The sequence below is a fragment of the Barbus barbus genome (assembly GCF_936440315.1).
Source record: "Barbus barbus genome assembly, chromosome: 32".
Taxonomy (NCBI): domain Eukaryota; kingdom Metazoa; phylum Chordata; class Actinopteri; order Cypriniformes; family Cyprinidae; genus Barbus; species Barbus barbus.
In genome coordinates, this window is record NC_136760.1 from 3,239,982 (window position 1) to 3,293,396 (window position 53,415).

The window sequence follows — 53,415 nt, forward strand, 5'->3', positions numbered from 1 at the left end:
AAATGACATGTAAACAAACAAAATATTGCATTTTTCAGTAAGTGTTGTTAATTTGTTTTTAACTTAATAATTTTATGATTTAATTAATTAGCTTTTCGTTAACCCCCCAGCAGTTCCCAGTTTGGGATAGCTTGACGTAATATAATGCACTTTTTGGAATTTTTTTTCCTTCTCTTTGTATTTTTACATCAATGTGATACAAGATTATCCTATTTTAAATCAATGTGGAAAAATGAGTTAGTAATCTAAAAGTAGTCTGATTGCATAAAGGATTATGCTACCAACTATAATTTTTGTCATGTTATATGGAATCAGTAACAGATTACAATTTGTAAGTAATCTACCCAGCTCTGGTTGTCAACTGTATATATATTTTAATTATGACTGAATAAACATAACTGCATCTGATTAAGTCCATACATTTACATTTTAGCAGACGCTTTTATCCAAAGCGATTTACAATATGGAAGCAATCAAAATCAACAAAAGAGCAATGATATGCAATAAAAGTATTGATATAGCACTTTTTCTATAACTGTATTACTACAATGCCATTCATTCAGAGTGAGGCAGCAGGCTGTGACCCTGGAGCAAGTATATTTGTAGCAATAGCCAACAATACATGGTAAGGGTCAAAAATGGCAAAACTCATTAGGATATTAAATAAAGATCATGTTCCATGAAGCTATTTTGTAAATTTCCCACGTCGAAACATAATTTTTGATTAGTAATAATATGCATTGCTAAAACTTAATTTGGACAACTTTAAATGTGATTTTCTCAATATTTTGCACACTCAGATTCCAGATTTTCAAATAGTTGTATTTCAGGCAAATGTGGTCCCTTCCTAACAAACCAAACATATGGGGCGCTTATTTATTCAGCTTTCAGATGATGCATAAATCTCAATAAAAAAAAAAAAAAATACCCTTATGACTGGTTTTGTGGTCCAGGGTCGCATATGTAAATACTAAAGGATTTGTCACCGTTCATGGTCATTGTCAAAGGTGTGTGGGGGGGGCTTTACCACAGCAACAACACGAAGCCCACAATGACGCTCTTTTTTCACTTGAAGGCCAGACATCGTGCATCCTCTGGTCTCTGACCATTTGGGTTAAATAAGAGGGAGCGATGTATTCCGGGAATAGCTTCTGTTCGAGGAGGTGAGGTGGACCAGACGACAGAGGGGAGGGAGAAAGGAGAGAAACAGCCGCCTTCAAAAATGGCGTCTTCGAGGGAAAATGACTAATATTATGAAAAAGGGAGGCCTCGAGCTCGACGTTCAAGCGAACCGTGCGGCATCTGCGCGCAGCGTCGGTTTTACAAATCGTTGAGTCGAACACAAGTGAGCGGGATTTACCGAAAACACATCAGCAGCAGCATCTTATTTTGATGCGTCGACACAGAGCTAGCGCGCGCTGCTAGCTCACAACAACCCTGCGCGTGGCATTTAAATGTCGCCTTTCTTCAGATTCGCTCGCAATATCGTTGCATGCGTAATATAGCAGTCGTTTAACAGCCCCTTGCTCGCTCGATCCATATTTCATACAAGTAAAGTAAGTGGAGAAAGGGGTGGAGAAACAAGGGAAAGGACGTATACGGTCATATGCGTCCATCGGTAATTTCTCGGTAACCAGGTCAAACCCAATTCTTCGCCGCCCGCCAGGAGCATGGCATTACTTGATCTGGTTTTAAATGAGAAAAGGCTGAACAGGAGGTGAGTTATTTCTTTGGAGGTGGTCGGTGAACACCCCCTCTATCACGCACTCATCTCATCTCCTCCCCTCCATTTCCCTCTCCCTTATGCTATCTTTCACTCTTATGGACTTAGTCGTCTCTCACCAGGAAGAATGATTAAAAACTGACAACTGGGCCGCGATCTTGCTGCAGAAGAGAGTTTTGCACCGAAACCGTTCTCTCGCATCCAGCCGCGCGTGATTGCGAAGCGATGGACAGAAACTACCCTGGAGCTGGCTTCGGTGATTTGGGCGCAGGAGCCGGATGGAGCTACGAGAGATCAGCCAAAGCAAGGTAAGCATGCAGCCATGCTGAAAACACAGAATGGTGTCCGCTGTTTGGGGCAATACACACCGTGCATTTGCATCTGACGATGGATTTGCGTAGGATGTCAGAAGGTATTAGTGTAGCTATTGTTATGCAAATAAGCGAGGGATTGCAGCTTTGGACATTTCAAGTGTGATTGATGGACTAATGTGCGGTTTGGGGAGGAGAGGGAAGAAAAAAGGTGGGGGGCGGGGTGAAGTCTGCACGATTTTAGTACAGATCCCCTCGTAGATTCATTTAGCATCCGCTCGGGTCAAGCCTACCGAGAAAAGGTCGCTAAAACAACGCGAACCGCTTTATCTATTTGCAACCGTTTAAAAGAACACACCATGCCAGAATTAAACGCGTTGGAAATGCACGTTTATAGCATTTTGTTGAAACACATTCCTCGTTAATCGTGGAAACAATGCTAAGCGGCCTCTGGTGCTGAGCGGCTACAGTTAAAACGTTAGCTAACCTCATCATGCTAATGTCGCATGTGGGCCTAGTATTGATTTAAACTAAAAAAAAATGCAATACAACCTATGTCAGTTTTTACTTCAGGCAAGTGAAAATAATAAAAAACGCCCATCGTTTCCGTTAAGACATCTGTGAAGCTTGTTCTTCTGAAGATGGGAGCGACCTGCGCTGCTTTGCTAACAAGTTAGCCTCCAATGCTATGCTCACCGTCACCCATTAAAACAATGAAAACGCGAATTCTAGTCAACAAATCATTGCATTAAAAAAAAAAAAACATTGTTTATTAAATAGGCATAATTGATTTTTGGCAAAGGTGTATTTTGATATGATCAATTTCAAAGTACTTTACTGACATGATTGTTTTACATACGGTACACATATATAACAGTGGCAAGATAATAATAAAAAGCAATTATTATGTAGTCTTCCCATCTTAATATCCGAGGAGATTGAATGAGATCTTAATTAAAAATCTCCATGATAAGAATAAATTATGTTTCTGCTGTACAGCCCACTGAATCTAAAAAATAATAATAATAATAATAATAATGTTAATTAATCATTTGCAATATAGAAAATATTTACAACAGAACATTGTTTCACAATATTATTGTGTAGTTTTTGATGAAGTAGTTCAAATTAGGATTTATGGCATTATTTTTATAATTCAATTTCTCAAAAATGCTGTTTATTGTAGTGTATTATACTTTATTGTTTAATTAAATAAATAGTATCTTAATATCTGGGAAGTGTTCTGAATGAGATCCTGAGTAAAATCGTCATGGTTGATAGATAAGATAAGGATAAGTTAGGATGTCTTCGCTGCAATACAGCTCTAGATATGTAAATCACAAATATAGAATATGTAAAAAATAAATTGTCAGATATTACAAATCTATGTATTAAAAAAACATAATAGCACATTGTAAAAGCTGGATGACTGTTCGTTTTGAGTTTTAAAGTCAATGAGCAACAACAAATAAATATTAATAAAGGCCCTTAAAATGCACTTAACACATTTTATAGTGTGATTTATTATATAATTTGTATTTGACAGATCATAAGGTCTTTCAAAGGTAACTTGTGATTTTTATGATACATAAATCCACATTTATTTATTACAGATTATGAATTTGACACGATTATTCATTCAAAATTATAAACTTTGTACTAATTAGAAATTACGAAACCTAATAGAATTGAATTACAGGTTAATTATACCAGTATAATACCATTGCTATTTAAATATTGCTCATCAGCAAACTTGGTTATGCATTAATTACAGAAATGATCATAGGAAAACTGCAAACTGTTTAAACTTGCTTCAAGCATCATTGATAATTAATGCTCAGTCACTGTTGATCTCTGGTTTTGTCAGCTTGGTGTACGGCAGCACTAGATCATCACATCCAGAGTCTGAACTTCTTCATCGCCAAGCCTACGCCACTCCCCATCCCTTGCAGGGGTATGCTACCAATCACCATCCTGGTGGATCCGGCCAGGGTGGGGCTTGGGGTGCAGCTGGAAGGAGCCTGGGTGAGTGATATTACTTTGACTTTACGTTCAAACATCTGGTTTGGTTTCTTCGTATCATGCTGACGTGTATAGAACCACAGCACTTGTGGAATATCTCATTTTTATTCATGATGTATGCTGATCATTTATTGATATAGCGATTGATTTATGATCAGATAAAGTGATCACGGAATATTGTTGATCACAGCAAGCCCAGAAAATGTTTACGTGTACTGACTTGGTAGTTAATTTTTGATGGTTGTGATGTGGACACACTTGCATGAGAAGATTTGAAGCACAATGTGCCCAATTGTAGCTTTTATTATAGAGCTTATGTCTTTTGCACATTAAAAAATAAATACGACCCCACGTTGTGTCAGTCACGTTTACACACTGCCTTTGAAACTTTCGTCTGTCATAAAAAAATTCGGAACAGGTTCGATTTTCTGCATTTTCACATCCGTAGCAAGCATTTTGATAGGAAAGGATGACAAACGCATACGAAAATTCCGGACTCTGTGTGCAAGGACCTTTACTTTCCAACTACCGTGACAGCAAAGGATTTATAAGTCAGGACTAGGCTTGTCACACATACCAAAATTTCAGTGGTCCATACCAGTGTCATCCAAAAATTCCAGCAAAATAATTTTAAAAGTTAAATATTAATGTAAGCAATTAGTTATAACAGTAATGGGATAGTGAAACAAAAATAAGAAAAATTACAAGCTATTGAACAAAGATAAAAATGAAGTAAACAGTGCTTGCAGTAGGGCTGGGCGATATGGCTAAATAAATTATCACAATTAATTTTTTTTCATATTAGTCCATATCGATAATTATCACGATGAATGTTAAATCTTTATTTAGTTTAAAGTTTAAAGCCAGATTTTTGCTCCAAAGTGGAACTTGTTGAAACCAGACTGTTAATTTTCCTTAACAAAATAAATATCTTAACAGAAGAATTCATTTATAAGTTTTAGTGCATGTTCTAATGAGTGATATTGTTTCAAATCAAGAAACAGGTTTGTTTTGCCTTATGATATTAATAATAGTATTACTTTTTGTCTCTTAGAAATGCACATTTGATAGCTTGGGTTAGTATGCAGATGCAAATTTTTGTTCATTATCAAAATCAGTAACATTTGTAAAAATTATAGCAACATCATATTTATATGGTGAAATTTAATCAATGAAAATCATTTCATCATTGATTTAATCAATGAAATAATCATTGGTATTCCATAGCAGCATACGTTTAAATCATGATAATCACAGTTAAAACCACACATTATCCCCTGGTTTCATAGACAAGGCTTAAGCCTAGTCCCAAACTAAAGTGTAAGTCTTAGCTGTTTCAACTGAAATAAACTTGCACTGACTGATCTTAAAATATATCAGTGCCTTTGTTTTGTCTCAACATGCACCCCAGTAATGTTTATTTTCTAAGCATGTTAATAAAAATTACTTAAATGTCCTATTTGAACTATGGCCTAATCCTGGCTTAGTCTAAACCCTATCTGTGAAACCAGGCCTAAAGCACCTCAATACCATGGTAAAAATATAAATGTATGGTTTTTAGGTATTTGTATGAAAAACAGTAGTCTAAAAACATTTAGTATAAATGTACACATGCTATAGCTTAAAAACAAAAAAATACTTTTTATCGTTTTAAAATTATATTGCGATAATTATCTAATTATCGTTAACGATTTATTGCCCTAGCTTGCAGTTTTCAAGTATCCAAGAGGTATCAAGTATTCAATTAAATGTTCAGAAATCAAAAAGTTATCACATGCAACAAAATCTAAGTAGTCTGAACTGACTAGAACATATAATATAGGTTTATTAGTATGTATGAATAACTGCTGTAAGAGTTTTGACTGAGAAGCAGGTCTGTTTACATTCACTTAAGACCAAATCGATTGTGTTTTACATCAATATTCTGCCAAGACAAGTATTTTGACCAAGAAGTGCATGTGAATTAGAGCATGCACACAAGACGTGAGCATTGAAAAGTGTAATATTTTGTATTACAGAGTTAATAGAGACTGGTATTGTTACATTTATATTTTTGTTGTAGTATTGACTTTTTACGGATGCACCAATACTTTTGATGTCCCTTATTAAGAGGATATGTCTTTTGTATAGAATTAATGCTGTTTACCAGATGTGCTCATTACATGCTTTTTTTTTTCATATGTGTGGTTTCTTAGGCCTGTCTGGACTTTTTGATGCGGGGCTGCACCATGCAAGTCCGTCAGGCCCAGATCCTTCGGTTATGAACCTTATATCTGCACTAGAGTCCCGGGGTCCACAGCCACCTCCCTCTGCCTCATCCCTCCTATCTCAGTTTCGCACTCCATCATGGCAGACCGGTAATCTTAGTTTACAGAGTGATATGAAGTTTGCACAAAATGAAATAACATATTTGATAAGGATCAGATAAAGAATGCACTGTCACTGTTTGCATCAGATATGTTGAATGTATGGAGGAAATGCTGGTGAACTGTAAGTGCATTCAGCCAGCACTGGCAACACTGTTGCCATAGCAACAACTTGTAAGCCACATATTAAAAAATATTAATTGGCTCTTGTAATAACTCCGTGTGCACAGATGTCGAAAAAACATTATTGTCTTTGTACTTAAGTTTTTTTTTAATTATTATTTTAGTATGTGTTTTCTTAGCCTTAGCTTTTGTCTTTTCTTTGTGTTTTTTCTCCAAACTTTAGCCATGCACACTCCTGCCCCTGCAGAGCTGTTCATCTCTGGTGCCCTTCCTGGATCTGGATCCTTCCCATCCTCTTCTGCTTTGTCTGCCTACCAGCACCCAGCGCCATTTTCAGGGCGGTCCTTTCCTGGTGTTACCCCCTCATTGTCCCTACAGGACACGCCCACTTTCAGTCCCACCTCCAATGGCCTCCTGTCACCCCATGATCCTTTACTCCACATCAAGACGCCTTCTCAGTCAAGTCTGGGCTTTGACCGCCTGTTGTCATCACAGGGTGCAGCTGCGGCTTACCGTGGAAGTCATGATCCAACTGGGGGTGGGGTGACATCTGCTCAAGCCTCTTCTGCAGCCTCAGTTTCTGCCCGCCATTTACCATCTCATCAATTCAACTTGTTGTCCTCGCAGCTTCAAGACCAGTCCTCCCAGCTGTACAGTGCCTCTGTGTTTTCCTCTACCCCTGCTCCACCTCAGCCAACATCCCAAGAGCGGACAGTACCGAGACAAGACAGTGTAATTAAACACTACCAACGTCCCTCTCCAGCGCAAGCCCCCTCGTCCACCCCTCACCCGCTTCAGCACTACCTTAGCTGTGGAGTGTCAGGATATCAGCAGGCCACTCATACTCGCCATGCTGGCCTCTCTTGCAGTCCCCTAGGTGAACACAGTCCATCCTCAGACCATAAACCCTCACCCAGGACTGAACAGTACAGACCAATAATCCAACCTTCTTATGGGTCCTCATCATCTTCAACCTCTGGTGGGGCTGGAAAGGGGACTAAGAGCAGCTCAAGTAGTGGTTACTCCTCTTCTGGATCTGCATCCTCTTCCAGAACCCCCCACACACCACCCTCTGCCTCTTCTGCTTCATCCTCATCTTCATCCTCTTCCTCCTCTGCATCTGCTAGTGCTCGTCAGTCTAATTCCATTCCAGCCTCCACTTCTGCCTCCGCATCCTCTCGACAACAGCCGCCAACCCAGACTGTACCCCCTCCACCCCAGTCACATTCCCAGCCCCCTCAGAGCTCCTCTAACTCCACCCAGCAGACCCTTCCTAAGTCGTGCCTCTCGGGTTATGGATCCCCAGTGGCTCCGGTCAAGTCATCGAGTGGTCTAACGGGCCAGACCCCTCCTCAGTCGCAACCCCAGTCTTTCTCTCCAAGTCAACCTCCCCCATCACACCTTTCCCAGTCATATGGGGGATTCAGTTCTCCACAGACTCATGATCTTCCTTCAGCTAGGACCTCTGGAGTGACTAAAGGGTATGGGAATTTGGGAAATCAGTCGTTTTCAGCAGAATCAGTATATGGGACTGATTCAGGCTATGGGTCTCTGCCACCATCCTTAGGTGGTGCTGGAAGTCCCTCAATGGGTTATGGTGCATCAGGACACTCACCTGCCCTTCTTAGGTCAGGAGCAAGTGGTGGAACAACTGGTGGTAGTAGTAGTGGAGGCAGTACAGGAACTGGAGGCAGCGGTAGCGTGGGAGGTGGAGGAGGTGGTGGATCTTACCACATCCCTGATTCAAGCCCATCTCCTTCTAGCAATTCTGGAATCATTCGCCCTGGTCTGCATTCTCCTGCACCTTCACGACCTTCTCAGTCGCCTGTTGGGACAGGATCCAACAAATATCTCTCTTCTGTTCTCTCGCCTTCATTTCTGCCTTCTCCACAAGGGTACCCTGACACAAGAGGACCTCGATCACAACCCTACCACCCATCTGCTCCTCCCAAAACAAAGTCTGATAACAGCATTCTTGGTGTAACAGAGTCTAGGTCACAACAGGATGATGATGTAGATGATGATTTCCTCATCCAACACCTTCTTCAAGCCCAGAGTCCTGCTCCTCAAGCATCCCATCACCATGCTCCTCAAAGCCATCATTCCTCGCAGCCCACCCAGCAGCCTCCAGTCCTTCCAGCTCAGGATGGAAATAAGGGGCTTGCTTATGAGATGAGCAAAAGCTCGGAAGAGAGGTACCACCTTCAGAGTGTAATTCGAACACATAGTGCCACCTCTAATGCTGCCGCCTCTGGCACAGGGAGTGGAGCTGGACTGGACAGTCAGTTGGAGATGTCCCTAAAGAAACAGCAACAGCATCAACAACAACAGCATCAACAGCAACAACATCAACAGCAGCATAAACAACCACATCAACAACAACCACAGCAGAAGAGCAACAGAACTGTAAGTGATGGAGGACGAGGGAGTTCGGATCAAACGCATTCCCATCCTCACCATCATCATGATTCTCTGGGATCAGTGGTGCATTATGGGCGAGGTGACCCGTATTCCCAACACTCCATTCCTCAACACTCAACCTCCCACCATCAACACACTCCACATACACCCACCCACCCACACCTGCACTCTCACCCGCACATGGATCTTCAGAAAAAGCCTCAAGATTCAGGAGATATGACTTACATACGTAAGACACCTGATGTGCAGCAGCATCACCATCAGCATCAACAGGCACATCAACAACAAACTCAACATCATCAGTCACATCCACAACAACATCAACAACCACAGCAGCAACAACGTCACTCCCAGTCACAGTCGCTTATGGACTCTCCAACTGACCAGTCTCACCAACCCCCTCATTTGTTGCAGTCTGTGCTGTCCCACACTCGCAGCAAGATAGACCCTCAGCAACAGCAGCATTCTGTAAGCCAGCAGGCCCTTATGGAAGCCACTGGGGGAGTTGTGTCAGCAGAGACCCATTCCCAGCCCCAGACATCCCAGCTCCAACTCCAGCTTCAGTCCCAGGCTATGGAAGCAGCTGGTCACTATGGTCATAGTACCCAGCAGCAAGACCAGAGCCGCCCTAAGTCTAACACGGTGTCTTCACTAGACATGCTGGAGCATTCCCTCTCTCGGACATCTAGCCAAGAGGGAGCAATGGTGGATGAGAGGACAGGAGGTGAAGGAAGCAGGGGAAATTCTGGAACAGGAACAACAGGAAGTGTAGAAAGGCGTCAATCACAGGAGCAACAAAGACTTTCATCTCACCACCCAACGCAGCACCATGCCTCTGAGTTACACTCATATCTTCCTGAGCCAGACATGAGTTTATCGACAACTTCCCATGGACACCACCTATCCCACCATCACCATCAACAGCAACAATCATCACAAGGTCCTCAACATCCTAACTCCCACCATCAACACCCTCACCCCTCCCATCCTAATCAGCAGAGCCATCATCACCTTCCTCCACAGTCCTCCTCAGCAGCTTCGCAGCAACAGGAGCAGTCTCATCCCTCTCATACCTCCCAGATTCCGCAACCTCAACTTGAGCAGCATCAAGGGGAGACCCAATTTGACACCAGGAATTCAGCAGTGAAATCAAATCAAAACCAAAATCAAAGCCAACATAGCCAGAGGTTTGTTCCTTTAACATCCATCTGCTTTCCTGATGCTCTTCTCCCAGATGAGGACCGCTCATTCTTTCCTGGAATGGAGGATATGTTCTGTCCTGAGGAGTACAAATCCACTTGCTCAGGAGGAACTGGGCAGGGTCAAGATGGGGTTGCACCTGGCCAAGCAGTGCAGGAAGGAATGGAAGGGATTAAAACAACGCCTGGAGGAGGAGACAATACAGGTCCAAATTATGATATGCTTGGCCATCACAGTGACCAGGGGTATGGGCAATATTGCCATGATCTTTCAGAACCTGACAATGGAACCATGCATTTGGATCTTGACTCTTTGAAGACTCATGAGCTCCCATCTACAGTAAACACAGAGCAGCTTGGACTGATCCAATCTCAACCAGCCAGCCTTGGAATTGGGACAACTGGAACAGTGGGGGAGGCATCTGGTGCCAAAATGGGAGGTACTGGGGGATCTGGGTCTGGATCTGGGGGTCTTACCTCTCCTATCTTCTGTTCCTCTCGCCCAAAGAAGCTCCTGAAGTCGAGTTCCTTCCATCTGCTGAAGGAAAGACCTGATCCAAACTCCTTGCCCAAGAAGAGCTATGCACAGGAGTATGAATTTGAAGATGATGAGGATAAGGCAGACGTCCCAGCTGACATTCGCCTCAACAGCCGAAGCCGACTTCCTGATCTGATACCAGACCTTGTGTCCAGTTGTCGCAAATCAAGTGGTGTGGGAGGGGGAACTTTAAGCCCTTTAATGGGTGATCTAGATTTTGGATACCCATCTCTTGGTCCCCCTCCGCAGTTGATGCCACAAGATGGACCGAAGAAAAGGGGCAGGAAGCCCTCAAAGCCTAAACGAGAAGGACCTCCAAGGCCACGTGGACGACCACGTATACGCCCATTGCCAGAACCTCACCACCCTAGGGGTATGATGGGAGAGTATGGAACAGGATATGTTCCTGAAAGAGGCAGAGGCAGAGGAAGAGGAAGAGGCAGAGGTAGACGGGATGAATCTATGATGGACATGGAGATGGCCAATAAAGACCAAAATCAGATGTATCAGCAACACATGCAGCAGCAAATGCATCACCAATCACAGCAACAGCCACAGCATCAAGAGCCAATCAAACCCATCAAGGTAAGCTGTTCAAATTTAAAATTATAATCACTTAAAAATATACTTTGAGAGAGGCTGATGTGAATTCAAACATTCATAGTTGAAGGCGGACAATATATTGGGACCATATCAGTTATTGAGCGATTAGTTTTTTTTTTATTTTTTTTTTTATAAGTATTGATCAGTGTTGGATATTTAATATTACATGATCATTTCCCTCTATGAGCCATAACATTAAAATAATTACCTGCTTATCAGTGCTCATGTTTTTTTTTCAGCCTTTGCCATCTCAATATATGAGCACATAAACATAATTTCTAAAACTGCTATGAGAGTCACTTCATGAGCATTTGACCGTTTCATTTGAGAAAATCTACCATCATATCATATACAACAGAAACTTAAAAGGAACACTCCACCTTTTTTGAAAATAGGCTAATTTTACAACTCCCCTAGAGCTAAACAGTTGAGTTTTACTGTTTTTGAATCCATTCAGCCGACCTCCGGGTCTGGCGAAAAGTTATGGAATTCAAGTCGATTCGTCAAAGTGTTCTCGAATACCACACTAACGAATTTGCTGAAATGCACGCAAAAATGGATCTGAGGCTATATCTCCGCCATGGTTTGACGTATTGAGACTAAACTTGGTGTGTGTAATAACAAGTATGACCTGAAGCTACCTGCAGTGTTTCGGCGCTATGCCACCTAGTGGTCAGGAAATACGAAAAATGCATATTTTTGCTTATAACTTGTGAACGGTTTGGCCAAAAATCACAAAACTGGTCTCTTTACATTTGGTGCATCATGCCGATTCCAAAAAATATCCAGTTTTCCCATGTCAGGCATTTTGGGCGTCGGCCATATTGAATTTTGTAGTAAAATGCTACATTTTACGAACGCATCAACGTATCGTTACAAAACTTGGTATGGGTCACTAGCACGAGGCCCGGATGGAGCCTGAGAAGTTTCAAAACAGCAAAACAAATATTCACATGCTTTGGGTGGGGTTGACTTATTTTCACGGGAGTTACCTTTTTAGACTCCTGAATCCTTGCTGAGTCCAACGATACCAAACTTGGCAGATTTTGGCTTATGGTTTGTGCTATGTTGCATTTTAGAGCTTAAAAAACATTTGCTAATATTTTAGAAACCGTTACTCCGATCGACACGAAACCACCATAGGAAATTCGGAAACGTAGCGTGCCGGCCATTTATTAATGCCCAATTGCCAACATTTTGATAGTAAGTGGCACAAAAATGCAAACAAACTCAGCGGTCAGTCATTTTTCATCTACTTACACACACATATGTCTATAACTCCAAAACAAAATGAGATATTTTCACCAAATTTGACACACATATATATACCAGACGCGAATGAAGCATTAAGCGTGAGTAATTTACATGTTATGTCAATGCAAAGACGCGAATAGACATCCTGCGGCGCGATTTGCGCGAATGCCGCGGCGCGAATTGAGCGTTTCGGGCGTTTGACGAGCGTAACGCGTGATTCACACGAATCGTACAAGTTGAAAAATCTGAACTTTGGCGGATATTCACGCCGCGTTAACCAATCAGGAGCTTGCTCTAGTAGTGACGTGATTACGAGCTGAGGCAGAAATCCGAAACAACAATAGAGGACAAAATCATCGTCGCTGTATGTGGATACCCGGAGCTGTACGATAGACCAAAGATTACCTGTTAGATTTACCCAAAACAAATTATATCTTATGTTTATCCACTACAGAGACATCAGAGCCAGCGGCAAATGTCAGAAGGACTAGCCGAGGTTATGCTCCTCTCTTCGGGATAAATGAGCACGAGCGCCCGGTGATCGCCTGGAGCTCACGGCTCCGAAATCGGCAAAGCACATTTTCAAATTGGCGCTGTTTTTATAAATAAACCGCAGATTTGAGTTTTAAACAACTACATTCTCGGCTGAAATACACGCGTCCAGTGTTTCCATAGCACATAAAGTGCAACTACCCTCTCAACAAAATCCATGTCAGCCATTTCGCAACGAGACTGGAGCCGCCTGGCAGAAGCCCCTCCCATGACGCAAATTCGCGTCTGTTGTGAAGGGAATTTCACGCGCGAATGAAGCGAGTAAACTCAAAATGTTCAAGTGTCCAACTACGTGCGAATAGTGTGATTTATTCACGCAAGTCGTGTGTGGTGTGAACGCACTGTAAGGACACATAATAAAATTCCCTATAATTGAACAAAACATGAAATTGCCATTGACTATATAGAGTATTATGATATAAAATGCTATATTTTACGAATGCATTGCTGTACCATTACGAAACGTATTAAATGTACCATGGAGACCATGACCTGAAAGTACAGTTTGAGACAGTGCCACCTTGTGGTCAAAAGTTATAATGAAATTTAAAATAAATGCTAATAGCTTTCTGTGAATTTTGCCTTTTGTAATGACACTGGCTTTAATAGATTCCTTGGGTCATGCTGAGAACAGTGATACCAATGTAGCTGTAGTCAGCCATACTTCCTGTTCCCCATTTTGATTTTCTTAAAAAAACTTTTTTGAACTCCTCCTAGACTGTTGGTCCGATTTTCACAAAAATCGAGTCATATCATCTTCAGACCATGCTGACAAAAAGTTATGGATTTTGTGTTGATAGACAAAACAGTTTTCCCATACCACAACAACGAATTTGAGCCATGATGGCAAAATGACACTTGAGGCTGTTACTCTGCAGTGCTTTGGCATATTGACACCAAACTTTGTGTGTGCCATTGTCCCCTCACACAAAACACACCACATCGATTTGATAACAGTGCCACCTGTTGGTCAAAAGTGAAAAGTCCTTTTTTTAAAGAGGTTTATTTATGATTTTTCAGCCGTTTTGACTAAAACAATCCTAAATGGCTTCAGTTACTCATTTCTGCAGTTGGTCTGATGCTCCATGCTATGCTTAGCTCCTCATTTTGCCGCTGGAGTGCTTGGCCCCATCATTGCTGCTTGAAGCTATATTTTTTTATAATGTCTTGTTTCCCTTTATTAGATTAAACTTCCTGTTGGAACCATGTCATCTTCTGATGCCTTGTTGCGGACAGACTCCTTGTCAGGCACTGATCCGGCTCTCTCAGATGGATCCCTTGGTTCAGCACCTTCTTTGGGATTGAGCCCTGGGACTCCTGGAGTGCCTGAAATGAACAGACCTCAAGACAAGAAGTCCAAATCCCAAGAGGTATGAGAATGCAGTGTAGAGTTGTGTTTGTGAGCATATTTTTACGTTTTTTTATCTAACAATAAATTCCGTCCTTTATTTTTAGTTGGAAGAGAAAGACTCGGAGAAGACTGGCTTTGTTGCCTCATTTCTAGATTTTCTGAAGTCTGGAAAAAGGCCATCAGGAATGTCAACGGGCTCAGCTGACAGCGCTGGAAATGAAGATGCATCTCCTGGGAAAAGTGGAGGCATTCGCCCATTATCCCCTCAACCGCCACCTCCCCCAGCTGCTGCAGCCGTATCTGGATATGGAGATGGTGAAAGTGATGGAGGACTGTCTTTGGGTGGCTGTCCTAGTCCATGCAAGCGCTTGGATGAAGAGCTGAAAAGGAACCTTGAGACATTGCCCTCCTTCTCGTCCGATGAGGAGGACTCCGTCGGAAAGAACCAGGACCTGCAAAAGAGCATATCCTCTGCAATCTCTGCTCTGTATGACACTCCTCAGCTCAGCTCCTCAATGCAGCCTCCTTCACTTCCGCCACCTCCTCCGGAACCACTGACACCAACACAGCAGCCACCAGCCCTCAGCCCTCAATCACCACTGCATACACACCCGCCCTCGCATGACCCTACCCACTCTGTTGAGCCTGCAAGATTGCAAAGAGAAGAGCAGGAAGAAGAAATGGAAGATAAAGTGAAGGATGTAGATGAGGTTGTGGAGCAAGACAAGGAAGAAAAGGAGAAAGTCCCAGATATGGAGCTGCTGAGTGTCCCCAAAGTTGGAGGTGAGGGTCATTTTTGGAAAGTAGGATGAATTAAGCAGCTTTTGCAAACACCTGTGCTTTGTTAAAGGGATAGTTCACCCAAAAATGAAAATTACTCACCCTCATGTTGTGCGAACCCGTAAGACCTTCGTTCATCTTCGGAACACAAATTAAGATGTTTTTGATGGAATCCGAGAGCTTTCTCTAATCCAGCATAGACAGCATGGTAACTACCACGTTCAAGGTCCAGAAACATAGTAAAAACATCGTTAAAATAACTGTAATTTTATCAAGCTACGAGATTACTTTTTGTGTGCAAAGAAAACAAAAATAACTTTATTCAACAATTTTTTTCTCTTCCAGTTAGATACTCGCGTATACATTGTGGTACTCTCGTGAATGGCGGCGGGGAAAACAAAGTATTCTCATAGCTTCATAAAATTAAGGTTACTGATATCACATGGACTTTTTTTAATTATGTTAAAATTATATTTCTGAGCCTTGTGGTAGTTCTCTTGCTGTCTATGGAGGGTAAGAAAGCACCTGGATTTCATCCAAAAAATCTTAATATGTTTTTTGAAGACGAATGAGGGTTTTACGGGTTTGGAACAACATGAGAGTGAGTAATTAATGACAGAATGCTCATTTTTGGGTGAACTATCCCTTTAAAATAGGGCATTATTAAGACACAATAGAATACTTGTTTGCTGTTCTTTTGTTAATACTGTGGGAAGCTGAAAATTTAAGAGTACTCTTCTCTCTTGCAGACTCACCCAAAGAAGCTATCGAAGCCCACGCACCCCCATCTCTCCCACCAGTTTCCCCATCATCCCCTGCTCCCTCCTCCACCTCCTCGCCATCACCGCTTCCACCCCTCCCCCTTCCCTCTCCTCTCCCTCAACAGGAGGACAATCCTTCCCCCTCTCAGAAATCACCACCACAGCAGTCCTCGCCTCCACCCAGTCCTGAGGCTTCTTCTGGGCCTGTCCTCTCTCCTCTACCACCTCCTCCTGCAGAGCCTCCTCTCTCCTCTAGCCCACCTTCGCCCAGTCCACCTCCGGTACAGGAATCCATTGCAGAGCCCGCCTCTCCTGAAGAGCCCCCTGCGCCTCAGATTTTACCGTTGCACTTGGCACAGAAACAGAGCGGTGCTGCCATTGTTTGGGAGACTGATGAGGATGAGAGTGAGAGTGGAGGCGAGGGCATTTTCAGAGAGAGGGATGAGTTTGTGGTGCGGATTGAGGATATCAGGAGTCTGAAGGTACATCAATGCATTCTATTTCTTTTTTTAGATCTTTGCCAGCATGTGTATTATACATATGTGTATTGTTTGTGATGTGGTGTGTGTCTCTCCCTAGTTGGCCCTGCAGACAGGACGAGAGCCCCCTCCCATTTGGCGTGTACAGAAAGCTCTGCTGCAGAAGTTTTCCCCCGAGATTAAGGATGGACAGAGACAGTTTTGTGCCACTAGTAATGTGAGTCATGACCGATCACATCATTTGTAAAAATCTGCACACAATGTTCCAGCTATTTGTTCTTTTTATTTATTTCTACTTATTTATTAGTTCTGGCAAACATCACTGTTATTATTATCATTTTATGAAATTTCTACTTGTTACTATTAATTTACAGATTGAGCCAACTTTCTATTTTTGTCTGATGGAAAATAATACAGGCTGATCCCATTCACCTACGCAGCACTACCATTTATAACGCCTTTGTAACTGCAAAGCAGCACAATGGCAACCACAAAAAGCATCGTGACTAGCATTGTGGCATTGAGTACAATTTTTTTTCAGAAACAGCATTCTTAAACAGTAGAGCATGGTGCTAATATCCCCAAGTTCATGGATTCGCTTCCCATGGAATGGATGAACTGATAAAATGCATGCCTTCAGTGCAGAGTCGCTTTGGATAGAAGGATATGCATAAATGCAATTTGTAATTCTAGTAATTTGAACTGCACATATTGGATAGTACATTATTCATCAGCACACCATCAAAGGGATAGTTCACCCAAAAATGAAAATTCTGTCATTAATTACACACCCTCATGTTGTTCCATACCTGTAAGACTTTCATTCATCTTCGGAACACAAATGAAGAAATTTTTGATGAAATCCGAGAGTTTTCTGACCCCTGCATAGAGAGCAACAGAGCTACCATGTTCAAGGCCCAGAAAGGTAGTAAGGACATAGTTAAAATGGTCCATGTGACATTAGTGGTTCCACCGTAATTTTATGAAGCTTCTAGAATACTTTTTGTGCGCAAGGAAAACAAAAATAACGACTTTATCCAGCTATTTCTTCTCTTTCGGGTTCTTGTAGCTTCGTAAAATTACGGTTGAATCACTGATGTCACATGGGCTAATTTAACAATGTCCTTGCTACGTTTCTATGCCTTGACCGTAGTAGTTCCCTTGCTGTCTGTGGGAGGGTCAGAAATCTCTTGGATATCTTCAAAAATATTTGTGGAGTAATTAATGACCGAATTTTCATCTTTGGGTGAACTGTCTTTTTAAGTGATGGGTGATTCTGTGCTTAGTTTTGATTTTGGCATTTGTATGAGGTGAATTTTGCGTCACTGTTTCTAATGTAATGTCCTCTTTTGTCCCATTCTCCTCAATTTCTCTGCTTCCTCTCAGTATCTGGGTTTCTTCGGGGATGCTAAAAAGCGCTACCAGCGGCTGTATGTGAAGTTTCTGGAAAACATAAACAAAAAAGACTACGTGAGGGTCTGTTCCCGTAAGCCCTGGCACAGACCTACTATCAACCTGAGGTATTACGACCCCTTTATCTTGCTGTCAAGTCAATGAGACAATGACTTCGCAGACATCATTTGAGTGCGAAGGCATCTCCTGAAAAATGACCAACGCACCAATGAATTATGTCTTGATCTAAAACAGATTTGAATGAGCTCTATTGATACTGTTACTTAATTCCTTTCAGCTTCCAAATTTGCTTGCTTTCCAGCAGTATTTTAATTGTTTCCACCAGCCATTGAATCGCATAGGCAGGATTGTGAGAAATCATGGGCAAATGCATCTCTTTAAAAGCCAGCAGATGCAGGCATATTTGTCGACAGGATATTGTGCAAATGCTAGATTGGCTTAGATGTTGTTCCCTCATCGTACTACATGCAAGGGCAGAATTTTTCAGATTTCTGACACATCCTATTTGTCAGTGTAAAAGTTACAATGTAAAGAGCTGTTCACACCAAGAACCATAACAATAAAGTTCTATTTATCTTACTAATTTATGAGAACAGGGAAATCCACACCACTGCTATAAAAACAAGGAAACAGAGGAACAATATCACTGGAATCACTTTTAGAACACTTTTTTCAGCTGATGAATGATAAAAACATTGACAGCCAATCAGAATCCACCCAAACTTAAAGAGTTTGAGCACGCTCTCATATGTTGGTATATGGTTACTGTAATGTCCCTTAATGGTTACTTTTGATGGCCCTTAATGTTTATTGATCTAGGGTAGGGAAGTTTGCATGTTTTGTACTGTTGGCATGCTTGATAAAGGTGTTGTTTATTTTACTTTTTAGGAGACAGTCTCAACCACTCCCGAAGTTAGCGCGACCCCCCAACAACCAGACTCCCTTAGAGAGGACTGAGAAGATTAAGGAGCCGCGGGAAAGCCGAGAGAAGAACAACATTCGGCCAAAGGAACAGCGGGACAAAGAAAAAGTGCTTAAAACCAAGGAGAAGGAAGAAAAGAAAGAGAAAGAAAAAGAGAAGAAAGCTTCACCTCCTCCTCCGCCACCTCAGAAGCCTGAGAAACGGGCAGCGGTGACAGAACGAGGGAAGGTGAAGGAGGAGAAGAGGGGCGGTGGACAGGAGAAGAAGACTGAGCGTTCTGTCAAACCTCAGCCGCCAAAAGTGAAGGCTGAACCTCCGCCCAAGAAACGCAGGATGTGGCTGAAGGAGGTACCCTCGTCCTCAGACTCGGACTCCTCAGCAAGTGAAGATGAAAGTGAGTATACTTTGAACGTCTATGGCATATATTTGTGACAAATCGACAGAAATCATCTTAAATCTGTATTTGTATTTATCATTAAGACATTTGTAACAAAAAGTAAAGAAAAAAAGGAAGATGAATCTCTTGAAACTATATTCATTATTTTACTCAGGAAAAAAAAAAGAAATTGTTTTGCAAAGAAAAGAAAAGCTCAGTTCAACTTTATTGACTCATAGTGCATTTACATTATAACACCATACAAAATTATAACAGACTAATTACCATACATAACATTAAAAGCCCCTAACAAAAAATGTAATATTCTAATAATAATTTGTACCACATTTTTTGCATTGGCATTATTTGCACAACTTTCTTATTACAGTACTGCAAACAAAGTTATTATTTTCATAATCTGAAAATGTAATTATTAGAAATATTTTCACCTAGATTTTATTTTTTGCTCTTAATGTATGCCGATATTAATAAAACATTTAAAAATTCCATAACCGACATTTGTTTTCTAAAAAACATCCCGAATAATGGAAAGAATATTTAATATTTAATAATGGGGAAAAAAAAGTTTTATGTGCATTACTGTAATCAAAACTGCTTTTTGTAAAATCTTTGGATTTTCAGGTGAAGTGTGACTTGTTTTTGTGCAATTCAAATGCAAAATGATTTTTCTCACAGAAAAAAAAAAAAAATCCAGCCATGTGACAAAATAGTAGGCATTGTACAGTTAAGCTGGTTTGTTGATGTGAATATAACTTGATGTGTGTCTGTCCGGCAGTCTCAGTGAAAGCGGGCCTGAACACACGAGCGATGCGTGAGATGTACCGGAGCTACGTGGAGATGCTGGTCAGTACGGCACTCGACCCGGACATGATTCAGGCTCTAGAGGACACAGAAGGTAAGTGAATGTGATTACCTCCCAAAATGAACGTAGCGCTCCGTCATCATCAGAACATGAGATGAAATTCACCCATCTTCTTGCATTACTGGCTATTTCAGACGAGCTCTATCTTCCTCCAATGCGCAAGATCGACAGCCTTCTGAGTGAGCAGAAGAGGAAGCTTTTGAAAAGAGTCAATATGAACTCTCAGCACCAGGTACGTTATTATTTGTGCTTGCTTGTTTTTTTTTTATTTTTCATTTTTATTCAATTGCTCAGTTTCTCTTTCATGTCCCTTAGCAAAAGGGACTGCGTTTTGACAATCAAGAACTTTCAAGCACTTTTTCTCTTTTCCAGCATCTTTTTTTTTTTTTTTTTTTTCAAAGGACTTCATATAATCTGTTTTTCCTAGTTGATTTGTTTCTCACATTTTCTTCATCCTTCACAGATTATAAACATAATAGAATATATGAAAAGGATTCAGACTACTCTACTGCATATGTCTACTTGCATATTCATTACTGTTCTACAAATTAAATAAATAAATACAGCCTTGAGTAATGCCATTAAATTAAACACTACACTTAAAAACCTCTTTTCCTGAAATAATAGCCAGTATGCTGATTTACCTAAATTTCAGAAATGACTGGTGATTTCTTCTTCCATGTTGTTTTAGACACCAGTTGCATTATGTATAGTGTTTTGCTACTCTATATTCACAATGAAACTTCACAAGGCATTCTTGGCTGCTGGATAATTAAAAACACTGCAGATATTCATTAATGCATTTGATCTAATTTCAGAAACAGACTGATTTTGAATGTGGCTTCCGAACTGCACAGTAAATTATTAAACTCACATGCCTCACATTCAGGGCATGAGCCCTAAAGCATCTACAGAATAAAATACTAATTATGCGAGAGAATCTGTGACATACTATTATTAGATTTAAATCGCTCATGTTGTGTTCCTGTAATTCTGAATTTCACCAATATGAGACTTTTTATACTTTCACAGCATGTACATTTTCTCGTGTGTGCAAACTGAATTCACAAATTCCTTTTAAATTTAAATGACTTTAGTATTCTAAAAGCTCAATTTAAAGAGCTTGTTTGAACCATTTCCTCCACAGGAAGCTCTTCACACTTTCCCTCAGATAACGGCGGAGCCCCTGGACTCGGGGGCGGTGAGGGTCAGACTGGGTGGTGAATGCTACAACCGCAAAACGCTGAACCGCATGAAGAAGAGTGTTCCCAAACCACAGGTCAACAAAACCCTCATTTTTGGCTGCAGACCTCTGAATCGGATTTGATTATGGCAGCTTAACATAGCCCCACCCCTTCATTTTTAAATATAATGAATAGGGCTGTCAATTTATTATTTAATTTATTATTACTTAAGAAAAAGAATGCTTTTATTCATCTAGGCTGCATTTAAAAGTGACATGTCACTGTTTCCACAAAAATGTGAAGAAGCATAGCTGTTTTCAATATTAATATTAATCAGGAAATCAGCATATTAGAATGATTTCTGAAGGATCATGAGTAACGATGCTGAAAATTCAGCTTTTTATCATAGGTATAAATAGCATTTTAAAATGTTGAAATATAGAACAGTTATTTTACATTGTAATAATAGTTCACATTATTATTGTTGATGTTTACTATTTGTACTGTATTTTTTTTTTTGTGAGCAAAAGAGACATTTGTGACCCTGGATCACAAAACGGGTCAATTTTTCAAAATTGAGATGTATACATCATCTGAAAGCTGAATAAATAAGTTTTCCATTGATGTATGGTTTGTTAGGATAGGACAATATTTGGCTGAGATACAACTATTTGAAAATCTGGAATCTGAGGGTGCACAAAAATCTAAATATTGAGAAAATCGCCTTTAAAGTTGTTCAAATGAAGTTTTGATATTTACAGTAGGAAATTTACAAAATATCTTCATTGAACATGAACATACTTAATGCATAAAAGAAAACTTGGCTATTGCTATAAATATACCCCAGCGACTTAAGTCACATTTTTCAAAAATGTCATAGCAACCTTTTCAATCGTGGTGTATTTTATTAGTCAATAAATGGGGGTGCAATATTAAATTATTCAATAATTGAAATTATTTTATTAGTTTAATTAATAATATATACATGCAATAGTATCGTACTTGTTTATTTCGCTTACTTTTAGAGAAAGAACACGAGCATATTTATTGAATTAACTAAATATTTTGAATCCATTGACCGCCCTAATAATTAACAGTGACAATGTAGAAAGGATAAAACAATTACTAACGTGTCCCCCTTCCTGTCTCCTCCAGGACCTCAAGTTGTCAACAGAAACATGTCGATTCTACAGTCTCTACCATTCGCTGCATCATTATAAATATCATACCTTCTTACACTGTAAGAAAGAGGTAAGCGTTGAACTGCATGTCCCAGAAGCAGCTGCAGCAAACAAACGCCGTGCAAATCTTGAACTAAATTCTCCGTCTTTTCTTTCAGACGAACACTATAGAGCAGGCTTCAGAAGATCCAGGACAAGAGGAAGTTGTTCAGCAGTGCATGGCCAATCAGAGCTGGCTGGAGACGCTCTTCAGCTCCTTCTTAGAGCTGATGACCCTCAGCACAAAAGCTTAAGACAGGAGAAACGTTGAGGAATCAAGGAGGCCTCGATCTACAAAGAAGCTGGATTTATTGTTGCCAAGCTCCTCCTCCTCGGTTTTACAGAAATCCTTCTTTTAAACGGCGACAGGAGAGGACAGTTACTTTATTAACTCTTTACAAACGCCTGCCAAAATGCAGGATCCCTCCTGAACGTTCAGGCAAATGGATGTGACCAAACTGAGATCCGATTTTACCGAATTTTCACCGAATCCGAAGGAGATGGTACACAGAGCTACGGTTGAAGAATATACTGTGTGGAGTCTTTATACTTTGGAATCGCGGGAATTACTGACAGGAGGAGTTCGCATCGCGTCGACACTAGGAGGAAGTCTTACTGAATTTTACAGAAATAATTTTTTAAGACGATAGTTTTATTCAAGCTTTTTTTTTCTGAAACGAGCGAGAGAGAGAGAGAGAGAGAGAAAGAGCAGCGGTTCTGTTTTATAAACGAGCGCAGATGGGAAGCAGTCACGGGAAGATGTGCGTGCAACGACGTGATGACATTCAACGCTTTAGTCTACACGCGTGAAACAAGTGAGCTAAAGTAATACATTTTTATTATTTATAAAGACATTTTTAACAGGAGTTCGCACATACAATACAAACCAGTGATGCTTCATATAAAACGGTTCAAATAATGTTCCTTCAGATGTTATCAATGGATCTTATTGCCACATTCTGAGCTGTCTTCCTTTTTGCTCATAGATACCATGGAAAATGTTTTTATCTGTTACAGAAGAAAAGAGAAAGACAAGAGTAGAACAAATTATTCAAGCTACGCAGACGGTATTATTGCAGTGCATCTACAGAGAAAATAAATGGAATTGAACGCGAGAGCGAAGCATCTGGTTCCCATTAGGGAGGGATTACGTATTAGTACTATTTAAAATGGAAATTGGTTTTTATTTGTTTGTCTTTTATCTGTATTCCGAGTATTATTTTGGAACAATCTAATACTGTGCTTCTTTCGAAAGTAAAGCCTTTGTGTAAATATTGTACAGCTCTTGACAAAAATCTCCCGGTTCTTCTGTACATGGACTATCCCTGTATTTGACAAACAAATAAAACCATCAACAACTACATTGTGTCGAATGAGATGCTGCTTTTCTCCTCAGGGTCACGTGAGAAGTCTGCGTTCACTGATTATAACACCTGTCACAACAGTTATTTTCCAGTGAAGTCAGATCTTTTGTAACCGTTTATGGCTTCCACGGAACGTTCTTCCCTTGATGACTAAATGCAAAGCTTTGTTCTTTTTCATGAACTTTGGCCATGACTTCATTACAGTTCCTTTTATTGTTTAATATTTCAGTTGTTCTACACCATATGCTCTCTATACCTTTGCAGCAGGGTATTTCCAGCCAGGAACTTTTTTTTAAAAAAAACAAGTAAAAAATGTCTAGCTTTTTCTGATAATAGATCGAAATGGTTTGGAATGTTTTCCAAAAGTTTAACCAGAAAGTACAACTCTGACCTACAATTAACATAAATTAGCAAATATGCAAAGTCAAAAAGTACATTGCCACTGAATTATATTACGTTATATTTTTCATCACCCTAATGACCTTTACATTCTTAGTTTCGTAGACAATTATCAATTAGAACTAATGTTTTTTAATATATAGAGATGGACAGCAGTTTTGATTATTATTCTATAATGTGGAAACTATTCATAATAGGAAATGCGAATAGGCGTTTCCAGGTTTTGTGCGTTATTAAGCACATCTATCTATCTATATGGCAGGATTATGTATATATATGTGTGTGTGTGTATGTATTAGTTCTGATTAATCGTATCCACAAAATAAGTTTTTGTTTACATGTGTATATTTATTATGTATATATAAATACACATGTATATAATTTATATCATATATACAAATATATTTAATATATAAACGTAACATTTTTCTTAAATATATACATGCATGTGTGTGTATTTATATATACATAATAAATATACACAGTACACACGTATAGTAAACAAAATGTGATTAATATATAAATGAATCTGACTAGTGTACTGATTAGGAACATTAAAGTCATTAATACAACAATATGTTGTTCAAACATGTTATTTAATTTAAATTTTTTATGCTTTATTGTCAACACTTTATTGTTTTATGCACTATTGTCAACACTACACACTCAGCATGCCCCTCTGACCATCAACGGTGCGACTGTGGAGAGAGTGAGCAGCACCAAGTTCCTGGGTGTGCACATCACAGAGGACCTCTCCTGGACTAACAACACTGTAGCACTGGCCAAGAAAGCACAGCAGCGTCTCTACTTGCTCCGCAAACTGAGAAGAGCCAGGCCCCGGCCCCCATCATGTGCACCTTCTACAGAGGCATGATCGAGAGCATCCTGACTAGCTGCATCACTGTGTGGTATGGCGCTTGCAACGCATCCTGCCGCAAGTCACTTCAACGCATAGTGAGAGCAGCTGAGAAGATCGTTGGTGTCTCTCTCCCCTCCCTCCAGGACATCTACAACACCCGTCTCACCCGCTAAGCCCTCCGCATTGCAGGTGATCCCACCCACCCGACACACAGCTTCTTCAGTCTGCTGCCATCAGGGAGGAGACTGCGGAGTCTCCAGGCGAGGACCAGCAGACTGAAGGACAGCTTCATACATCAGGCTGTCAGGAAGCTGAACTCCATCCCGTCCCTGACCCCCCTCCCCTCTTTTACCCCATGCAACACTGAACTCTGACACTATGAAAAGGGGAGAGGGTACATAAGAATCAGTTTACAGACTATTACAGACATATTTACACTTCAATGATGTTATTTAATACTTCAAAATCATTTTGTTTTGAGTGGTCGTCTCCGCCATCTAGTGCTCATCTGAGGGAAGACACCTGGAGAGACGTGTGCAACGAGGTTAAAATGGGAAATCGAAACTGACATGGATTTCCCGAGTAATGTTCAGCACCTGATCATAACACACAAAGCGCTGAAGTATTAAAGCAGCACTGACCAGAAAACCCTTCTCTCATCGTCCAGACAGCTGAAGAGACCACAGAACGCTTGTCTTTACTCGATTAAAGAACGGTAAGAGACGACGTTTTTGTTGTTATGCTTATGGTTCATTATATGAAGAGTCAGAATGTCTTCCTATGTAATAAAGTGCTTATTGTATCTAGTAATTGTAAGTTCATGAGTGTTTTTGCTGCAGTTATGGGAGTTTGTGTATGACTATAAGGATGTTTGAGCATGGTTTTGGTTGTTGTTTGTTTTTATGCAGGTATATTGATGGTTTGATTGCATCATGGCTCAACCAAAACCTCTCTTTGTGCCCTGGCTGTGTGAACAAATCCAAAGTGGAAGTTATCCTGGAGTGTGTTGGACCAATAAAGAACAAAGACAGTTTAGCATTCCCTGGAAGCATGCTTTAAGACAGGACTCCAGCAGTGATGATGTCCTCATATTCAAGGTCAAAATACATTTCTATGTAGAAGACCCTGTGTCAGGACAGTGATTACTGTACCATATTTGTGGCATCAGTGTGTTTAACTTGCAATACTTCAAATTTAGTAGTATATTTACAAACTATATACGTGCAGGTAATTTAATATTTATAATACAATGCACTTAAAAGTTTCATTTTAAGGTGTTTTGTCGTGCTTTAAAGTACACTTACTTTTATGTATTGACTAACATGCTAAAACACAAGTACTTAATAGTAATTTTAACTGTGGTGTGTACTCTATATAATAAATAATATACTCTTTTTAGCCCCCCCTCCCCCTTTTTTAACAAGGGATGGTATTGTACATGAGAAAAAATAAGTATTATTATATTATTTCAAGTACCCCAAGGTAATAATAATACTATGGTAATTCATTGGTATATTTAGTAGGGGTGTGCGATCTATATCGTCTGCGATAATATCGTAATTGTTGTTTTAACGATGTGCAATTTGACAATATCGTGTATTTTGCAAAAACCAAACAAAACACCTACGGAGTGCACGCATACATTAGCCTACGTGTGTTTTTTCACTGTGTATTGATATAAATGTGTATTATCTTAATTGACTGATTTGAATTTGACTCAAAAGATGTACACTTTTAGGAACAAATTGCTTTATTAAAGGTAAAAATCTATTTAAACTTAAATGAAAAGATTAATCACTGATGTGAACTGACCACACAGAATATGAAGAATATCAAAAACAGCAGCTGTCCACGGTAGTCAGATATCTCTGCAAAATATCGTCTAATTATCGAAAAAATCCCAAAAAAATATTGATATCTTTTTTTTTTTATATCGCACACCCCTAATATTTAGTATACTATTAGTACCTTATATTCTACCAAAGAATTACTACACTACCATTACAATCAGCATTTATTACATTTAATGTAAGCAATGCATTGTAGATTTTTTTTGAAGTATCTTGGATAAATACCTATATCAATATAAATCACAGAACCACGGTATTACCATCAGAGCAGACATGTTATACCCATAGTGCTTTTTGCAGGAGTCCCTTTCTTCTGATATCTGTATTTTGTCCCGTCAGGCATGGGCTCAGACGAGCGCCGCTGGAGATGGCAGGGTAAATGGAGATCCCTCTGTTTGGAAGAGAAACTTCCGTAGCGCTCTTCGTGCAAAAGGCTTCAAGATGGTATTTGACAACAAGAACGATACCGCTGATCCACATAAAGTCTATCAGTTTCCATCTGAACCTCATTCTGCAGGTATAGGAAGCATTACATTTGTGCTCGCTGTCATTAAGTTCTCACCAGTTCTGTATGTGGAGGATAGCGACGTGTTCCCTAGCAAGACAGCATTTTATACCCAGCCATGCATTTGTAATATAAATTTGTGAGGTAGGCCTTACATTGTGATGACAGTGTGTTTTATTTTTATATTTCTTAGCACATCCACCCCAAGGTTTGGAGCAAGATTTCACAGGACTAAACCTTAAGGAAAGTCCCTCACGAGGTAGATTCAAAATGCTGGAAAAGATATTTTCATTATAGCAGGTTGTAGTACAAAGCATTATATGGTGTAGATGAATTGATTAGATTCATTTTTTTTAATGTCTATGGTTGGATAATGTCTATTGTAGTATTTTATACTGTAGTATTATAGAATGCGCTTTACAATCATGCCAGTAATGTACTTTTAAATGGAAAAATATGACATTGAAATAGCATTTTATTTAAAAAAAAGAATAGTTTATATATTTTTAGTATAAAATTATTATATTGTATATTAAAATAAATATACCTACACAATATCTGTCAAATGGAATAATTATATATTTTTTAGATACATCAAGTCTGCATTTATTTATTTATTTGATTAAAGGTACAGTAAAACGGTAATTTTGCCAAATATTATTAGAATTTAAAATAACTGTTTTCTATATGAATGCATTTTTTAAAATGTAATTTATTGCTGTGATCCAAAGCTGAATTTTCAGCATCATTACTCCAGTCTTCAATGTTACATGATCCTTCAGAAATCATCCTAAATGTGTGATATAAATTACACTTCAAATGGAAAACTATTCTTTTAAACTGCAAAAATCACTGTTTGAACACTGATGTTTTTACTTTATATAATAAGTGCAGCACTGGTGAGCATAAGACACGGATTTAAAGGGCGGTTTACTGTGTATGTGTACAGCCTTTTCATTTTTGTTCCAGTTCATGAACTTTGGAATCCAGAGCAGTTATATCTGGGGTTCGAAGATCAAGGACTCTTCCCAGAAACCAGTCCATGTTCAGAATCCCAGTATACTGAGCTCCATTATCAGATAATGGACACTCATGCACCCTTTTCTTCACCTGAGGGTGGTGTTGGTGGACTGGGGCAGATTTCGCCGCCTGAAGGGGCGACAGCTGCGTATCAACCGGACGGTGAAGGTGTGGGTCATCAGGGTAGCATTCCTATGCCAAAACTGGGTAGGTGGATCCTAAGATCATCACATATTCACATCAATTACTGGTGTTTGATTACTCGCACAGCTTTATTTCTATTCCTCACAGAGACATTTTTTCGGATTAAGGTTTATTACAAAGGGAAGAAGGTGAAGGAACAGTTGGTGGAGAATGACACTGGTTTCAGACTGATGTATCAGGGAAACATGTTGGTATTTCTGTACTTGATTCATTGATCTTCAAATTAGCACCACTGGTTATGTTTCATACAGATGAAAGCCTAACGGTATACCGTTAACTCCCACAGGGACGAGTCCAACTTGATGGACAGTGCTGATCTACCAGTGGTCCAACTACCTAATCCAGAAGGTATTCTGGATCAGATCCAGGTCAAGCATACCAATGAAATTCTGAACAATCTGGGGGGTCTGGAGGTCAGGAGATTGGATGGCGTGGTTTTGGGTCAACGTTGGGGATTGAGCAGGATCTACTGGGGTCTATGCAAACACGAAAACAGCCAAACACCCAGAGAGCTCTCCAAAAACGCATCTGAAGCCATCTACCTCTTCAGAGATTATATATCAGGTGAGTTATACTGTGTTAAATGGCAGATTTCTCCCAGCCATTTTAATGAAGATTATTGATTGATTACATTTTTGAAAATCAAATTGTTACATGATAGAAGTCTATTTCCGTATATGAACATGAGTACAAAAATGGTATAAAAATGCCTTTTTACAGAATTTACACATGGGTCATGTAGCATGATTACATTTAGTTTTATGTATGTTTGTTAAATTAAATTAAATTGTGTATTTGTTCAGATATGGTTGATCGTTAGATATGGATGATTCTTGTACGTTAGACTGGTCACTTGGAAGATGTGCTGGATGTCATTCCTTTAGGTTTGATGGAGTTTATGCAGACAAGCCGAGAATCTCCTTCCTGCACTCTTTACTTCTTTCTGGGAGAGAAGTGGCCTGACCCCAAAATGAAGCCATGGGAGAAGAAACTCATCATGATAGAGGTTAGGACTGAGCAAATTCCGTTTTTTTTATTTATCGTTTTAGTATTTAAAATGACCCTGGACCACAAAACCAGTCATAACAGTCAATTTGTCGAAACAGATACATCATCTGAAAGCTGAATAAATAAGACTATTTGAAAATCTGGAATCTGAGGGTGCAAAAAAATGAAAATATTGAGAAAATTGAGTTTCTTTTTTTTTTTCGTATTCGTCATCCTTTCCTATCAAAATGTTTGCTACGGATGCCAAAGCACAGAAAATCGAACCTGATCTGATTTTTTTTTTAAATTTGTTACTGACTTTAATACATACTATTAGGAGATATAGAGTGATTTATATGCATTTTATGTTTATACATTTATGCTGTGATAAAAGTCTCACTGATTTACATTAAAAGCCATCACAATTTCATCTTATTTTTCGACCATATAAATATCAACAACTGCACCAAATTTCATATTTTTGCATATAAAATGAATGTATCAGGTTTTATTTTCATCTTTCCCGTTCATGTTCTCTTTCTATCGTTTGTTTAGGTTATTCTGACTTCACTGGAGGATTTGAAGACGATGGCTGTTGCAAACGGGGCGTCTTCACTGCAGTCAGTGGAGCTCCAGCTCTCTCTGGAGCAAATGATGGAGTTGTGTTAGAAAGATCAAGAGGAAAGACTTGACTGCACACTTACTGAAGCGGTTTCTTAAACAGTTTACTTAGAGGTGACTCCATTGTTAACTCTATTTATTGAAGGTGTGTGGACTAATACTGGAGAGCAGAATTTCAGTGACGGTACAAATGAATTGCAATGATCCTGCAGATAAAAATACAAAGATAAGTTTACAAGTGCAGTCATTTTTAAAATAGATGTTGTTTTGTTTGCTATGATGAAAGAACGAGAACAACTGCTAAAATCCAATGTGCGTTTCAAGTCTGTTTTACACTACCACAGTTCTCTTACACAATATTGTGAATGATGACGATGATGTCTAGTTACAGTATGCTCTTTAGTCTTTTCTTGGCCTAAATTTGATTGTTATTGTATCTTTGACAGTAATCTGAACTGCTGTTCCACTGACGTGTCGTGTTTCTTCAGCTTTCTTTTCAGCTGATATGAATGAAGAGGTTTGCACTTAGTATTGTGGTCATGAAAAACCTGGAAATTTCAGGGATTTTTATGTGTTTTCCAGGCCTGTTCTTTTAATGTCATGGAAAAGTCAAGAAAATTTCTATTCTACAATATACATTGTTGTTGTTATGATCCGTTCCAAACATTTCATTGGAAAGATATTGATTTTAAAGAATAAAACCTGTTTGCAAGCCATAATATCAGATTTGTGAGTGAATCATTTGAGCCAGTTCAATGCAATGAAGTTTTAACATTTAATATTCAACTATGTGGAGAGGGATTTTGCACCAATGAGATTTCACTGTGGGCGGTGCTTCTCAGGGGCACACAATATAAATATAAATAAAAACCAAGAACCCCACAACGTCCTGCCACCTGTTCAGGACACCAGTGGATACAACTAACTTTTACCACTGATTCTACATTCACAGAAAAGAAATGAACATTTAAAGAACATTGAGTCCTTCACAACACATAAATGCATTGATTAATTATGATGTAATCTTATTTACATACTCGCTACCTTTCAAAAGTTTGGTAAGATTTTTTAATGCGCTTTTCTTTGATGAGCAATTCTGTAAAAATTGTGAAATTCAAAATAATTATTTTAATGTTATTTTGAACATTTTAATATTAATATTTTCAAATGTAATTTGTTCCTGTGATGCAAAGCTGAATTTTCAGCATCATTACTCCAGTCTTCAGTGTCACATGATACTAAATCAAATATGCTGATTTGCTTATTATTCGCTGTTTATTATCATTTTAATGTTTTATCTTCTGTAACATCACAAATATCTTTACTGTAATTTTGATGATTTTTTTGCATCCATGCTAAATAAAAGTATTAATTTATTTTAAAAAATCTTATTGATCCAAACTTTTGAGACAAGTTGTGCGTTAATTAATTAAAGTGTCTTAATTAATTAGATATAGTCAGGTAATATTTAAGGGTATGTCCATGTGATAAACTGTTAAAAATTTTTATCTACTCAGTTTCTACTCCAAGTTCTCCAGGTCATCATGTTCTTCCTCAGATTTCTTCTCCTCCATTGAAAGGTCCCTGAGCTCCGACAGCGGCACCAGCTGACCTTCTTCGTTCAATCCCATTGGCTGAATCATATCATCCCTGTTGAGGAAAAGATATGAGGGTATTAAAGCAGTATGTATGTATAGATCTGTACTGGTGTTTTCAGTGGTTTAAGTTCCTTACTTTGAGAGTTTGTTAAAAAGACTGATGAGCCGGTGAGCCTCCTCCTCTTTCTCCTCCTCTGTCATTCCCTCCATCGGATCGGGCTGCTCCTCCTCCACCTGTCCCGTCACTGGATTCACTCGGTCTTTAATCTGACGGTACTCCTCGGTGTCCGAGTCCGAATCGCTGGAGTACTGTGTGCCTGAGGATGTGGCCTTTGCCCTTTGACCTCCTAGCAAACCTCTAGTGGCCAGGAGCCCAGCAGCATTTCCATATCCAGTGTACTTCACGAAACGCCTCACTGGAGTAGCCAGGGGAAAAATCACATTTAAAGTTGTTCAAATGAAGTTCTTAGCAATGCATATTACTAATCAAAAATGAAGTTTTGATATATTTACAGTAGGAAATTTACTAAATATCTCCATGGAACACGATCTTTACTTAATATCCTAATGATTTAAGGCATAAAATAAAAATAAAAAATGTTGACCCATACAATGTATTTTTGGCTATTGCTACAAATATACCCCAGCGACTTAAAACTGCTTTTGTGCTCCATAATATTAAATCTTATTGCTAGGAAAAAATGCTTCTTTAATATGAGAGAAAAAGAAAAAAATTAAAAGGTAATTCTGACTTTTTTTTCACAGCTGCGAGATACGAATGATCAATTCTAAGAAGAAAAGTCATAATTTTGAGATAAAAAGTTGCAGTTACCTTTATTATATTTTATTTAATTTCAAAAACTAAAAAAACGATGTAAACTCAGATGACATCACTGCAAAAAAATAAAAAATAAAATAAAAAACCCTTTGGAATTTTTATTTTTTTAAGTTTGTTATGTGTTTTTGGAGGGAAATTCTGTCATTTTTCTGTATTTGTGTTTCTGTGTGTCACCGTTCTCTTTGCACAGCACGAAGAGCAGGTCAGCAGCGCAGTGTTTGAGCTCAGTGTCCAGGTGGGTCATCAGTCTGACCAGACGATTCCTCAGGGTGTTTCCCTCCTCAGGTTTAGTGCTGGCATCTCTTAATGGAGGCAGGATCTGCACTCAATAAAAAAAAGATACAATTTTATTAAAAAAAACAATATAAGTATTTTTAGACAGTGTGTTTCCTGATAATAATGTAAAATAGCAGTCATGCCTGTTGTCTGAGGTAGAGTCTTGTGTCTCTGTGAGCTCTAGAGCATTCGCTCAGCAAGTTCAGCACAGGGGTCAGTCTCTCTTTGACCTTTTCACCCTGCATGTGAAACGCCACGGTGTTAAAAAGTCACAAATAACAAGCATAACATAATAATAATAATAAAAAAGTTTCTTTCTGCGGTTCACTATTAAAGACCAGGTTTTATTGTTGAATAAAATATATAAAAATGGTTATAAATAGTTTTTCCTCCTTTCTCCATCCTTTCTAACACTTAGAATTAAATGCTCCAAATTTTTCAAATTTTAACTAAATAAATAAAACTGTATTAAAAAATTATTACAATTCTACAATTCAAATGTTTGGGGTTAGTAAGATTTTTTCAAATTTTTCAGTTAAGAAATGAAGAGATTTTTATTCAGCAAGACTGCATAAAATTGATCAAAAGTAACAGTAAAGACATTTATAATGTTGCAAAACATTTTTACTGTTAAATTATGTTCTTTTGAACTTTCTCTTCATTATGTATCCTAAAAAGTATCATAGTTTCCATAGAAATATTAAACATGCTTTCAACGCTGATAATAATAAGAAATGTTTCTTGAGCATATTAGAAGGATTTCTGAAGGATCATGTCATCAAATTACAATTTAAAATACATTATAACAAATTTGTTCTTTTAAATACTAATAATATTTCACAACATTTCTGATTTTATGCATTTTTTTTTTTTTTGATAAATGCAGCATCTGTGAGCATAAGAAACTTGCCAACCTCAAACGTTTGTTAATCATTAGTGCTGACTGATTTTTTGTAGTCTCTTTAAGGCGTACATTAGACTTAATTTTCTTGTCTGCTGCCTTTCACATACAGCACAGTTCAGGATAGTTAGGAGCTGAAAGTTACAGTCTGGAAATTAATTAATGAATGATTTAATCTCAACATATCAAGGAAAATATGATTCATGATAATCTATCCTTTTCCTTCACTCTCTCTTCACCTGCTCCAGTTTTCTCTCCATGTACACGAGCAGGTTGTGCACACAGTCCATGTTGGCTCCATTCATCTGGTGTGAGTCTGGAGCCAGAGGCACAGAAACCAGAACGTCTAGACAGCTCAACGGGAGAGCAGACAGCATATTCGCCGCATGCCTGAGAGCACAGGAGAGAGATCAGGACAAGCCTGTGATGAAATCATTCCCTGTGTCACTTTATAAATCCAACTAAAATGTAGGAATGTACAGCATTTACATGAATGGTTCATATGACTGGAGATGACAGAGAAAAGCAGGCAAACATGGCTTCCAGAAGAAGGAAGAGCCTGTGCTCACAGTGACACTGGCACAGTTGAGGCACACTGGCTAAAGGGAAAGGGAAGTGGTGTGTGGCCAAGTACGGTGACCCATACTCGGAATTAGTGCTCTGCATTTAACCCATCCAAGTGTACACTCAGTAGTGAACATACACCCGGAGCAGTGGGCAGCCAATGCTGCGGCGCCCAATGAGCAGTTGGGGGTTCGGTGCCTTCCTCAAGGGTCTCACCTCAGTCGTGGTATTGAGGGTGGAGAGAGCGCTGGTTATTCACTCCCCCACCTACAATCCCTGCCGGACTTGAGACTCGAACCCACGACCTTCGGGTTCCAAGTCCAACTCTCTATCCATTAGGCCTATATACTGTAGTCAATTTAGAGATATGAGAGAGGGACACTTTGAAAAAGTCACATCTAATTCCTCTTTTTTTTTTTTTTTTAACTGCCACAAACAGATCAGAAGCAGGTGTTACTGAGGGAAGACTATTACACATCTGTCAGCCAAATTAATATGTGCACTACACATATAATCTGATTTTCATATTCACTAGTCTGTTATTGCCTGCGCAAGAGTTAAATCTTAATGTATTTCCTAATTGAATGTAATTTAATTTAATTTGCAATTATTATTTTGGAGTCTTATTTTCATCTTATTTTTTTCTATTATCTTTAAATTCTTTGTCTTGTGTGTGTCTTTGTCAGCCAAATTAATGTGCACTACTCATGATGCTCATATTTACTAGTCTATTTACTGCCTGCAAAATTGTACATATTGCAATTATTATTTTTGGAGTTATTGTTTGTACTATTTTAAATTAAGTTTAACTTCTCTCTCTCTCTCTCTGTGTGTGTGTCTTGATCTTGTCAATTATGTCGATAAAGTACTTGCATCTGTCAGCCAAATTATTAAGTGCACTATTCTGTGATCTGATTATTAATTCACAACTGTGTAGATTTAATTTAATTTAATTTAATTCAATTTATTCAATGATAATTTAATTATTTTAATAATAATAATAATAATATATTAACAATTATTCCAATATTATTTTATTGTAGTTTTTACTATTCTATTATCTTTCACTTCTTTCTGTGTATTTTTTGTCTTGATCTTGTGAATAATGCCAGTAAAGTGTTCGGATATTTGAATTATATTTGACTTCCACTTTTGGGGAAGTCGTGGCCTAACGGATAGAGAGTCGGACTTGTAAACTGAAGGTTGCGGGTTCAAGTCAGGAATTGTCGGTGGGGGAGTGAATAACCAGCGCTCTCTCCACCAGCAATACAACGACTGAGGTGAGACCCTTGAGCACGGCACCGAAAGCCCAACTGCTGGTGTGTGTGTATGTGTGTGTGTGTGTCTGTTCACAGCTTGTGATATGCAAATACTACAAATATAAAGACACTCAAAAGTCTTCAATATCCACTGCTGTGTACGTGCACTTGGATGGGTTAAATGCAGAGCACAAATTCTGAGTATGGGTCGCTTCACTTTTTTCACTTGAGTGGAACGAGTCGAAAGTATCAACATTTTTAAAGAGTGGAAAATTAATGCTACAGATGATGTTGACTGGGCTTTCGTTACATTTTATGTATTCATTACAGAACAATCAACAATATTTATCAACACTAACCCCTTTAACTCATCTGCAGCTTCCTCCTCCTCACAGGACACCATCAGACAGTGACGCAAAACTGCAGCCAGGTGACGAAAGAGAGACGCATCTCCCTGACAGACACAAAGAGAGCCTTGACATTAACAGTTAATGGTAATGTCTTATATCAGTTCATTCAGCACACTGTGTGGGTTTGTAATCACAGTGCTATAGTATCAACATCTGACACATCATGGTACCGTCATAGTAGTTGCCTGTAAGGGAGGTGAGTGTGATAATGTCTGCATACACACACCTCTTCAGGTTCCTGAGTGTGTGTGCTGTGTGTGATATTAAAAAGGATCTTGAGGGCCTCCTGAGCCTGCTGTGAGTCCTCCACACTTATAGAAGGTGCTGTAGGATCCAGCACGACCTCATACTCTTCCAGCCACTGTACTGATAAACTCTTCTCCAGCACTGTGGTCAACAGCGGCACTCCTCCCTCCTGCAAATTAAGAAGAGGTCAATGCATTAAAACAGTTTGGGCTTGGGATATTCTAATGTCTTTGAAAAAAGAGTCTCTTCTGCTCACCAAGGGTGCATTTATTTGATCCAAAATACAGTAACATTTTTAAATATTATTACAATGTAAAATTATACATATGCAAATACATTGTAATATGTCATTTATTTCTGTGATCAAAGCTGAATTTTCAGCATCATTACTCCAGTCTCCAGTGTCACATGATCCTCTAGAAATCATACTAATATGCAGATTTACTGCTCAAGAAACATTTCTGATTATTACCCACGTTAAAAACAGCTGTGCTGCTCAATATTTTAGTGGAAACTGTGATACATTTGTTTTTCATTGTAACATTATAAACGTGTTACCTGTCACTTTTAATCATTTAATGTGTCCTCGCTGAGCCCAAATGTTAGTTTACATGATAGAATGGCAGATTTGCTGAAAATGTACTAAAATATTAGAAAATAGAAGAAGAAAATGTAGATACTTGTTTCAGCTGTGCTCTGAGTTCGGGTCTCAACGCCGTCAGTAAAAACATCAACCGGAGTGCGTAAAACTGACCACAAGGAGACGATGCAGACTGAAACTCCTTATTTAGCTTTTCTGTCAGACCACAGAGGAGACTGAAAAACAGCAAACAGTTGGAAAGAAGAGAAAACAGCTTGTGATATGCAAATATATTTCGTTTCATTGAATACTGTGTCCCCCAAAATTTCATTGCATTAGCTCATACGCCTTTTTTCCTAAACTAATTTTACTTAGCGATTTCAGCAATGACTTGTAACTCAATGGTCAAACTTTCTCTGGTTAACATGAAAACGCAGATGGAATCCGGTCATAAAAAAAGGAATTTATCACGGCGTTTGGAAAAATGGAGATGTTTAAATCAAAAGTAGGGCTACACAATAAGTGCGTGTGAATCTTGGGTGAGATTTAAATATGAAGTAATATGAAATTAAAAATGTGAATTTAAATATTAGCTTCACCTCCAGATCTACTCTGAGAGTCACTTCATCAACATTTCACCCGCTTTCCGGGGGTGGATGGGTAATCTTCCCGCTTGTGTATACTATATACAGACAGTCTGTAATAGTATACACAAGCTTGATGAAGGTCAGTGGACCGAAACATCGCTGTTTTTTGTAATAAATTTCTATATTTAGCATGGACTGATAGTGTGTGGGATCATTTTTTATTGATTGAGCACTATCACTGTAAAAATAATAATAATAAATTGCTAACATTTGATGAATTCAATCGATTATGATTCAGTTGATTCTGTTAACTGAATTCAGTTCAATTCCTTTTTGATTATTAAAATCTAATTAAACCCTTAAAACAGAATCTGGAAAACTGAAAATGGAATACACAGAATAAATAAAGTAAATACAATTTTTAATCACAAGTTAAACCCCTGCTGGTAGATGTCGTAACTGCACACTTTGACAGCAAAAACCCTCTTCCTCCTCCACAGGCAATTCAAAAGGAGCTTTGTATAGTGAGGGAACCACAAATTTAATTTGCATTCTTCACAGAACTCATGAGGAAGGACGTTAGAAGTTGAAATGGCTCGAACCTGAGTTCGCTGGCTCTCTCTTGTGCCCAAGCACTATTGTAAACAATGTTACAGAAGATTTTCATGACTTCCTTCCTGTTGACTTCATCATCGACCTTTTCTTCTTTTTCCTCCTCTTCCTCTCCTCCTCCCAGGCTTCCTCTGCTGTCTCTTTTACCAGGCGTGAGAGCTTTGAAGACGCTGCTCCTCCTGCGGGAAGGTCCGAGGCTCATGTTTGAAAACGTGCTGGCCTTGCGACCGCCACACCAATCTCTCTGGCCCCAGACCACAGGGTCATTCACCTCACTGCTTACGGCCCCAGAACCGTCGTCTTCCTCGCCGCCGTGATCATCCTCATCCGCTCGACCCAATTTGCTCTCAGAAATAGCCTCGATGATGTCATTATAGGAGTCAGCGTCACCATCGGTGTCTTCTTTAGGAACAGGTGCGTGGCTGATGCCGCCCAGGTGTGCTAGAGTGAGAAGCGCTCTGTCAGTGATCAGAGGGCCCAAAACCTTTTTGTCCCTCGAGAGAATCCGTAAGGATCTCAGGCATGCTTTCAGCACACGCCCTTGCGGTTCAGTCTGGAGGAACCTGATCAAAACCGTAGCCAGAGCCTGGGGGAATGAAACAAAGACGGAAACTGGTTTTAAAATTAGGTTTAGGTGTGTATTTGTTTAGAAGAGTCAAGGTTACCTGTCTCAAAATGACTTCTGGGCTGCTGGATTCATCATAGTCTGAATCCGAGTCGGACACATAATCCCGCACTTTATTCTTTCGGAACTGCAGAGAACAAAAACAACAACACAAAGTATTACGGGAACATACCGCAAGTGATGTGTGTCGCTAGCAATGCAGAAATTGTACACCTTTAACCCTCTGGTGTTCTTGCGGAATAGTTTCAAACCTGTATGAGTTTCTTTCTTATGCTGAACACAAAAGAAGACAGTTTGAAGAATTTCAAAGAACTAAACAGTTGTTGGTCCCCATTGACATGCATAGGGAAAGAAATACTGTGGAAATCAAGAGGACACATCAACTGTTTGATTACCAGCATTCTCCAAACTGTCTTCTGTTGTGTTCAACATAAGATAGAAACTCATACAGGTTTGAAACCACATGAGGGTGAGTAAATGATGATGCAATTTTCATTTTTGGGTGAACTGTCCCTTTAAGACGGTCAAAACAGACCGAGGACAATAAGCATAACATTGTGTTTTAATTGAATGATTCAAATATATTTAGTTTCTGTGATATTTATTCTTTAATGATTTGTTTTTTGAGGGGATTTCATAGTACTAGACAATATTCATCTCTAAGTTATGTATTTATGACTATATATAAAATTTCATAAATATTAGAAAAATATTTCAAATTATACGGTGTAAAATTAAAAATATACCAAAGGCATTTGTTTGCCAAAAAGGAATGGAATTGTTCAAATTACATTTTAAAAGACTAATTAAAGTTTAAAGTAAAGCTTTCATTACCAAAATGTTTAATAATAGATACCTGTGTGTAAATTCTTCAAATACCTACAATTTATTAAAATGCATTTAAAACAAAAATCAGAAAAATCAAAACAGAAAACAAAGATTTTAGGAAAAAAATAAAATGGATGTAGGGCCCTACTTTTTTTTTTTTTTTTTTTTTTTTTTTTACATGAGTTTGGCTGAAAAAAGTAATTATGTCTATAAAAAAAAATACAAATATTAGATAAACATTGCATATTAATATCAATTAATACAATATATTAATTCAATTTATTAACAACAGTAAATTCTAGGCAGATTGCTGCCATCTGCTGGGAATAATATAGAAAATCATATGTAATACCATGATGCAACCACTAGGTGGCCTTTATAGCCTTTTATATAAATTAGTGTTGCCAAATGATTAATCGCATCCAAAATGCGATTAATTTTGTTATTTCTATATATGGAATAAGCCTTAGAAAATTCAAGAGTGTATCTTTAAAAAACAAAAAAATCAATACCTCTTCCAGCTCCAGCCTCTTTTCAGATTGAACAAGCAGCCAAACAACAGAAAAATAAGAAAGTTATTCAACCAACCCAAAAGATAACACAAAGAAACTATGTATTCTGTCAAATGTGTATTAATGTATTAACAACCAGTAACAGAGCTAACTGACCAGGAAGAGAGAAATATATCCCGGATAGAGATATAATGTAGAGATTTCATTCAAACCATCATTTTGGTAGAGATTGAAATCTTAATGTAAAATCAGCATCACAGCATAACTCAAATTCACTGAACAATTCACATTGGTTTTCGACATTTACTGAGGATGCAAACATTATACTAAACCAGCATCACTTTGTAATTCAATGCGATTAAGGTACACACATCAACACTGACTTGCTATCTGGTTTGGATTTAGTGGGGAGATTATGGTCTAAATATTAATGAGCTGCAGGCCGAGGATCAAGTCAACTGCAGTATCAGCAAACAACTGAGGACATGCAGGAATATTTCCTGCCCAGAGGAAAATGGCACCCTTTCTATGGCATTCATATACAGAAATCTTAAATATGAGCAGTTAGAGAATGTGTATGTGTAACTGCACTCAAATATCTCTTACTTTTCTTCTCTCCCTCTCCTCCAAATCATAGAAGAAACACTGTGCATACTAGAAGAGAGCAAAAATGCTGAATTAGAGAAGAGCAGTTACATAATGCGAGTTTTGAGTGCACAACAAAGTAGATTATTTGGTAACTACATGTATTAATACATTGATTTTGAATCCACTGGACTGAATACAATCAGTCTTTAGTTAATTGTAAGTACCTCTCGATTAAATTGCTGTAGTTCTGCCCTCAGTCCCTTCTGATCGTCCTCTCTGATACACTCGATAATCCTCTCTATATTCATCGCTGCACAAAAACACAAACGCACGCACATACATAAACTATAAATCATTTGTCAAAAATATCTAAGGTGGGGCATGGAAATCTGACCGCATTAAAAATCGGTGATTTGAACAAAATGAACAGTTTTATGGAAAAATCCAAATCAAATTCACTAATCAAAACTAATCAATTATTGTTTGGTGAAATCAATCCATTATTAAAGCAAAAAAAATGCGCAAACTAAAAACTAAAACAAACCAAAATATTCTATTATAATAACATTCTCAATTCAATTTTTTTTTTTTAAATGTATAATAAACAAATGTAATGATTCATTTAATGTAATAGATGTAATCATTTGTAATTTACATAATAAATGTACAATTTTATTAATAAAATATACTGTATATATCATTTACTATATAAAATGTAAAATTTAATTTAGAAAATTACATTCTGAAATATAACATTTTCAATTACATTTTTGATTCAGAATTAATAATAAATGCAATACATGTATTAAATTAATAATTTGTCATTATATATATTTTTTACATACTTTTACACACATATGTATATATATATATATATATATATATATATATACACACATTTATTTATAAATGTTTATATTAATAATTGAAATGGCAAAATCGAATCCTTGTCAAGACATGAATATGGAATTTCTATATCAAAAATAAGTCAATTCCAGATTTTCTTCCACTCCAACCAAAACATTTGTGTCCTTAATATTTGCATTAGTTCATCCTCTTACCTGTGAGCGTGTCTTCACCTGAGTGTGCCATGCAGAATGCAATGCTCTGGAACCTTAATCTTTAATTTCTATAGGATTTGAATCAGTCGCTGTGATTCTCTCTCTTTAGCTGCAGGCCTTTTATCTAGCTCTCTCTCGGTTATTTTCTGTCTCTGTTTACCTCCAGCTCGGTCTCTACTACTCTACTCTCCTGTTTGTCTTTAATCCTGCAGTGCATTAGTTATGCTCTAATCCTTTAATGTCTTCATCTCTGTTCACTCGCACTATAAATAACCTTACAGCAGATCCAGTCCATGTGCAGAGACATACAATAATCACAAGGTGACAGTTCGATAGAAAATCGTGACATGATGACTGTTCCAATGCAAAAAATCGAAGGTGCAAACATGTAATTAAACTTAATTATGAATCCATAAAAAAATTAATAGCCAAGATAAACTATAAACAGACAAAGCTGCTTTTATAAATTAATACACTGTTATGTGCATTCCATCATCTTTATTTTGACATTATTTTCATTTCAATTTTCGACAGGTTGACAGGTTTTAGTTTTAAATAGTTTTAGCTTTTCCTAAGCCATAGTTAAAATTGAACTTAATTCACCGCATTAAAGCTGGAAAAAAAAAGGTCTTAAAAGGTATTATATTTATTCAATGTTGTCTTTTTACTTACCTTTTAAACACACACATACACAAAAACATTTTAACCATAGTTTCAGCTTTTCCTAGGCCATATAAATTGAATCACGTTGACTTAAACCAGTTATTCTATTACGAAAGATTCAATTGTTGGAAAAAATGTCAACATTAATTATCTTGATAAAGTGCAGTTTCAGTCCACAGTACATTATAATGGCAAATCAACTACTCTATTTCTTCCCAGGAGGCCAAGTTATGATTGCAATTCTGATTTGCAAATGTTAATAATATAATACTGGGTTATTAAAGTTTATTTGATCCATATGGTAGATGTATTATTAAGCTCATATGGGCCATATAGTAAAAGGTTATGGCATTTACATGCGTGCGTGTGTGTGTGTGTGTGTGTGTTGTGTGAATGTACATTTAAGATAGTAAGTACAGTAAACCAGTACCAAGCGCTTGTGAATCTGTCATATAACTGAGCCAATGTGTTTCCTGACAGGACACACATCAGTACCTAGTGGCCAAAAGAAAAAGACAAAAATGACACACAATGCACCCAGTGGCACTGGTTGGCAATCAACAACAGGATGTGTGTGTTAAAGATAGGGAAATGTTTGAAATGATACACACAGCAATTCACACGAGAATAAACCCTTGTCACCTTTCCTTATCGCAACAAACTGGCGTACACAAGCGTAAATCACAATAAGTGCTCAAACAACAGCACCTCTTCTGCTCTTAATCAAGTGTTACTCAAATCCTGCATCCACACCTGCCATTTACATCCTGTTGACAAGAAGTGATTGTGTCGTGCTCAGTGAGTCAAGAGGAATAGAGGTGAATCTGATTAAAAGTCACAAACATCTGTCAATTGTTAACAGGAACAAAAATAATAACATAAAATGGTTTACTGTTTCATGATTAACAAGAAATGGTGTGATCCCAGGAATAGCTCCATTTTGTCGCGTTCCTGCTCGCCTCATCTGGAACATCTTTCCATTATTTGTCACCCATTTTATCTGCCCCGGGAGTTTTCATCGATCATTGTCACTGCTGTGTCCATTCCACCACAGGCAGACACCGGCTTGGCTTTGTCTAATCTTCACGATGTGCTCAGCGGCTACATTAACAAACATCCTGACGCTGCCTTTATCATCGCGGGGGACTTTAACAAAGCTAACCTCAGGCAGGTCATGCCGAACTTTCATCAACATGTATCCTGTCCAACTAGAGGACCAAACACACTGGATCATTGCTACACTCAGTTCAAGAATGCCTACAAAGCCCGCTCACTACCGGCTTTTGGCAAATCGGACCATGCCGCCGTTTTCCTCACACAGGAATATAAAGAAAGGCTCGTTCAGGAACCTCCGGTGCAGAGAGTAGTGACGCGCTGGTCCTCCCACTCAGAGGCTATGCTGCAGGCAGCTCTTGATGACGTCGACTGGGACATGTTCCGGGCGAGTTCTTCTGACGTCAGCGAGTTCACAGATGTAGCACTAAGCTTTGTAAACACGCTAACCGAGCAAGCTACAGAAACAATAACGATAAGGACATTTTCCAATCAGAAACCGTGGGTGGACAGAACAATCCGTGCTGCGGTTAACACACGCACTGCCGCTTACAATGAGGCTCTTCTGACCGGGAATATGAGTGAGTACAAAGCATCGTGCTATGCTCTCCGACGCGCAGTAAGAGCCGCTAAACACAGATACAGAGAGAGAATTGAGTCTCATTTCCAGCTCAATGACTCTCGACGGATGTGGTAGGGACGGAGGACCATCTGTGCCTTCGGAAACGAATCGTCCACGGAGGTGAGAGCAGATCTGTCGCTGGCCGACGAGTTAAACATCTTCTACGGCCGCTTCGATTGCAACGGCGTGACTCTGCCGTCCAGCGCATCAGGAAGCAGCAGGCAGAGCAGCGATGATCCTGTAATCACCGTGTCGGAGGATGAGGTTCGGAGGGCGCTAAAGAAAGTGAACGTCAGGAAAGCAGCCGGACCTGATGGGATAACCGGCCGTGTTCTGAGGTCCTGCGCTGATCAGCTCGCTGGTTTGTTCACTTTCATCTTTAATGAGTCCCTTGCTACCTCCGTGGTTCCCACCTCATTTTAAAAATCCATCATTATCCCTGTGCCTAAGAACAATAAACCCTCTTGCCTGAATGACTATCGCCCAGTTGCCCTCACATCTATAGTCATGAAGGTTTTTGAGAGACTTGTAAAGAGCCACATTTGCTCCTCCATCCCTGATACTCTGGACCCTCTTCAGTTTGCCTATCGCCCAAACAGATCTACGGACGATGCCATCTCTCACGTCCTCCACTCGTCCCTCACACACATGGACAGCAACAACGGGAATTATGTAAGGCTGCTATTCATTGACTATAGCTCAGCTTTCAACACTATAGTCCCCATCAAGCTGGCTTCTAAACTCACTGACCTCGGCCTAAACTCCTCACTCTGTGACTGGATTCAAGACTTCCTCACCGGCAGACCTCAAGTGGTGAAAGTTGGCCAGTTCACCTCAAACTCCATCACTCTGAACGTAGGAGCCCCACAGGGCTGTGTCCTGAGTCCCCTGCTCTACTCTCTCTACACGCATGACTGCGTGTCCTCTCACAGCTCCACATCTATTATCAGATTCGCTGATGATACTGTGGTTCTGGGCCTCATCTCCAACAATGATGAGACCGCATACTTGGATGAGGTAGAGAGACTCACATCATGGTGCCAGGACAACTGTCTCTCTCTGAATGTGAGCAAAACTAAAGAGCTGATCATGGACTTTAGGAAGAGACAGCAGCAGCCCTACACTCCTCTTATGATCAGTGGGACCCCTGTGGAGAGGGTGAGTAACTTCAAGTACCTCGGTGTAAACATCTCCGAGAACCTGACTTGGACTACACACATCCAAACACAGATTAAGAAAGCCAGGCACCTGCCTTACATTTCACTGCTGGTTATACTCTGTATAATTGTGTATATGACGAGCAAAAATCTTGAATCTCTTTGATTTGACCATAGTGGAGTTTGGAGTGTGACTGTTTGAAGTTGTGGACAGGTGTCTTTTATACTGATAACGAGTTCAAACAGGTGCCATTAATACAGGTAACGAGTGGAGGACAGAGGAGCCTCTTAAAGAAGAAGTTACAGGTCTGTGAGAGCCAGAAATCTTGCTTGTTTGTAGGTGACCAAATACTTATTTTACCGAGGAATTTACCAATTAATTAATTAAAAATCCTACAATGTGATTTCCTGGATTCTTTCCCCCGTTCTGTCTCTCATAGTTGAAGTGTACCTATGATGAAAATTACAGGCCTCTCTCATCGTTTTAAGTGGGAGAACTTGCACAATTGGTGGCTGACTAAATACTTTTTTGCCTGACTTTTGACTTTTATGAAGTCTGTCATACAATAGTTCCCATGAAAATCTCCTTGACCATTGGAGTAAATACTGTTGTTGTTGGTTTCAGAGTCTGTATTTGTGTCTGTGTTTGTATATTTTCAGTTTTCATTTAAAATTTTAGTTTAAGTAATTGTTATATGCCTTTCTCATTTTTATTAGTGTTTTTTTCAAGTACCAAATAATATTAATTGAATAATTATAATAAATTATAATTAAAAATAAATGTTATATAATAAAAATAAATTTGATATTAATAGTTTTAACAACACTTATTGATGCTACCCAAAACGCTTGAGTGTGAAATGTACGTAGTAGTATAAATAAATGACATGTATAAACATTTCTTTAACATGATTATAATAACATTTATGTAGAAATAATCTATTTATTTATGTAGAATACTAATTAAACAGGAAAATGCATGAAAATCAACATTCTTTACTGGCATATGTGGTTTCGTGAACATCCACAGAATCTTTCCATTCCATAAAATATTCTTTATAGTATTAAAATGCTCTTCACACACACAGAAAAACTGGTTCTTTTAAGAACTGTTTGCTGAAAGGTTCTTTGAAAAACCAAACAATTTCTTCTGTGGTATCACTGCAAAAACATCTTCTTGGAACCTTTATTTTTAATGGTGTGAAGACCTATATTTAATATCAATCAGTCTTTGAGTTTGTTTAAACCATAAATCACTACTATTATTATGTCAGCTGCAGAAATGGTCTGTTAATAAGAAGGCCAAAGCACATTAGGCCTCTAGAAATGTATCACTTAAGATGCACGCTACAATTCCACACAGTTCTTTCCATGACCTGCTGCATATCAATGTCACGGTCACAAGAAAACAGCAGCAAAGCATATACAAACTAGAATAATAATGTAAACCGAGTTATGTGTTTCTGTCCTTTATCTAACAAGCCATCGCTATATGATACATGTTTGTATATGGCGTACATAAATGTTTGCAGGTGGCACTTGGTTGAACATCTTGAGGATCCCAGCAGCTCCTCTGACTGGGAAAACAACTCCAGATGTCCAAAGCAGGAAATGCGCACAATAGAGTCTATAGGGAAACCGTGAACAAGGACGAGGGGGGAAAACTAGGTAGTCAAAAAAAGAGGATGAGAATAGGGGAAAAGGGCTCTCCTTTATATAGCTGAATTCAAATGACACCTCAAAATTCCTGGAAGTTCCTGATTGTCTGAAAAGATTTTATTTGGAGACCTCATGTCATCCGAAAACAATTCTCGCTTTGGAATACCGATGGGAATGAACAGAACTGGAGGGGATCTGAAGTGCCAAGGGCATGAAAAAAAAAAAAAAGACGAAAGAGATGGAAAAAAAAAGTGTGACTCAAGTCAGGGGAACAAAACAGCAGGAAAAGTGGAGCGATAAAGGAAAAGCTTGTGTGTGAGGAGGGACTATTTTAAGAGATGGCTTTCCGGCAGGTGAAAGAACTGAAAAAAAAAACCTTTCAGGAACAAACAGTCACTTGAGACATAATAAGGAGGTGAGTCATAAGAAGAGGAAGGTACTCGGTGCAGCGGTGTTAGAGAAAGAAACACATAAAGTGCATGCAATCAGCTGCAGCAAATGCACCTGTACCAGTTTAAACAGAGATGCAGAGTTGTCTATTAAGAAGGAAGGTATAACTATAACTATACAGAATGTAAATCTACTGTAATTGGCTTTGAGGACACACCTTCTGACTTAACCCCGCCCCTTCCCTCTGTCATATAAATACAGAGGCGGCACAACCAGAGTTTAGAGCGTACATGCTTTTCTCAAAGGAAAGTCTTAGAGTGGATCATATTTTGTTCTTCTCATCAGTGCAATATTGCTTCTAAGGATTGATGGTCAGGACAAAAAGCTTTACCAAGTGTCTCACTTCCATGCAAGGTAAGGCACATTTTTGTAATATGCAATATTACTGTTTATATTCTTATTATTGTTCAATAAAAACCGCACAAAATGCTTGAAATAAAATAAACATAAAATAAAATATATAAAAACACTTAAACTTATCTAATTTTAGATAGTTGCCAATGCATCATTTCATTTAGTTTCTAAATTATTATTATTTTTTTTCTGCTGAACACAAAAGAAAATATTGTGAAGAATGAGGGTAACAAAACAGTCGATGGTAGCCATTGACGTACTTGGTATTTTTTCCTTAAACATTCTTCAAAATATCTTCTTTTGTGTTCAAAAGAAAAAGGAATCTCAAACAGGTCTGGAATAACAGGAGGGGAAATTGTTATTTTTCTGGGTGAACTATGTCTTAAAACTGAATAAAATTAACATAAAAAAAACCTATATACATATTTTTAAAAAGCAAATAAAAATGACAAAAACACAACAAAATTACTAAAACTTTATTAAAATTAAAAAATAGAAAAATAAATATATTATATATTATATTATATATTGACCTAAGGCCTATATATATATATATATATATATATATATATAATACATTTATATTTATAATAAATTGTGTGTAATTTACATCTCTATAGGTCATACCATTATGGAAGTGGCTGTTTTGCTGTTGCTGACTATACCAATGAGTACAACCACACCAGTGAGACAGACACGGAGGTGTGTTTGCGATCAACACACACACACACACACACACATGTTGGTTTTTGTGGTTTATGGGGACTCTAGGCGTAATGGTTTTTATACTGAACAAACTGTGTGTGCTATTGCCCTACACCAACCCTACACCTAAACTTAGCCCTCACAGGAGACTTTGTGCATTTTTAGATTTTCAAAAAAACACCATTTAGTATGTTTTTTAAGCCTTTTGAATTACGGGGACATAGGCAGTGTCCTCATAAACCACCTTCATATTGTAATACCTCTGTCATACCCATGTCATTATACAAATGTGTCGTCATAATCCACATAAACATGCACACACACACACAGTTTTTTCACTGTCACATATATTTTTAAACAGGACAGAAAGCCTCTCAGTAGTGAAGAGCATACAGAGGTCAAGAGACGTGACCTTGATTGACACTGGCAGAGAGACTCCATCAGCAGAGACCAAAACCACCAGAAAACCAGATCTAAAGGCAGTCTATTCTCTGCTTCTACAAACCATCCTTCAAAACTCCAGAGAGTAAGTGACAGCTAAACATGAAAGAATATATACTACTGTTCAAATGTTCAGGGTCAGTAGGATTTTTTGTTTTCATCTCACCAGGCTGCAGTTATTTGGTCAAAAATATAGTAAAAACAGTAATATTGTGAAATATTATTACAATTTAAAATAACTTTTTTTCTGTGTGAATATATTTTAAAATGTAATTTATTGCTGTGATCTAAGCTGAATTTTTATCATCATTTCTCCAGTCTTCAGTGTCACATGATCTTCAGAAATCACTTTAATATGCTGCTCAAGAAATATTTCTGATTATTATCAGTGTTGAAAACAGTTGGAAACCCCAATACATTTTTTGCAGAATTCTGATGAACTGAAGGTTTAAAAGAACAGCATTTATTATTTGAAGTAGAAATATTTTGTAAATGTCTCTTATAAATGTTTTCTGTCACTTTAAAAAAAAAGAGAGGATTTAATGCATCCTTGCTGAATAAAATAATTACGTTCTTCAAACCTAAAACTTCTGAGCGGTGTACATATAACAATGTAAACATTTATTTGTGTGTTGTTTTCTTGGGATTTAAGTTAATATCAAATATGAATTACATGCATGAATTGACATTTATCTCGTCTCTCTGCAGAAGGCGAGCAGCTCAAAGAGGTTGTCAGCTTGGGACATGTCAGGTACACAACCTGGCGAGCAAGCTATACCGAATGGGTCAGAGCAACGGAAAAGACGAATCCAAAAATGCAAATGACCCAACAGGATATGGACGCTAAGAAAACACATCTCAGATGAGCTTCTGCTCATTCATCAGAGAACAGAATGTAGTTGACTGGTACTGCTCAGAATGTTGCTATATATAAAAGAGTTCAAATAAGTTAACTAATTTGTATATTAATTAACTAATTAACTAAGATATTGCTTGTCTTTGATAGACTTTGTTAAGGCTGCTCTTATTGTATAAAGGTTAGATGTATTCTATTTAAAAAAAAAGTACATAAAGGTGACAAAAGTACTACAATGAATAAATAACATTTATGGTCTACAGTTTGTGTTGTCCAACAATATACATATTTACTTTGCTCTTGTGAAGATAGAGGATACAATGGGGCTTTAAACGAAAATATGCCAATTATTTTAAAACTTATTAGTGAATACGTCCATAAATATTCAATTATATAAGGCATATTTTAATATAAATTGATTTTAATACATTCTTGTATTTTAATATAAAAATAATAAAATTATTAAATGAAATTAAATTTACAAAAAGTGACGAGGGGGACATTTTAGGGTAAAACCTTACCCTAAAGGGTTAAATATTTATTTTATTTGTTAAATAATTAAATATCACATATGTACAGTTAGGTCCATATATATTTTGATACAGGCACAATTTTTATTATTTTAGCTGCTGATCAAAACATATTCAAGTTACAGTTATATAGTGAATATGGGCTTAAACAAACACCCTGAGCTTTAATTTGAGGGTAGTCGCATCAAAATTGGAGAAAAGGTGAAGGCATGACAGCTCTTCCCTTTTTCAAGGGACCATAAGTAATTGTCCATTTCATAGACAGATGTGGGCTATTCCTTCATTATTTCGAACCCACAGTCAAAGTATCACCCCATGCAAGTGAAACAGACAATTGATAGGATTCAGAAACAAAACAAATACATCAGAGAAATAGCAGGAACATTCAGAGTGGCCAAATCAACAGTTTCCTGCATTCTGAGAAAAAAAGAATTCACTGGTGAGCTCAGCAACAAAAGGCCTGGACGTCCACGGAGAACAACACTGGTGGATGATCGGAGGATCCTCTGCATGGGAAAGAAAAGCTCTTTCACAACATCCAGCCAAGAGAGGAATACTCTCCAGGAGGCAGACGTGTCACTGTCAAAGTCTTCAATCAAGAGAAGACTTCATCAGAGCAAATACAGAGGGTTCACCACAAGGTGCAAACAAGGCTAGATTAGACTTTGCTAAAAAAAAAAAAATCTAAAAAAGCACTTCTGCAAAAAACATTCTTTGGACGGCTGAAACTAAGATGCACCTGTACCAGAATTATGGGACGAAAAAAGTATGGAGAAGGCTTGGAACAGCTCATGATCCAAAGCACACATCATCTGTGAAACACGGCAGAGTAGTGTGATGGCATGAGCATGGCTTCCAGCGGCACTGGGTTACTTTAGTGATGAGGAGCAGCCGGAAGATTTCTGAAGTGTATAGTGTACTCTCTACATTCAGTAAAATGCAGCAAAGTTGATTGGGCGGAGCTTCATAGTACAAATGGATGATGAACCAAAACATACTGCAAAAGTGACCCAGGAGTTTTTGAAGGTATAAAACAGTGGAATAGGCTATTCTGCAATGGCCACGTCAATCTCCTGATCTCAACCCAATTGAGCATGCATTTCACTTGCTGAAGACAAGTCTCTGGTGATGTCTATGATGAGCTCATTGCCTGCAAAAGATTCTCAACACAATAAAAAAAAGGATTTTATTTATTCATCATTATATTTACTTGTCCAATTACGCCACGTTGTTTAAATAGCAAATGCATTTGCCCATTGTGCGCCCATGTTCGTGCTGGTCTGAAAACAAGGTGTGTTCAGGCGCATTGTTGTTTTGAGGAACTGAAATAGACTGCACCATAGACCAACTCAAACCTGGTCTAACGTCAATGGCGCAATATTTTATTATTATTATTATTTTTTTTTTGTTATTTAAAAGAGAAAATGCGCCTCTGGGCAGGTCCACAACTTGTGTTTACTTTGCTTATTACACACAGGGACGCGCAGCAGCACACAAACATGCCAAATATTAAAAATGAAAGGATTACAGTGTAAAAGAATATTGTGTATGCTACATAAATATAAAAACGCCATACATGTCATAATGGATAGTCATTGCTATTTGCTCACGCATGAGCAGATCCGTTTGCTCTCTGGAGAGGAGTTCTATGGAAGAATATTCAGGACTTTTTTTCATAAGGAATTGCAAATTATATTTTCAGTTGCATTCAGTTTGTATTTTTCAACAGAAAACCTTCCTGGAATAATACATTATTTTTTTAATAATAATAATAATATAATCTTTTTTTACCCAAAATGCAGCGGTTATACCCTGCTAACCAACAGTGGGAGCAACAACGGCACGCACAATAGGTCAATATTCACTATTGCCCAAACGCTTTTCACCCGTCTCAACATCACAACAATTCTACACTTATTACAGTACATTTTATTCCTTTCTTTTAATCTGTAACACAGTGATGAAAAAACAGTGCCAATCTATATTTATCTACCCATTTTCCACCATTTATTTTATATTAATGTATCATTTCACCTCCCAATACAAACACGCCCCCTAGTATAGTCCCGCCCACTCACATTGATTGACAGCTTTCCGTGAAGACATAGGAAATTCAAATGCAAAAGGAATTGCGATTCTATTTGAGTTTTGGCAGGTTACATGCACGACGCAGAGAAAGTGAAAAGGCAAATGTGGTAATTAATATTGCTATTTAAATATAAGGGGCTCATAGATCATAAGACATGGGAAATACAGTTGCAAATGGACTTTGCTTTTTCATTTGAAATGTAGCAGTCACTGTGCGTTCGCGAAAGGCGAAAATAAAAAAGATAATGCAAGATTTGCAATTGCATTTGGATTATGTCACAATTTATGCGCCCGCATGTGGAAAACGCAACTGAAAATATAATTTGCAATTCCTTATGAAAAAAGTCCTGAATATTCTTCCATAGAGTTCAGTCTGTGCGCCTTAAAATTCCACTGTTTACATAGCGAATCCGCCATGTGGCGGTGCCAGGATGTTCTCATAGGGGTGGCCAGCAACCAGCCTGGGGTGGCACAGAAATCTTCATTATTTCAATATAAAAATGTGGTTGACTATAAAGTACTAGACTATTTTAGTGCCTAAAACACAGCTGAATACAATGAATTTCTACTTAATTGTAATTGAGATATTCGTGAATTATTATATCAAGTAATACTGAGTGAATATGACATTTTTTTGTGTTATTCCTCACCTCCAGGTATAAAGGGGCTCACTATAGCTTTATTGCTCTGTCATTTTGGTTCTGGTTGTTTTATGCATTTAAATGGTTTCATTTTCGTTTGTACTTTTAAAATTAATGAAAAAATAGTGAACATTTTCTAGTATAAGTGCAGTGTGCTCACATTTACTTGTGCATTAAATTAAAAATTAAAATACACATCAGCTTGCGCCTTATTGTGATCTGGAATTGCACGATAGCCTATATTTTAGTATGCATTTGAGAGACGTTCTGAAATATAATGCATACATGCATGCATGCACAGTTTGCAGCTTTAATCACCTTTTTGGTAGTTTCATGACTTAACTGACGACAGAACTAGTCGTATGCTCAGTTTCTTGTGCGCTTGTTTATGATGACGCGTTTAGAGCGTGCGCCGTGAGCA

At 38.3% G+C, this 53,415-nt stretch overlaps 4 protein-coding genes across 4 annotated transcripts; 3 read left to right on the forward strand and 1 right to left on the reverse strand.

The window, feature by feature from the left end:
- The first annotated feature begins 1,585 nt into the window (after positions 1–1,585).
- Positions 1,586–23,843, forward strand: LOC306852663 (proline-rich protein 12-like). Its single transcript, XM_079389671.1, has 16 exons — positions 1,586–1,717; positions 1,846–2,031; positions 3,902–4,059; positions 6,252–6,413; positions 6,769–11,288; positions 14,297–14,482; positions 14,568–15,246; positions 15,993–16,486; positions 16,584–16,700; positions 17,870–18,003; positions 18,785–19,212; positions 19,991–20,110; positions 20,212–20,309; positions 21,225–21,356; positions 22,417–22,512; positions 22,601–23,843. Exons 2-16 carry the CDS (start codon positions 1,949–1,951, stop codon positions 22,733–22,735), a joined length of 7,542 nt encoding a protein of 2,513 aa, XP_079245797.1. The 5' UTR covers positions 1,586–1,717; positions 1,846–1,948; the 3' UTR covers positions 22,736–23,843.
- Positions 23,844–25,505: 1,662 nt separating this feature from the next.
- Positions 25,506–31,007, forward strand: LOC306852174 (interferon regulatory factor 3-like). The gene is made up of 9 exons (XM_079388845.1): positions 25,506–25,818; positions 26,012–26,200; positions 27,293–27,470; positions 27,652–27,717; positions 28,428–28,685; positions 28,770–28,869; positions 28,969–29,246; positions 29,567–29,688; positions 30,225–31,007. The coding sequence occupies exons 2-9, from the start codon at positions 26,036–26,038 to the stop codon at positions 30,336–30,338; spliced, it is 1,281 nt and encodes a 426-aa protein (XP_079244971.1). The 5' UTR covers positions 25,506–25,818; positions 26,012–26,035; the 3' UTR covers positions 30,339–31,007.
- Positions 30,869–41,806, reverse strand: LOC306852609 (chaperone Ric-8A-like; the record flags this gene model as incomplete). The annotated part of the gene is made up of 14 exons (XM_079389586.1): positions 30,869–31,940; positions 32,025–32,304; positions 32,901–33,045; positions 33,146–33,241; positions 34,143–34,293; positions 36,086–36,180; positions 36,363–36,551; positions 37,063–37,198; positions 38,152–38,747; positions 38,827–38,913; positions 40,127–40,144; positions 40,733–40,780; positions 40,939–41,024; positions 41,776–41,806. The coding sequence occupies 14 exons, from the start codon at positions 41,804–41,806 to the stop codon at positions 31,811–31,813; spliced, it is 2,088 nt and encodes a 695-aa protein (XP_079245712.1). The 3' UTR covers positions 30,869–31,810.
- Positions 41,807–47,379: 5,573 nt separating this feature from the next.
- LOC306852175 (uncharacterized protein) lies at positions 47,380–49,994 on the forward strand. The gene is made up of 4 exons (XM_079388846.1): positions 47,380–47,733; positions 48,354–48,435; positions 48,800–48,964; positions 49,588–49,994. The coding sequence occupies exons 1-4, from the start codon at positions 47,688–47,690 to the stop codon at positions 49,724–49,726; spliced, it is 432 nt and encodes a 143-aa protein (XP_079244972.1). The 5' UTR covers positions 47,380–47,687; the 3' UTR covers positions 49,727–49,994.
- The last annotated feature ends 3,421 nt before the right edge of the window (positions 49,995–53,415 follow it).

Bases quoted from the DNA above. Each gene is read 5' to 3' on its own strand.
- LOC306852663 (XM_079389671.1), top strand. From the start codon at position 1,949: ATGGACAGAAACTACCCTGGAGCTGGCTTCGGTGATTTGGGCGCAGGA. The intron at 16,487-16,583 runs GTACATCAATGC...GTCTCTCCCTAG, and splicing joins AGGATATCAGGAGTCTGAAG to TTGGCCCTGCAGACAGGACG. The intron at 16,701-17,869 runs GTGAGTCATGAC...GCTTCCTCTCAG, and splicing joins AGTTTTGTGCCACTAGTAAT to TATCTGGGTTTCTTCGGGGA.
- LOC306852175 (XM_079388846.1), top strand. From the start codon at position 47,688: ATGGTCAGGACAAAAAGCTTTACCAAGTGTCTCACTTCCATGCAAG. The intron at 48,436-48,799 runs GTGTGTTTGCGA...ATTTTTAAACAG, and splicing joins CCAGTGAGACAGACACGGAG to GACAGAAAGCCTCTCAGTAG. The intron at 48,965-49,587 runs GTAAGTGACAGC...GTCTCTCTGCAG, and splicing joins ATCCTTCAAAACTCCAGAGA to AAGGCGAGCAGCTCAAAGAG.
- LOC306852174 (XM_079388845.1), top strand. From the start codon at position 26,036: ATGGCTCAACCAAAACCTCTCTTTGTGCCCTGGCTGTGTGAACAAATC. The intron at 27,471-27,651 runs GTATAGGAAGCA...TATATTTCTTAG, and splicing joins ATCTGAACCTCATTCTGCAG to CACATCCACCCCAAGGTTTG. The intron at 27,718-28,427 runs GTAGATTCAAAA...TTTTTGTTCCAG, and splicing joins TAAGGAAAGTCCCTCACGAG to TTCATGAACTTTGGAATCCA.